Consider the following 72,089-nt stretch of genomic DNA (forward strand, 5'->3'; position numbering starts at 1 on the left):
GACATCGAAATCCAAAAGAAAGAGCATTATATTAAAGTGCGAAAGGAAAATCGTTGCTTTAATTGCAATGATGTAGGGCACACGAAGGCTGAGTGTCTAAAGCCTAAAGCCAGCACGAGTGGCAACGAGCCCAAAAAAGATGGTAAATCCTCAAGGCAGTTGCATACAGTGCAGAGACTTCCTCTCAGTTCCGCAGAGTTCAAAGAGGTGACAGTGTGTCATTGTGATGAGCATCACGCTTGTTCAGTGACACCAGCGATGTGGCAGCCTACTGTAGGTCCACATGACATGGTGCACATGTATGGCACCATAGGTGGCCATAGAGTCACAGGTTTTATTGATGATGGAGCTAGCCATAACTTCTTGAACTACTCGTTAGTCAAGAAATTGGGGTTGACTGAGACCCGGAGTAATCATCATGAGTATACTGTTGGCCTAGCCAACGGATATGACAAAACGGTATGGAATACCGTAGTATTGGGGGTCCCATTATCTATGTAAGACTACGAGGCTCCGCTTGACTTTCAGGTCATGTACTTAGCCAGAGCAGACGTATATCTAGGCAGGGAGTGGCTGTATGGCTTGGGCCCTAGTCTAGCTCAGAATTACTTACATAATACGCTATATTTTGAACATGGAGGTAGAGTCATTACCCTGCAGGTGATCGTATTGTCCCTGCCACACCACTTATTTCCTCCATGGAGCTGTGCACAGCGGTCCGCATAGACCAAATAGCAGAGGTATATTCTTGTTACCCTCTTTTAAATTCTGTTTCCGTAGATGAAACTAAAAATGATGTTTGCGTAGACAAACAAGGAAAACAAAATAGCCTTGGACGAGACCCACTCTTTGAAAACCTTGTTTGGCATGCATGTGATTCAAACAAGAAAAAATCCAAGGTGAAAGAAATATTAAAGAAAAAGTACGTAGATACTTTAACAAATTTACTAGAGGAATTTCATGATGTTTTTCCTGATGATTTACCAGATGGTTTACCACCATCTAGAGAAGTAGACCATGGCATCGAAGTTTTGCCAGGATCAAAACCTATAAGCAAACCTGCTTATAGATTAAGCCACTCCGAGGCACAGGAGGTGGAAAAATAATTGACTGAATATTTGAACAAAGGCTTCATTCGGCCTAGTTCAAGTCCGTGGGCATCGCCTATTCTTGTTGTAAAGAACAAAGACGGATCTATGCGGATGTGCATAGACTATAGGGCTCTTAATCAGATAACGATTAAGAACAAGTATCCGATGCCATGCATGGATGAGTTGTTTGATCAACTCTATGGATCGAGATACTTCACAAAAATAGACCTAAGATCTAGGTATCATCAGGTTAGAATTAAAGCAGAAGATGTTGCGAAGACAGCATTTAGGACCTGTTTTGGGCATTTTGAGTTTTTGGTTATACCATTTGGGCTAACCAATGCTCCAGCGACGTTTATGATGCTGATGGTGGACAGCATTTTACATCCATATCTGGGAAAATTCGTAGTAGTTTTCCTAGATGATATTCTTGTGTACAGTAAAACATAGAAAGAACACATAGAGCATTTGCGTCTAGTGTTCGAGTTGTTACAAAAGCACAAACTATTTGCAAAGAAGAGCAAATGTGAATTTTTTGAAATAGAAATTCACTACCTTGGCCATATTATATCCGCCGATGGTATGCGGATGGAGCCAAAAAAAGTAGAGGCTATGCTTAAATGGCCAGCGCCGAAGAATCTCGAGGAACTGCAGATTTTTCGTGGCATGTCGGGGTTCTATGATGGTATGTGAAGGACTACGCGAAGATCACAGTCCCGTTGTGACTGACCAGTTATTACGGTTCAAAACAAAAAACATTAGTTGGGGGGAAGCCCAACAGAAGAGCTTTGATAAGCTCAAGGAGACCGTAGCAGCTGCACCTGTTTTGACTATTGTCGATCCAAATGAGCCGTTTGTTTTGGAAACAGACGCTAGTAATGAGGCCATTAGGATCGTGCTTATGCAAAGGGGACACCCAATTGCATTTGAGAGTAAAAAGTTAGATCGTGCGCAGCGTAACTCCTCGGCTTACAAGCGAGAGTTACTAGTGATAGTTCATGCACTGAAAAAGTGGAGACACTATTTATATGGTGCTACTTTTGAGGTCCGAATGGACCATGAGAGTCTGAAATAGCTTTCAAGTCAAAATGAACTGAAGGGAAGAAAAGCTCGATGGGTGGAGATTCTACAGGAGTTTGACCTTCAGATACGTTACCAGAAAGGTAAGTATAACGTGGTGGCAGATGCACTTAGTCACATGCCACAGATTAATGAACTTAGTTTCACAGTCTTCAAGAATGATTTCTTGGAGTCACTACGTGGTTTATGTGAGCATGATCCATCTTTTACAGAGGTCTGGCGTGCTGTACACATACGCACTTCTTCACAGACATGACCACCTCCCTCGTTGGCACGTATTGCTAGTTCTCCCGATGAAGTTTATCACTCCCCTTTGAAGCTGTGGCAGTCAAAGGTGATGAAGGGATTCTTAAAGAAAGTCATGATAGTCCAAGTGCGGGTCATCCCGGGATTCAAAAGACCTATGCACTAGTAAAGGGATAGTTTTATTGGCCTAGTTTATTTAAGGACGTCCAGACTTATGTGCTGAAATGCAATAAGTGCTAGGTCAATAAACATGAACGTCTTAAGGTTGGAGGACTACTCCATCCACTGGAGATTCTTCAAGGAAAATGGGAAAGCATTTCCATTTACCGATTTACCCAAGATGAGTCGAGGGAATGACTCAGTGTGGGTGGTAGTGGACAGGTTAACTAAAATGGCAAAGTTTATCGCCACGAAGAAAACTGTTAAAACGCTAGAGTTGGCAAAACTCTTTATTGAACATCTCTACAAGAGCTATATGGCCTGCCCGGCTGGCCGCAGATATAGTGTCGGATAGAGATAGAAAGTTCAACAGTCATTTTTGGAGGGAAGTCTTCAAAAAGTTGGATACTACTCTGAGTATGAGTACGGCGGATCATCCGGAGTCTGATGGTCAAACTGAAAGAGTTAACCAAATTCTAGAGGATATGTTACATTCTTATGTTAGTAAGAAGCAATCTAATTGGGAAGAGTACTTGCCCTTATTAGAGTTTGCCTATAACAGCTCCAAACACTCAGCAACGAGACTGAAAAACCATTCATGTTAATGTATGGATTCCAACCGAGATCTTCGATGGCTGTAGGTCTAGAAAAGGAGAAGATTCAATCTGTCAAGGGTTTCCTTGAAGATATGAATGATATGCTCAGAGCTGCACGTGAGAGCATTTGTAGCGCTCAGGATCACGCTAAAACTTATGCGGATAAAGGACGTAGAAAGGTGAGCTTTGCAGAAGGTGACTTTGTATTCCTCAAGGTTCCTGCGCAGTCAAAAACCATGAAAACGGGAAAGTGTGATAAACTTTCTCCGAGATATTGTGGTCCTTTTAAAATCCTTAAGAAGATTGGGGACGTAGCATATAAACTTGAGTTACCAGAGTTCTCAAGTCCATCCTATCTTCCATGTCAGTAAACTGAAGAAATCAATTCATGGGTTAGAGAACGCAGTTTCTCCAGAGATTTTGGTGGACTTGATAGAGCCACCAAAGATACCACATGAACTTGAAAAGATTCTAGAGTATCATGATAGACAAACCCGACATAAAGCGTACCAAGAGGTACTTGTTAAATGGACAGATAGGGATGAGGAGGTAGCTACCTGAAACGTCATAGTGCAATTTCCAAGAGGTTTCCCGAGTTTGTTTTCGAGGACGAAAACTCTTCTTAAGAGGGGGTAATGTCACGTAGGCTGTAACGTCTGTGATGACCGACGGCGGGCCAAGGACGTGGCCATCCAGGGTTTAGTGGGAGAGGATGCCCATGTAGAGCCATGGACAGCCAGGCTAGTGTGGACAGCATGCCACACACTAAATAGCCTGGGGGATGAGGGGCAATCCTCATTCTTCCTCTATGGTGGCTGGGTGGTGAGCCAGAGGTCGTCCCCTCCTGTGGTAATGCCCGTAGTGGTATTACGATGATCTAACACTTAGGATTTCTAGGACCTTGCACACATGATCTTCATGATCTGCAGCATTCTTTGAGTATACCAAGATGTCATCAAAGAAGACAAGAATAAAATCATCCAAGTATTCTATGAGAATATCTTGCATGAGACGATTAAATGTCACCGGGGCATTAGTCAATCTAAATGGCATGACTATGAACTCATAATGCCCATAGCGAGTATTGAATGCTGTCATTAGGATGTCTTGTTCCTTGATTCTGATCTGGTAGTACCCGGATTTGAGATCTATCTTTGTGAACATTTGGGTTCCACTTAACCAATCTAGAAGTTCATCAATCCTGGGAGGATAAGGTACTTATTTTTAATTGTTAACTCATTCAATCATCTATAATCAATACAGAGTCTTAATGTTCCATCTTTCTTCTTTTGAAAGAGAACGGGCACACCCTAAGGTATATATATATATATACACATACATACATACATACACACACACACATATATATATATATATATACATACATACATACATACACATATATACATATATATATATATGTGTGTGTGTATACATATATATATGCATATATTTTAATTGTATGGTGGAGTTTTAAACTCAAAAATATTGTGATATTTTTATCTCTCCTCTCTCCTAGATCAAACCAATCAAAAGGGAGCCAAACCTTGTCCAAATTCAGCCAAACTGAACCTGGAAAATTCTAGAAACTAGTTGGACTTGGTTAGAGGCCTCCCTCACCTATAAATAGATCCTTAGCCCTTTGTAAAAATATATGAGAGCTATACCATGCCAGTATTATACTAAAATAATGATATTTTCTATTATCCTCTAGAAACCCTCTACAAATTGAAGAGATTGGAGCTTGTCTCTCTCTTCAATCTTCCTTGGAGACTCCAACAACATACCAAACCAATTGATTGGTTGGGGACCTCTAGTGTGATCAAAGAATCAAGTAATTTAGGAGGTAAAGTGTGGATTATGGTCTTCTTTTTCTTAAATCTCCAAAATGTTTCTCTTCTCAACCCCTCCTCTCAAGCTTTAGAAGCATTAATTTGAATGGCTTTTGAATACTATTGAAGTAAGTTTAATGTATTGTAATAAAGAAATACATAAATTTTCATTTATACTTAATTTAAAATGGTTTTTAAGCATTTCTCTCTCTCCCAAAGAATGGTCATTCCTATGACCTATTCTCAATTCAAATGAAGCCTCTCATGAAGCATTTCTCTAATCTAAAAGTAATTTCTATGCTTGTCTAATTGGAGGCCAAAATAATGGCTTTTTAATACTTTTATGCTATTTAATTTATGGTAAAATTAAGAATTAATCCATATTTGGATAATGATCCAATTAGTGGTGGTTATTCTAATCACATGAATAATACTAAACTTTATTCTTTCAAATTTATTGAGAATTATCAGTAATAGCAGCCGAGCTATGTTAAATTTTTTGAAAAATAAACACATAAATCATTTTCATTCATAATATGAAAAGAGGATTTCCTACCATATTCTAGATTAATTGAATGATTCTTATTATAATCATGAAAAATTTTAATTTTTATGTTTATGCATAAATAGTAATTAGCAAAAGAGGAATTTCTAGTAATTCATTTTAAATGTTAAAGGAGGAATTCCTATGACATTTGGAATTCCATCATTGAGATATGTAACATATTTTAGTCTCATAGATCCTTTGGGTCATTTGTAGAAATTTGTATTATCTTTTTTCTTTCTCTCTCTTGAGTATTGTTAAATTGGCCTTGTTATGGCTTGCACCACTCTTTGTGAGAGATTGCTCAAACATGAAGTCATGTTTAATTTAACTTTGATAGGATGGTACCATATAAATTTAATTTTTCGGCAAGGAGGGGTTCAGCATTTATAAATAGGCCTATGTCTTGACTCTCTCTCTCTCTCTCTCTCTCTCTCTCTCTCTCTCTCTCTCTTCAGCATCATGCTTGTTGAGATGGCATCATCTTGATTTTGCTTACCAACTCAAGGTTTTGGCTTACTAACTCAAAGATGCAATCTCAGTCCGGAATACACAATCTAGGTTCATTTCATAGTTAGAAAGAGAGGTCCCTCCTTTTTATGGAAAGATTGTTTCTAATGCCGATCTCTCTCTTTCTATAGGTACCCATGTGGTAAGAACATCATTTATTGAATAAAAATTCTAATAAACTGATGATTCCATCATGGGTGGTATGATATGAAATTAATGGGGGGGTGGAGAAAACACCTAATACTAAATAATATGAAGCTTCAAAACTATAATAATATTAGATAAACTAAGTTTGGATTTGCGTGCTTTCGGAACTGCAAGATTTGTGTGCTTTTGGATTTGAAAGATTTGTGTGCTTAGCCATATTTGCCCATAAAGTTCCCTCCCCTATCATTAAAGTAGAAAGCCTTTTGGAGTAGTGATGGGGATAGCCTTTAGATACTTTAATTCTATAACCACATGAAAGTTAGTAGAAAGCAATATGACTCTATACCAAGATCTCAAATTTAGCACTATTGGATGAAGGAAGTAGTGATAGATAGGCTTTGGATCCTTTAATTCTATATCCTCATGAAATATTTCCATTATTATGGTGGGGTCAATGTATCTTGTAGTATTTTTCTTGATTAATGCTAAATCTCCCCAAGTTAGTTCCTCACTAATATTAAGGTCAGATTGGCAAAGGGAGAGGGAGTAAAGGTCTGGAGAGGGTCACGAGGAGTTACTGAAAGATCAACCAATGGCATTGATTTTTCCCTTAACCTTTAGAGAGGGGCCCCAGGAGATATCTAAAGATCAGCTTCTAATGGTGTTGTGCTCTTTCCCTTAACCTCTCGGATAGATCACTGTTCTCAGTAGGAGTCATGGGTTGAGCATTTTCAAAAAGGCTTTGGTGGTGAGACGGCCTAAGGAGTTGCTAAAAGATTAGCCAATGGCACTACCCTTTCCCTTAACCTCTCTTTTGTTAAATACGCACCTTCTTATGGATTTCACCACTCTTTGTTAAGCCCACATTACAACATACCTTTTCTCTCTCTCTCTCTCTCTCTCTCTCTCTCTCTCTCTCTCTCTCTCTCTCTCTCTCTTTAGCATCATGCTATTGAGATGGCATCATGTTGATTTGGCTTACTAACTCAAGGTTTTGGCTTACTAACTCAAAGATGGAATCCCAGTCCGGAATACACAATCTAGGTTCATTTCATAGTTACAAAGGGCCTCCTTTCTATGGAAAGATTGTTTCTAATGCCGATCTCTCTCTCTTTCTAGGTACCCCCATGTGGTGAGAACATCATTTATTGAATAAACATTCTAATAAGTTGATGATTCCATCATGGGTGGTATGATATGAAATTAACGGGTGGGGATGGAGAAAACACCTTATACTAAATAATATGAAGCTTCAAAAATATAGCAATATTCCTAGAGAAAAAATAGCAAAATGACGGTCTCCTATTTGAATCAAGCATTCTTTTCCCTCCCTCCTAGTATAGAAGAAAATGTAATGTGTATTAAAGATATAAATAATGTACACAATAAAACTTTCATATAAAAGCTTAAAATATTAGAATTTTCGTAGAGAAGCCTAAATTAAAACTAGAAAATGAGTCTTCCTATTTAAATCAGTGTTCACCCTCCCTCCTACGAGCTAGGAGTTTCCTTAGGAAAAGGAAGATGTTATGAAGCCTTCCAAATCTCTTAGGAGCTAGGATTTTAGTCTCATAGATCATACCCAACATATAGTTTACTCACGGATCATATGTAACATATTTTAGTCTCATAGATCCTTTGGGTCATTTGTAGAAATTTGTATTATCTGTTTTCTTTCTCTTGAGTATTGTTAAATTGGCCTTGTTATGGCTTGCACCACTCTTTGTGAGAGATTTCTCAAACATGAAGTCATGTTTACCTTAACTTTGATAGGGTGGTACAATAAAAATTTTATTTTTAGGTAGGGAGGGGTTTGTCGACGACATATCTTTTTTATTTCTCTCCCTCTTCAGCATTTGTAAATAGGCCTATGTCTTGACTTGATTAGAGATTCTCTCCGAGGAAAAGTACACGACAAAACTTTCATGAAAAAACTTACACTATCAAGAATAAGTCATGCTTGAGATGGCATCTTTATTTAGCTTACTAACTCAAAGATGGAGTCTCACTCACCAAAAAACCAAAATACACGTCCGAGCTTCATTTCATAGTCAAAAAGGGAGTTCCATTCTCTCTATTGAAAGGCTGTTTCTAATGCGATCTATTTCTCTTTCTAGATGCCCATGCGGTAAACATCATTTATTGAACAAGCATTCTAATAAACTGATGATTCCATCATGGTTGGTATGATATAAAATTGATGGGGGGGTGGAGAAAAGACCTTATACTAAATAATATTAAGCTTATAAATTAATGGGAATCTATTTCTCTTTCTAGATGCCCATGCGGTAAACATCATTTATTGAACAAGCATTCTAATAAACTGATGATTCCATCATGGTTGCTATGATATAAAATTGATGGGGGTGGAGAAAAGACCTTATACTAAATAATATTAAGCTTATAAATTAATGGGGAATATCCATGAGTAAACCATATGTTGGGTATGATCTATGAGACTAAAATCCTAGCTCCTAGGAGATTTGGAAGGCTTCACAAAAGCTTCCTTTTTCTAAGGAAACTACTAGCTCATAGGAGGGAGGGCGAACACTTGATTTATATAGGAAGACTCTCATTTTCTAATTTTAATTTAGGCTTCTCTAGGAAAATTCTAATATTTTAAGGCTTTTATATGAAAGTTTTGTTGTGTACATAATTTATATCTTTAATACACATAACATTTTCTTCTATACGAGGAGGGAGGGAAAAGAATGCTTGATTCAAATGGGAGACCGTCATTTTGCTATTTTTTCTCTAGGAAGATTATTATATTTTTGAAGCTTCATATTATTTAGTATAAGGTGTTTTCTACACCCCCCCCCATTAATTTCATATCATACCACCCATGATGGAATCATTAGTTTATTAGAATGTTTATTCAATAAATGATGTTTGCACCACATGGGTACCTAGAAAGAGAGAGAGATCGGCATTAGAAACAATCTTTCCATAGAAAGGAGGGACCTCCCTTTCTAACTATGAAATGAACCTAGATTGTGTATTCCGAACTGAGATTCCATCTTTGAGTTAGTAAGCCAAAACTTTGAGTTAGTAAGCCAAATCAAGATGATGCCATCTCAACAAGCACACACACACAGAGAGACAGAGAGAGAGAGAGAGAGAGAGAAGGTACGTTGTAATGTGGACTTAACAAAGAGTGGTGCAAGTCATAACAAGACACCTATTTAGCAAAAGAGAGGTTAAGGGAAAGGGTAGCGCCATTGTCTAATCTTTTAGTAACTCCACGGGCCCTCTCGCTAAAGCCTTTCTAAAAAAGCTCAACCCATGACTCCTATTGAGAACAATGATCTATCCGAGAGGCTAAGGGAAAGAGCACAACACCATTAGATAACTCATGGGACCCCTCTCCAAAGGTTAAGGAAAAAAGCAATGCCATTGGTTGATCTTCAGTGACTCCTTCCTCCCTCCAACTTTTGAGGTGTGCAGGTGTAAGAACCTCCCCTTCTGATCTTGTAATTATTCCCCTCTTTGAAATAAAAGAAAGATTCTGTTTTACCCTATTTTGACCAAGAGAGAGAAAATGTCTAGAGAGAGATAATCTAAATTTGAGATATTTTTGGATATAAAAATCCTCCTAGTGTCTGAAATGGTTTCCCCTGAAACAAAAATTCAAAAAGAACTTTCCAATGTGCAATTGGAATTAATTGAAAAAAGGTAAAAAGGACCTTTAAGGGTCCAGATTTTTAGAAATTTTTGGATTATGGTCCAATTAAGTTTCCTATGGACCAATAAGATTAATCCAAATGTAGGGAGGAGATAAATTGAAGAATTAAAAGAAAAACCCCCAAAAATGAGTAAATACTTACATAAGATGAAGAGTTGACTAAGGACAATGTTTATTAGTAAAAAACTATGAATATTACTAAAAAATGAGATATTTTGGATATAATGATTCAATTTTGACACCTTGGTAATAAGGAGAAGGCGGCTCTTCAAGGAGGCACCTATTTCACATGTGTGGTAGAGTTTTAAACTCAAAAATGTTGTGATATTTTGATCTCTCCTCTCTCCTGCATCAAACCAAATCAAAAGAGAGCCAAACTAGGTCTAAATCTTGTCCAAATTTAGTCAAACTGAACCTAGAAAATTCTAGAAACTAGTTGGACTTGGTTAGAGGCCTCCCTCACCTATAAATAGATCCTTAGCCCTTTGTAAAAAAATATGAGAACTATACCATGCCATTATTATACTGAAATAATGATATTTTCTATTATCCTCTAAAAATCCTCTACAAATTGGAGAGATTGGAGTTTCTCTCTCTTTAGTATTCATTGCAGTCTTCATCAACATACCAAACCAATTGATTGGTTGGGGACCTCTACATTGATTTTAGGATCAAGCAATCTAAGAGGTAAAGTGTGGTTTATGGTCTTTTTTTTAATCTCCAAATGATTCTCTCTTCTCAACCCCTCTCAAGCTTGAGAAGCATTCAATTGAATGGTTTTTTAATACAATTGAAGTTCTTTAATGAATTGTAGTGATAAAACACATAAATTTTTATTTATGCTTAAATTTAATGTTTTTTTTTAAAGCATGTCTCTCTCTCCCCCAAAGAATGGTCATTCCTATTGTAACATACCCATATCCACTAATAAAGAAATGTCTATGTAATAGATAAATTTATGAGATTTTATGATATAAAAATCAATGATTTTATTATTTGAGTCATTTCTACCTAGAATCTTCAAATTTTGAGCCCAAATTTGGAATCTGCGTGCGATTTTACTCTAATATAGGATTTTACAGCACCCAAAACGGACACCGAATCAAGCTTATACGTAAATTTCAGTCATTTTAGTTAAAAAGCGACGACCTTTAAACCTTAATAAATGCACGACCGGGCATCCGATTGACGAATGGTCTGAACCCCAACGACCAGGAGAACCTCTCGGATTATTAAAAAAATCGCCCCTCGGGACAGTCCGACACGCAAATCGAGACGAGCGTCCCAAATTTGGGAACTCCGCCCCAAAAAATTGGACCGTACACACTTACTAGGGTGCCCATACGATGGCCGCACAAGAAGAACCAAAGAACGGCCGCCCATTGTGTGGTCCGCCCCAAATCGAGACGAGCGTCCCAAATTTGGGAACTCCGCCCCAAAAAATTAGACCGTACACACTTACTAGGGTGCCCATACGATGGCCGCACAAGAAGAACCAAAGAACGGCCGCCCATTGTGTGGTCCACACGTACCCCTACGTGGACACCCATGCTACCCGAGACCAGATAAGGTACATGCGTACCACTCCTTTTCCTGATAACCGACACCGTACCTTTCCCCTAGACCCATGCAGGCCACTGATCCATAACCTTTGTTGGTACACCGTCCTTGCTTTGCGCAGCACCCGTACCCGTACCCCACTGCTATATAAATCCCCGAGGTGCTCCACAGGTAACATGCATTTCTACGCAGCGTATGCCCTGTTGTGCCGCCATCCGTACCGTCGTCTGTCCCTGTGCAGTGTACTTGCTGTAGTACAGCCACCCCTCTCACACCCCCTCATTTGCCTCTTTTCAGATAAGGTAATTTTCCTCCATCCCCCTCTACTAGGAGGCAGTGTCCTTAACTCTTCTCCCCCCGTGTGAAGAGACTTACAGCAGCCCTCAGCCCTTCTCCCCTTTAGCAAAACGTTTTTGTCTTAAGAACATCTCACAATCCCCCCCCCAATTTGCGTAGACTTTAATAAGAAGTTTTTGCCTTAAGAAAGGGTTCGTGCGCTATAGTCTTTTGCTCATACGGTGAGCAAACGATCTCAGAATTTAGATCCGACTGAAGCGTTTCGACCATGACAGCGAGCCCTACAAGAGGACGTCCAAGATGGCCCCATCCCAAAAATGTCAGAATATTACCTCAAGAGGAGCGCACAACAACGAGATTAGGGAAGATGCTCCCGATGCGGCTCCAACCCTCCCTTTTCAAGCTCCTTAAGGAAATGGTGGCCAGGTTAGCTTGGTTATATTTTAAAGAAGAGTTTTTTTTATATTAGTGCTAATAAATGTGTATCTTTTCCTTTTAAAATAATGACATAAAATTGTATGAAGTTACGAATTGTGTGATGCTGTATTCAATAAATTGCATTGAAATTTTTATCTTTAAAGAGTGCAAGTTTTTCCTGGCTTCAACGCTAACTCCATTCCATGCTTGTGTAACTGGGTGGCGTTGTTAGGAAAGCCCGGGAATGGCCCAAGGTATCTCTCATACCATTGGGAGAATAAGGTTCGCCGAGGTGAGAGATTATGATGCTGCCTAGTTCTAAGGACCCAAGCTAGCGCGGTGAATAAGCCCACCCTAGTGTGCAGACATCCCTTTAAGGGGGGCGAGAGGATCGAGCGATGGAGCCTGAGAGGGCGACAGGCTGACTTGAGTCCTCGCCACCTAGCAGGGCCGACAATGAGGTGTATGGTCCCGTAGGGTTTTGCCCAGCATGTAAAGGCTGGAAGGTCGAATTCTAGATCATCGGCAGTATAAAGGAAAAGAATAAGAGAGCCGGTTTGGCTTGTATGGAATTGATTCATGTATAAACTTTTTATATATATATCTTGTCTTTGGCATGATTATATTGTGTAAAAAGGCTATTTTAACAAACCTTGTAAAAAAGGCCTTAATTAAGAAACATGTTTATTTATGTCAAACAGTGTGGTAGGATTAATTAGAAAACAAATTGACACGTGAGTAGGGTGGAAAGTGGGAGGATGGAATGCCCCGATGGCACCATCCTACAGACGGGTGGACCCGATTAGTCGGGTAGCTTTCCAACAGATTAAGTGAAAGCCTTATGCTAGATAAATAGATTCTTGGGCAACTCTATTCTAGAAGACTAGGTCAGCGGCGGCGGCGGCTGTGCCTTGCATGGATGAGAAAAAAAGCGTTGCCTCTAGAAATCAAGTCTAGTAGTTGCCCAATTTATGATCAATTATCCTATGGGTGATTTGATTTTTAGAAGATCACGCTTCCCCTGCTACAAGATAGGACTAGGTCTTACCTGTGAATCATATCCTTGAATCTCTACATGGTCAAGGTGTCGATAAATAGGAAATTTTCTCCAAGTTAAGACTTAGTGGACTAGCTTAAGTGTTTCTCCTATTTTAGAAGGGGAGAACCTTACAATTGGTATCACAACCGATCTTAGCTCTTAGGAATTGCCATTTAAGGTTGTTTTGCAATGAATGTTTTACCTAACATAATGCTAATTAATAAAAACATCCTACTAAAACAAACAAGTTGAATTGATGTTTGAATGATTGTAGGAAGAGGAAGATGCCTACTCAAAGTTTCTAGTTTTCCAATGCATCTTCGAGACTGCTAGTCACTCCTCAAATTTCGAGTTCCGTGACACCATGGTGCAGATACTAGAGAAGATGTCCCTCCCTCATTTCTCTCGTATTGAAAGAGGATGGGGTAGAGATTTTTGGAATCGTGGGCCGAGATATTTCTTCATCCGAGCAGATCGAATTGGGAACCTTACCACCGACCTAAAGCGGATTCGTTGGATTGAAAAGTTGAAGATGATCCGTTTATTTTGGTTCATTGCGGGGCCGACACCTCTGTGACTATAGATGGGATTCGCATACCTCAGGATCGCTGGGTGTATGACCAAGTGATGCAGTTCTTACCTGCTGATAGAGTAGCTGTGTTGGGACCTATCCCAATCCAGAGTCTACCACCCTTACCATCAGTTTTTAGAGTCTTAGAAACTACAGTGGAACCCCCATATTTCACCTATGTGGACCGCTCTACCCTTATGTCATAGTCAAACTTAGGAATTTCGCTTAATGGCAAATAAGACTAATTATATTAGTCTCAGATCTTTGTAATAAAACTCATCCTTGTAAATATTTGAAAATAAAATGATTTCAATGTTTTACTCTCCAAAAGTAAGCGTTGTGCAAATATGAATCTTGTAATCTTAAAATTATTTTTACAATGATGTCCAGGACGATCACCCTCCACTTCCCAATGTGCTTTACACTGATACCCAAGAGAAGAAGCTCCTGCTCAAGCAAATGCAACCTCCCTCATTTAAAGGAGAAGGTTCAAAGGTTGAGAAGGATGCTGAAGTCTAGATTGAGGCGATGGATAATTATTTCTCTGCCGGGCCGATACTGGAGTAGCAAATCAGTCTATGCTTGCACGGTTTCGCCTCATCGGAGATGCTAAACTCTGGTGGAAATAGTGGTGTCGTGTCAAGGAAGTCACCGAGCATTCTCAAATGTGGGAAGACATCAAGCAGGCAGTAAAGGAAAGATCTCTTCCCCCATCCCATGAATCCATAAAGATGAATGGGTTTTTTAGTCTTAGGCAGTGCAGCTTAACTCTTGAGGACTACTATTCCAAATTTATCACTCTTCGAAAGTATGCCCCAAGTATGACTACTTCCCAGCAAGTGGCTCGTTTTTGCCAAGGGTTAAATGAACCCTTAGATTCCCGCCTTGAAGCAATGAGGCCAAGCACATTACAAGATGCTCTCATACGAGCAAAGCCCCTTGTGAAAGAAATGAGGATTGACAAACCTAAGCATCAAAAGAGATCTTACCCTGAGGCAAATCCTAAAGATCAACCCTACGAGAAACCCCAACAGAATTTCCCCTACTACAACAAAGGGCGACAAGGCAACTCTTTTGTCCCCCCGCTCGTATGCTGCTTCTTCCAGAGAAGGCCCTCTGTGTTTTGAGTGCAATGAGCCGAGACACTTTAGAGCCAACTGTCCCAAGATGGCAACATCATTTTCCCAAGGTAGCAGAGGAAATCAAGGCCGTGGAACCCCTATCCACCAAGGGGCAAGAGGCGATGGGCGTGGCAGAGGCCGCAGAGAAGCAGTTGCTATAGGACCGCTTGTATTATAAGTGAAGAACCGACCTTGGAAATGGCTGAAGAAGAGCGCGCCACCGTCCATGCGATAGTAGAACACCAAGGTCCCAATAAACAATTTGGTGTAATCCAAACCCCAGCCACTCATCACGGTAAGCCATTTCAGCTTTTGATTGATTGTGGCAGTACCCATCCATTTCTTTCTCCTAGGTGTTTGCAAAAATTAAACTTGAGTCAAAAAACAGTTAGAAGAATGACTGTAGAGTTAGCCAGTGGGAAAGAAGTAGTATCTCGCCACTCTATAGGAAACCTTGATTTTGAGTTGGGTAATGAGCAAACTCATGGCCACTTTAGAGTCTTGCCCCATTGGGAATTTATGATGGAATCCTTGGGATGGATTGGTTAATTGCAAACAAAGCTAGCATTCATTTTATCAGGGGAGTATCACTTTTGAAAATGAGCATGGCCAAGTAATATATGTTCAAGGGATAACAGGAAAACCTAAATCTAGGGTAGTCAAGGCAAAACATCTTCTCTAGGGAACACGTAAGAGTCAGCAAGTTTTCTTAGTCAAGCTCAACAAAGCCACTGAACAAAGTATGGAGACAGAACCCTCTTGGCTCCAAGAATTCTCTGACATCTTCCATGACAAGCTAACAGGGCTACCGCCTCCTTGAGAAGTCGATCATGAAATCGAGGTGATCCCTGAAGCTCAACCCGTCTCAAACACGCCCTATAAAATGTCCCTTCTTGAAGCCATTGAACTTAAAGAGCAACTTTCCCAACTCATTGAGCAAGGATTCATATGCCCCAGTAGCTCTCCTTGGGGGACACCTGTTCTTTTCCAAAAAAAGAAGGACAGAACTCTCTGCCTCTGCATAGATTATCGAGGGCTAAATCAAGTCACTGTCAAGAATAAGTATCCTATCCCCTCTCGCATCGACAAACTTCTTGGCAGGATTCATGGGGCCAAAGTCTTCTCAAAAATAGATTTGAGGTGTCTGGTTACTATCAGATCAAAGTCAAGGAAGCAGATATACCCAAGACAGCCTTCAATACCCATTATGGCCACTATGAGTTTACTGTAATGTCATTCGAGTTAACCAATGCTCCTGAAACCTTCAACCGCCTAATGCAAGATATATTCCGTCCTTACTTGGATGAATTTGTGCTTGTTTTCTTTGATGACATCTTAATCTACTCCAAATCAATGGAAGAGCGTGAGGAGCATGTGCGTAGAGTTCTGCAATTGTTGCGCAAACACAAACTCTATACCAAAAAGAGCAAATGTGCCTTCTTTACTCATCAAATTGAGTATCTTGGATTCATCGTCTCCAAAGATGGCATTTCACTAGACCCTGCCAAGGTCAAGGATATTCTGGAGTGGCCACCCCCTAAATCAATTCGTGAAGTTCGTGGGTTTTTGGGAATCATGGGATGCTATAGGATTTTTATCAAAGATTATGCCTTGGTAGCTGCACCTTTGACGGATCTTCTTAAGGAGGATTGCAAAATAGTGTGGCTGTGCCAATCCATCAAAACAGTTTTGATCAGTTCAAGGTCATTATTACTTTTGTCCCAGTCCTGAAACTTCATGATTTTGCCAAGGAATTTGAAGTGGTTACTGATGCTAGTAGTCTAGCACTTGGTGGTGTCTTAGGCCAAGAAGGAAGACCAATTGCTTATACTTCCCGCAAGCTGAAGCAATATGAAGCAAATTATGCCACCCATGATTTCGAGCTCTTAGCAGTTGTTCATTGCCTCAAATTATGGAGACATTATCTCTTGGGGGGCAAATTCCAGCTTGTAACTTACCATAAAAGTCTAAAGTGGATCTTCACCCAGCCTAACCTCAACATGCGACAAAGGAGATGGATTGAAATTCTACAAGAATATGACTTCGACATCAAATTCTGCCCTGGGAAAGATAATGTAGTTGTAGATGCACTTAGCCGTAAATCTTTCTTGAGTTCAATTTCAATGCCAAATAATCCCATACTGGTCAAAGTGGAAGAAGTCTCATCTCATGATCCAGATTATGAGAGGATGATGAAGTTAGTAGAAGAAGGGAAAAATTCAGAGAAAAAAGAGAAGAATCTAATCAAGGGATACTCCACTCATGAAGGAAGCCTCTACTTCACAATCACAGGCTATGTATCCCTAAGGATCCTACTTTAAAGAAACTAATCCTCCATGAAGCTCATGATAGTCCTACTGTCTGCAGGACACTCACACTAATTGGGCTACTAGAACTCAGCTACTACAGGGGACCTGAAGCTATTGAGACAGCGCGCTGCCAGGAATCAAATCCCTTTCTCCTTATTTATCACTACATGACTATGGTGTGAGCTATGAAGGTATTCTTCATTGCAGATGATACCTCTTACCAATTGGACTACCACCCTATTGGCAATATGAGAGCTTTTGGAAATAGGTTTTGATGTTTACAACATCCATACTGCTCTCAAGTCTAGATGATCGAGTTATTGATCTTGGAAGTTTTGTTCAGTGAATGAGAAAGATGAACATGGATTTGCTAAAAGAGCTCTCCACTCTGTTGTATAGGTGCAACCCACGGCCCTTCCACAGATGTTTGGTACATCTCGAGTGCCCAAGGTGTATCAAACAAGGATTAAATTACAGGTAGAGATTGCCCCAAAGGGGTTTACGGATGGACATCTTGTCATAGGTAGTAACACCTCTTGTTTTCCATGTTGAGATCCTGCTAAACATGGGCATGATGCAAAAGCATCTCATGTGTTTTGCACATATAGAAGTTGAGGGATGTCTTTGGACATGCCTTCGCATATGTTTGCAAACTGCAATGCTTGTGGCAACATACAAGCCACAACCATGGATGAGACTACTTAAGAAGGGTTGTTTGAAGAACACCTTATTTGGGGCATGACATTAAGTGTCCCATGTTCTAGATAAGATAATTTTGGCTCAAATTTTTAATGAATATGTAGCTGGAAGGGGTCTTTCTAGAATCTCTTTTAATGATTTGCACCTTGAAGGTTAATGACAACATAGGGGGTTAGAGACAAGGGTGTTGAAGCACATTTTGAAATTGAAGGGGTAAAGATGTCATCTTGATTGTAGTCTCCTGTCTACTAGTAGTCAAGTTTGTTGGAGCCATGAAGAAAAGGGATTAGAGTTACTTGTTTCCAAAGTTGGGTTGCGGTATATTAGCAAGATCTCTCTAGATATTGTATGATATTTTATGTAGCATAGCAGTCAATTATAGGGTTAAGTTTCCAACACCAAGGATTGAAGACATCTTTGATAAGGTGAAAGGCTCTTCATATGCTAGTCACATTGACTTGTAGAGTTGACACCATCGAGTCTATGCGTGGGATCGGATGACGTAGAGAAAATAGCTTTCGAGATTTCTTTTGGGTTATATGAGTACTTGGTGGTGCCATTTGTGCTTACAAATGCACCCACCACTTGTGATAGCATAAGAGTCACAAACTATAGCGTTAAGTTTTCAACACCAAGGATTGATGACATCCTTGATAAGCTGGAGGGCTCTTCTTAATACTTGCATTATCGACTTGAAGAGTGGATACCATCAACTCTATGTGCCACCGCATGACGTACACAAAACAACCTTCTAGATTTCAAATGCACTTGGTGCCATTTGTGCTTACAAATACACTGACCACTTGTAATAGGATGATGAAACCAATCTTGTGAATCCATCACAATTTTACAAGAATACTCTTTGACGATATTTTTGTGTTCTCCAAGATTGGATAAAAGCATCGAGCTCGCTTGTCCATTGGATTAGAAGAGCTTCATAAACATAAGCTCTATATCAATGGCAAAAAGAGTGAGCTCTTTTCAAGCTTGTTGTTAGAAAATGTCCCAAGCTTTTAGGACCTTTCTTGGGTTATGTGTATATAACTAGAGATCCATTTGCACACATTGCTTCACAAGTTTGCATGACCTTACAAAAAGAATGTTTTCTTGAAGTGGACAATAGTGGAATATAATGGTGGAATATAATGTCTTTTAGAGACTCAATTGAATGTGATGAGTGCGGAGTTACATGCAGATTACTTTGAATCAACAAGGGAATGCCGTTGGCTATGAGTGAAAAAGAGTGGTTGGTTGTGATGCATGTTTTAACCATTCAAAAACACTACCTTTTGGGGGTTGATTTTATAGTTTGGATATATCATCAAAACCTTAGGTACTTTCTCATGCAGACAAAGTTGTACGAGAGCATATAAGGTGGGAAAACTTCCTTTTTATGTTTCATGTTCAAATTTTGCACATCAAAGGAAAGTAGTGTAGTGGTTGATGCATTGTTGAGAAGACCACATGTGGATGCAGCTATCATATCAAGACAAATGGAACACACTTGCATAAGCATGGAAAATGCTTTACAAATTTCCATTTTTGACATGGTGTTTTGGAGTGTCCTATGTGTAGGATAAGATGATTATGGCTCAAATGTTTGGTAGATATGCAGTTGGAAACAAGTCTTTCTAGAAGTTCTTTCATAATTGTACACCTTCAAGGGTAAATGATAGTATAGGGGGTTAGAGACAAGGGTGATGAAGTACATTTTGAAATTGAAGGGGTAAAGATTTTGTCTTGGTTGTAGTCTCCTGATTGTTAGTCAAGTTTGTTGAAGCCATGAAGAAAAGGGATTTGAGTTACTTGGTGAGATTGCAAAAGATGGGTTGTTAGAAAGGCATATTTACATGATCTCTCTAGATATTGTATGCACCTACGTGCTTGTGATAGCATAGGAGTCACAACCTATAGCGTTAAGTTTCCCAAATCCAATTATTGATGACATCCTTGATAAGAGGGAAGGCTCTTTATGCTAGTCACATTGATAAGTGGGAAGGCTCCGCATGTTGGTCACATCATTGACTTGAAGAGTGGATAAGTTTCCTTGATAAGTTAGAAGGTGGTTGCAACTTCAATTGCCTACTATATCAAGCCATATAGACTCTTGTGGACAAGTTAAAAGAGCAAGTATATTTCATTCTTGTTAGCAAGACCGTAAAAGCTTTCTAGAAGTTCTTTCATAATTGTACACCTTCAAGGGTAAATGATAGTATAGGGGGTTAGAGACAAGGGTGATGAAGTACATTTTAAAATTCAAGGGGTAAAGATTTTGTCTTGGTTGTAGTCTCCTGACTGTTAGTCAAGTTTGTTGAAGCCATGAAGAAAAGGGATTTGAGTTACTTGGTGAGATTGCAAAATATGGGTTGTTAGAAAGGCATATTTACATGATCTCTCTAGATATTGTATACACCTACGTGCTTGTGATAGCATAGGAGTCACAACCTATAGCGTTAAGTTTCCCAAATCCAATTATTGATGACATCCTTGATAAGAGGGAAGGCTCTTTATGCTAGTCACATTGATAAGTGGGAAGGCTCCGCATGCTAGTCACATCATTGACTTGAAGAGTGGATAAGTTTCCTTGATAAGTTAGAAGGCGGTTGCAACTTCAATTGCCTACTATATCAAGCCATATGGACTCTTGTGGACAAGTTAAAAGAGCAAGTATATTTCATTCTTGTTAGCAAGACCGTAAAAGCCGAGTGTGTGGCTACAAGTTTTCCAAATGAGATTTCTCTCTATCAATCACACTGGGCAATAAAAAAGACCATGGCTAGAAGTCCAAATGAGCTTTCTCTCTATCAATCACACTGGGAAATTAAAACAACCATGGCTAGAATTTGTCCAAATGAGCTTTCTCATGAGCTTTCTTTCTTTAAAAGTAGCTTAGCTAATAATAATACCCTGGTTGCAATCAAGTTGATTTCCACAAGAACCCACTCTGAGAATGGGTTAAGGGCTATAAGAACTTCTTTCACCCTTCCATTTCTCATAATTTGTTCCTACAAGAACCTAATTGTAAAACCAATTTGAGAGTTACACAAGAACCTCTTATGTCAACTAATCACATCACCACCAAGAGCACCACCCTACCCATGAGAATTGTAGGTGATACTTGTCTACTACAATTTGGAAAACTCAACCATTGCTCAAGTCTTGGCAACTAGCTCCAAGATAGATGCAATGACCTCCTTTGCTAAGAACTGACCAAGTTGCACAAATACTATAATGGTGAAGATACCTTTTTTAATAGCGGACCTTGAAAAGAGATCCAAATTAACACTCAAGTTTTTGGCTACTCTATTCTCTCAAATGTTGAGGAAATTAGAGGCATTGGAGTATATATGTTGAAGAAAGCATTATTGTTGGTGTAAATGTTGAGGGAAATCAAAGGTTTTGAAGTAAAATGGCAAAGATAGATATGATGTTAAAAAAAAGACCCAAACAATATTATGGAGAAAGACAAACCTTTACTCCTACTTTTCTCCCCTTTACCCTTTACAAGAAGGTTCCTATGGTGCTTTACTTTTGGGTGGAGGTCCTTGGTTGAACTACCTGTTTAGGAGGTTCTTTTGGATTACAACTATTTCTTAGTTGTAGTTTATGTGGTCTTTCCATTTTTTATTTTTCCTTTGAGAAGAGAGGTTCTCACACCACAAGCAAGTTCTTATGGTACTCTATCTTTTTGGAGGAAAGATCTTGTGTAGTTTCTGGACCCTTTATATGAAACCACTGTTATGGCTCACCCTAACCCTCCTTGAAACACATCCGAAAAGAGATTACCTGGTGAATAGCATTTGTCATAATAAGGATCTTTCCAATGGCCAAGCTCGTAACCCTTGAGGTCTCCAAGCTCTACAACTCCTTGAGAAGCAATTCGATCGCGTCTATCGCGAGCGTTATCACACTGCCGGTGTTGCACTATGGGTCCTCGCCCCTCCTCTCACCTCACTTCACTCACACACACTCACTAGCATGCATTAGGGAGAGAGATTAGCAAGAGGATTAGCAAGAGCAAGACTCAATTGCACAATGGGAGAGTATCTTGTATTATGAGAGAATTTCACTTATATACATGGCCATAAGTGTTCACACTCACTTAAACTTTGGCCAGCCGGGCACTTTAGGCTCGTAAGAGGCCTAATACTATTACAATGACTACTCTCATAATATATCCATGAAGTACATCACTTAGGACTTTATCCTAACTTGCTACCACATGCTCTTGAAGAGCGAGAATCGCCATAAATACTCTGTCACACCATTTACGGGCGCCCATCCAAGTTGTAGCTTTGGGCACTATTGCTTCATATCATGAATGTATGACCCTTTGGTGTATCTAGCGTGACTCCTTGATGTAAGATAACTGTGAGATCCCTGTTCCCACCGCGCAACGGATTCGGGGTACTAGCAGCGGAAGTAGCACTTCTTGCGCGAGGCAGGGTCCCACACTCGGGGCCTCGTCCACGGATATCCGGACAAAAGACTAATCCATCGATTTTTCCAAAACCAGACCCGGAAAAACTTCCCTTATCCGGAAAGCACGGGCGATTCCACCCGGATAATTTTTACTCTAACGTAGTCAAAACCCTTACTGATCAAACAGATCCGACTGCATCTATAAAGATACTTGGTCAGATCAAGGAAGAAACTTGCACTTGGATCATTGGGATCAACGCTTTTTTCCCCACCAAGGAGGCACAGCCGTTGATTCCTATCCATAGAACAATTACTATCCGGGATTTACTTTATCTATCGTAATAACAAAAATTGAGTCTCGATTTACGGATCCATCAGTCCAGCCTAACCCCATCCGATCCCATGGGTTAGCCAACCGCCCAACCACTGTAGTGATGGGATCCAATTTGGAATTTGGTTAGGTTTTGTCCCGGGTACCAAGGAAAAGAGTTCCAAGGCCCCCTAGCCGGAATTTCATGCAAACATAAAACTAGTCACACCACTTACACACCCAATATGAAAATTGCCTTTTTCTTAGCATCAGCTAACTTTAAAACAATCCTTTAATGAAACCATAGTACCACTGATCACAATCTCCCAATTTATCCAGTTGATTCATAATTTCCCATCATTCCTTCATCAGAGTATCTATGGCATCATTGGCAACTAGAACGCTCACCACCTGTCCACACAGGGGCCGTTTCAATAGTTCCTAGCCCATAATACTCAACAATATAATCACTTATCAAGATGGACTCTCGTTGAAGATCAGCAAGATCAACCAACAGATCCATAAAAAAGAGCCATGGACTCATCCGTTGAGGACCAGCAAGGTCAGTCAACCAGATCCATGCCCGGTTCCAGAAAACAACTCTTACTCCTTGTTCCAATATCTTCCTCGACGCACGCGTGGGTATCCTGGGCGACCCAGAGCCCGAGCACCGTATGGTCAGCACCCTCTAGGATCCTTCGCAGGTGACCTAGCGCTTCACTCATAGGCCGCTTCCTTGGTCCCTCATCCACCGTACCGGAAGCTCACCATTTTAATCGAACCGAGGCTGGTCAAGACCTCGGCCGACCTTGCTACGCGAGACGTCCTCCATTGACTCTCCGTCAGCAGTTGCAACTTTATCAGTTAGGTCTCCACGACCTTAATCACAAGACGGTCAAAATGCTTTCCCAGCATTCTTGACATAAAACAGCCATTTACAAACAGCATTTACAAACAGTTTACAAATACAATTTCTATATTAACTCTCATTTTTCCACATTATCCCTCATGCAATCCACATTACTTATTCCACATTTCATTTATATGTGTACTCATCCAATCATATCATTTTCCATCTCTTCACTTCAGATTCCTTCACATCACATATCATATATTCACATCCATATCCACATCCATACATCCACATCCACATCCACATCCACATCCATACATCCACATCTACATGCTTATCTCCATTTTCACATCCTCATTTATACATCCACATCCCATATCCACATTCATACATACACATCCATATCCACATCCATATCCGCATTCATACATACACATCCATATCCACATCCACATGCATACATTCATTATCACGTCCTCATTCATACATCCACATCCACATACATACATACATACATCCACATCCACATCCACATTCTCATTCACATCTATACATCCATATCTACATGCACATTCACATCCATACATCCACATCTATATCCTCATTCACATCCATACATCCACATTCATGCATCCACATCTACATGCCTACATCCATACATACACATCCACATTTACATCCATGCATCCACATCCACATCCTCATTCACATCCATACATCCACATTCATACATCCACATCCACATCCACATTCACATCCATACATCCACATCTACATGCTTATCTCCATTTTCACATCCTCATTTATACATCCACATCCCATATCCACATTCATACATACACATCCATATCCACATCCACATGCATACATACATCCACATCCACATTCCCATTCACATATATACATCCATATCTACATGCACATTCACATCCATACATCCACATCTATATCCTCATTCACATCCATACATCCACATTCATGCATCCACATCTACATGCTTATCTCCATTTTCACATCCTCATTTATACATCCACATCCCATATCCACATTCATACATACACATCCATATCCACATCCATATCCGCATTCATACATACACATCCATATCCACATCCACATGCATACATTCATTATCACGTCCTCATTCATACATCCACATCCACATACATACATACATACATCCACATCCACATCCACATTCTCATTCACATCTATACATCCATATCTACATGCACATTCACATCCATACATCCACATCTATATCCTCATTCACATCCATACATCCACATTCATGCATCCACATCTACATGCCTACATCCATACATACACATCCACATTTACATCCATGCATCCACATCCACATCCTCATTCACATCCATACATCCACATTCATACATCCACATCCACATCCACATTCACATCCATACATCCACATTCATACATCCACATCCACATCCATACATCCACATTCATACATCCACATCCACATCCATACATCCACATTCATACATCCATATCCACATCCACATTCACATCCATACATCCACATTCATACATCCACATCCACATCCACATGCATCTTATCATATCTTATCACTTCCCATATCTTTTATGCATACCTCTATGCATGAAATTTAATTATGCTAAAAGTAACACTTTTATAATAAAATATTCAACTTTTATGCATACCTCTATGCATGAAATCCAATATGATAAAAGTAACACTTTTGATATAAAAAAAATTATCCTTTATGCATACTTCTATGCATGAAAAATTAAAAATGATAAAAGTAACGCTTTTGATATAAAAATTTTCCTTTATGCATACTTCTATGCATGAAAATTAAAAATGATAAAAGTAACACTTTTAATATAAAAAAATTATCCTTTATGCATACTTCTATGCATGAAAATTAAAAATGATAAAAGTAACACTTTTGATATAAAAAATTTTCCTTTATGCATACTTCTATGTATGAAAATTAAAAATGATAAAAGTAACACTTTTAATATTAAAAAATTATCCTTTATGCATACTTCTATGCATGAAAATTAAAAATGATAAAAGTAACACTTTTGATATAAAAATTATCCTTTATGCATGATATTAAAATTCAATTTCTCCATGATTATAATGAAATTCTTTCAATTAATCTAGGATGATAATTCCTAGAATATGGTAGGAAGTCCTCTTTTTATGCTTTGAATGAAATTATTTTATGCATAATTTTTATAAAAATTTTGCCATAGCTCCGCTGCTATGACTGATAAATCTCAATTTTTTCTAAGGGATAAAGCTTATCATTAAGGAAATAATTAAAATGATCTCTAATTGGATCATTAATGTATAATGGATTGAATCATCAATATGCATAAACTAAAAGCATAGGAAAAAGCCATTAATTTGGCCTCAAGCATAGCTTAATCTTAGATTAAGGAAAAGCTTTATGAAAAGCTTCATGTGGATTGAGAATGGGTCATGAGTATGACCATTTCTTGAGTGAGAGAGAGAAATTACATAAAAACCATTAGAATTTAAACATAAATAAAAATTAACTTCAATAGCATTTATTAAATTATGTAACTCTTCACTACTATTCACCAATTAACTTTAATAGCATTTAAAAAAATCATACCAATTAAGCTTCTCAAGCTTGAGAGGGGTTGAGAAGAGAGAAACATTGAGAAATTATAGAAAAGATCAATATTCACTAATTACCTTACAAATTGCTTGATTCTTTGTTCACGGTAGAGGCCCCCAACCAATCAATTGGTTAAGTATGTTGATGGAGCCACTAATGGGGATTGAAGAAAGAGGGAAGATCCAAAAACTAGTGAATTATTAAATGAATTCACAGTTCTTGGCTTAGGTGGAGTAGAGTAACGATGCATAAACACTATATATTTTTCAACAAGGGGGAGGCTTCTATTTATAGGAAAAATTGAGCTCCTAACCAAACAAACTGATTCTAGAATTTTCTAAATCAGTTTGGTCAATAATTGACCATTTTTAGGTCAGTTAAGCTAACTTTTTGGAACTAGACTTGAATTAGGAGAGAGGAGAGATGAAATATCTCAATTTTTATGAGTTTAAAACTCATTCAAGCATGTGAAATATGCACCTCCTTTAACACTAGTTCTGTAATTGGACACTAAAGTGTCCTGAGGACACTAAAGTGTCCTGAAAGTTAGCATTTTTCTTGAATTTTTATGGGCAATCTATTAAGAGTTTTGAAATGCTTAACATCCACAGATGTTCCTCAAGACCCAAAAAAATTTTGAGATTTTTTAAATTGCACTTTTCTTAGCTTTTGCAAGGCAATATTTTAATTTTCTTAGACACATGCTGATAAAACGCATGATTTTTGCTGTTTTCAAAATAGTAGTAATTTGTACATAACTTTTAGAAGGGACATAGTTTGATCATGAAACTTGGCTTGATGGAAAGCCCATGATGTAAACTAAATCTTGGAATCATCAAACGATAATTATTGGATAAATTTTTGACTCGCTAATATTGAAATGATGTTTTTTATACAGGTGGAGCATGAATTTTTCTCCTTCCATATGCAAGCTAATAATGTAAAACTTGAGGTGCACCCATGTTATATAGGGTAAATACTACTTTGTTTTGAATTTTCCAAAACTTTAGAGACACTTTTTGGGCCTCTTCTCATACATGGCCTTTTACGCAACCTGTTTTTAATACGTAAAATGTCTAATTATGAGCCTAATTTTGATTTTCATCAAAGGGGAAAGCTGTGTAAGTGCATTATTTGTTGTAACTATAGGTGTAGACTACTTGTGCAAGCATAGTTATGATTAGTTTTTGAAAAAAGATGATTAAATTTTGTATTTTTATTTTTTACAGTTTTTTTAGAACTAGGCGATAAGAACCTACTTAAGTGGAGGCTAAGTTAGTGTCATACACAAAATTATGGCTTATTTATCTCATCTCAAGCATGAAAACCAATAATCAACATTCTCATTGATAGGGCTACAATTTTTTTAGTGGCGTGATTGAGTTTTGATAATACGCGTTACTTTTGCTGATTTTATACAACTTTTTTGGAAAAAATTCTAGGAAAGGAAAATGATTTTTTTGGTGAACTTCTACCTCCTTGGACTGATGTATGCTATCAAAATATCTTGGGAAAAATGCTATTGATATCATTGGATTTTTTTTTTGAGAGAATGATGCTTGCATATTTGGAAAAATCCTGAAAAATCCTGAAAAATGTTCATTTTCAAGACATATGCTACTTTGTTGCTTATGTACTTCCAAATAAAAAAGCATTTTATATGTTTAGCATTTTTTACATAAGCATAGGGTTATGTTCTACATGCCCAATGACGCATTTTGGTTTTTTTAAAGCTTACATTAGGAGTTTGATTTTTTTTCGCAACCCCCAAAAAAGGACACTTAAGTGTCCTGTTTTGGTACCAAACTAGTGTTAAAGAACTCCCCTTCCTTACATATGTCATATTTTTAATATTGCTCATAGTTTTTTACTAATAAACCTTGTACATTTTCAACTCTTCATCTTATGTGAAATATGCACCTCCTTTAAAGAACTCCCCTTCCTTACATATGTCATACTTTTAATATTGCTCATAGTTTTTTACTAATAAACCTTGTACATTTTCAACTCTTCATCTTATGTGAAATATGCACCTCCTTTAAAGAACTCCCCTTCCTTACATATGTCATACTTTTAATATTGCTCATAGTTTTTTTACTAATAAACCTTGTACATTTTCAACTCTTCATCTTATGTGAAATATGCACCTCCTTTAAAGAACTCCCCTTCCTTACATATGTCATACTTTTAATATTGCTCATAATTTTTTACTAATAAACCTTGTACATTTTCAACTCTTCATCTTATGTGAGCATTTACTCATTTTTGGGTATCTTCTTTTACAAATTGGATTTATCTCCTCCCTACACATGTATTGATGCTATTGGCCCATAGGAACCTTAATTGGACCATAATCCAAATTTTTTTGAAAATCTAGACCCTTAGGCTAAGGTCCTTTATACACATTTCCAATTAATTCCAATTGCACATTGGAAAATTCTTTTTGAATTTCTGTTTCAGGGGAACTCATCTGAATTAGAAGAGATATTTTTCTATCTAAAAATATTCAAAATCTGAATATTCTCTCTCTAGAATATTTTTCTCTCTCTAGGCTAAAACAGATAGAAACAAGGTCTTTATATTTCTGAAGAGGGATTGATTACACGGAAAGATACTAGACATCAAAAAGGGGGTGGGGGAGGAATCTTACATTCTACCCCACTTAAAAAATGCGAGATGTCCTCATCTCGCAAACTGGGATAATTTCGCAAGATGCACGAATATGAGACTTAGAGAAAAATTTTAATCAAGATTAACCACCAAGAAACGTCTTAAAGAGAGCAAGATTCAAAATAAGAACAAGATTTAAACTTTATTCATTCTCGGAACTTATACAGTAAAGATAGAAGAACTCTTTACACTTCCATAAGCCCGTCCATCATATGATCACAAAAGCAGTCTTCACAAGCTGCACAAGTATAAGGTAACTCATCTATGGGAATAATTCTGTTGGTTATTGCTGCACCTATCTCAGTGGTATGAGGTGATCTAACAAAAGGACCTCTGAGAGGTAAGCCAAAAACGGGATAAAGGCATATCTTCTCATGAGGAAGAAAACATGCCAGTAAGAAGACCCGCTCAGAAAACCCAAGATGCCTTGATCTCATGACACAGTAATATCGGGGACCCAAACCCAAAGCTTCAATAACCATGGCCAAGCGGACATTGTTACGAAAGTGCTGCTGACCCCAGGGTGTTACCCTAGTTATGTTTTGATAGGTCCGCCATTTGGTTTGCGCTACAGAAGTTCCCAAGTGAGGGAAAAGTGAGCGCTCATACTGCTCTATAAAATCCTTCTTCACAGATTCACTTGTGTCTTGAAGGTGAGGAATCATTATGGATAAAACTAGTTCTTGTTGCCAAGCCATGAAGGAGATTAAGAAAGAAAGGAGATCGATGGAAGTAAGATTACTGTGAGCGACAAGTAAAAGTTACGACTTATATAAAGGAAGGAGCTAGCGTAACTTAGAAGCCAGCGGTAACTTGCCACTGAAGTTTTACCGTCTTTCCATGATTTGGGTTTGACACAATTTTTTTATAGAAGGCATTAAGAATTTTGAGATGAAGAGATAAAAGAAGCTTGTAGGCTAAGTCACCTACTTTCATTGAATTCAGATATAAGGCTCACAATATCTGGGGGATAACTTTATATACTCCCCAAGAGATAAAGAACTTCTTTTGGGCCGTACTCGAATGAAGACCAAAACCTTGATATCCAAAACATCGATTCTCACTTCTGAACTCATTGTTCTGAATCCTTAAAACAGGTGGGACTCTTGAGAAGTATTCTAGGAAAAGGGTCTTCCTTTGTTAAACAGAACTTTCTTTTATTTTAGAGAGGGAATAATTATAAGATCAGAAAGGGAGATTCTTACTCCTGTATACCTCGAAGGCTGGGGAGGAATCTTACAATAATGGCAGTAGCTCTTGTTAATCCTATAATTGGATTAATATTCCCCCCTTCCCGATGACGATCGCGTCCGCATGATCGTGTTGAAGACCTTTGTGTGGGGAGAATGAACAAGCTTTGTCGATAGCTTTAATGCGTTCAATGTTCTTTGTTCCTATGGAGAAAATAAGAAAATCTAGTTAATGAATGAAGAGGTTAGTTGTTTATTGGGAATTCCTAACGGGATGGGGGGTGGGGTTATTTGCGAATGATTGCATTTTTATATTTGTATGAGCCCTTTTTTTTGCTCAATTTGTTTTTGGCAATCATCGGCAAGGTTACATGTGATTTTTGTAAGTGGGGACACTAAGAGATGTTAATAATTGGGAGAGAAGAGAGAGAAGGATCCGGAGGAATGTAGACTTAATCATCAAATTGAGATGGTGATTGTCAATTCCTCATTTGATTCATTGAAGCGACATTCATCCTTTGAAGTAATTGGCTTGTGATGATATCCCTTTGTGTGGCAAGATTCTTGTCAAATGTTGTTGAGCGTAGGACCTGATCTTGTCTTCTTATGCCCATGTGCTTTTTATGTTTTTATGTATATTAAAGTACTCTTAGAAGTAAATTTCCATGAAGTACAAGAATTGAGTCATATAGACTCCTATTGAACTACTCTGTGTGTTGAAGTAGCCACTTGTTTTGCTGGTGAGGATTGAAATAATTACGTCCGCTTGTGAGGCTTATAAGAGAACTTCACTAGGGATTGAAAATCGTTGAGTTGTGAAGATTGTGGCATCGTTTGGAGAGGTTTGTAATTTGAAGGAAAATTCCAGGCGAACTAGGCTTTTGCCCACCAGGGCCCCCCCATGCAAAGATGTACTTGGAAGTTATTGATGGTGAGGCTTTGGTGCAAAATGTTCTCCAGTGCATGAGTATGGATATGTACTCATGGAGTAGCTGCTATATTAATTTAGCCAAAATAATAGTAAGCAATAAGCTTAGGCTATTGTGTGATATGGCTTAATCCGTGTGATGAGGCTTAAATCAAGAAAGTATAGGTTCTTAAGCCGTGAGATGGAATTACTTGAACTGTAATTCTGTGAGATAGAATTCCATAAATTTATAGATTTTGACCCCTTTTTTTTATTTTATGGGTCATCCATCTATATCATGATTTGCAACAAGCAATAGCTTCTTATACACTCATTTCTTACTTCTAGAGGGGTCACAAGAGCATTGTTATTCTGTTATTGATGTGCTCCTAAGTCTCTGTATTGCTTCTTGATTTTATTGCTGAAATGATGTCGAGGGAAGACTGCTGATTGTTTGCTTGAACAGACAAGCTCTTGTGTTGAACAGACTGCTGATTATTTGCTTGAACAGACAAGCTCTTATATTGGTGCTGAATGCACGAGAGTGGTTGAGGGATTTGCTTGCTGTTTCTTGGGCCTCCATTCTTGTTGAACTATAGGTGAAGTTGTGGGGTTGAAGTCGGTGGTGAGTTTTTCTTCACATTGTTCAATTTTGGCAACCATATGATGGAATTACAATCATAGTATCCTTGTTGTTGAAGTACATGCATAGACACCCATCTTTGACGAACACTGTAATTTGTTGCCGATGTGCTTGGTGTTAAGGCTTTCTTCTTTGTGCAAGCTTAGGGGACTTTGTGATATGCTTGGGGACCCAAGATTTGGTATTTCTTTGGTAGTACCCTTGTGCTTGCACATCAGGCAGCAGTGTTTTTGGTACCCACACTTGTTGGTACCATGTTTTTGGTACCCACACTTGTTGCATTAGTGGAGTTCTTTGAGGAACTCGCATAGGCTTTTGTGGACGGTGTTGTGGAGTACTCTTCTTCTTCCTTGGCTTTTGAGTGCTCAGCTGGGATATCTTTGGCCTCGATGTAGTTTGCCTGCTTCTTTTTTTTATAGCAATCTTCTTCTAGGTGACCAATTTTTCCACAATAGTTGCAAACAAGCTTTGTTTTATCTTTATTGCGACATTCATTCTCAGTATGACCAAGTTTTCAACAATGATAGCATCTTGGAAGTTAAGATGTTGATTGATTTTTCCTTTGAAATCTTCCACCCTTTGTATTCAGTGCTTGCTCATTTGAATGTGATTTGAATGATTCTTTATCTTTGAATTTGGATTCTTGTTCAAGTAGAGATGATTCTATATCTTGAAGTTTAGTGTTGGGCACATTTTTAAGTGTAGCAACAATTGATTCATAAGGTTCTTTATAATATCAACACTTTTTAGAAATACAGCAATAGATTCATCTTCCTCATTGACTTTCTTTAATGCCCTAGGTTGTTGTTTGATACCTTTAAATTTACTGATGTGTTATGCCATGGTCTTGGTCTGCTTCATGTCAAGCTTGTAAAATTGCATGAGAAGGTTGATCTTTGAGTCGGTGCCGAAAATCTTGTTGAGTTCCTACCATGCCAACTTGGCATCCGTGATGCCCAGCAATGTGACTAATCACATCATCATGAAGATTTTGAGCGATGAGGCCCAATGCTTTGTTGTTTTGAAGTGGCTCAACCTCCACTGCATAAGCAAGTACATGGTCTTGCTTTGCCATGTGAAAAAACCATCACATTAAATCTTGAGACGACTTCTACATGCTCCATGATTGGAAGGGGGTCTTACCTTGAGCCTTGATTTTAGTGCTCATGCAGTGTCTTATCCTTTTACAAGTGATTTGCAAACTATATGCTAGAGATAAACCTAATGCGGTGAAAATTCACTTAAGTTTGAGCAATGCAAGTGCTTGAGATGAATTTTGATGCAACAAAGAATTTCCCACAGTGGAATATCACTCTAATGTTTCAATTTTGGCCTTGATTGAGCTCAATTTCTGCTAAATGGTTGCTAATGATAGTGATTAAGTGTTAATCACTATGATTAACAGAGCTAAAAGATGGAGCCTTAAATTGAGCATGAGGAAGTAAGCATTGAAGGGGCTTTTTTCTTGAGCTCTTTGCCCTTGATGAGAAGATAAGGAACACAAGGAAAATCCAACCAAAAAAGAAACAAAACAGGCAGATTTACGCTTCTTCTTCTTACTAATTTTTTGCTTGATTTGGCTTAACACATGGTCTCCATTCGGGCCCAGCTTTGGACTGTGGGTAGCTTAGGCTATGTCTAATCTTTCCCTAAGAGTGCTTGACTCAATTTGGAGTAGGCGCAATGAATTCATCAAAAGACCAGTCGCGACGACTACTGCTGAGACTGCAGCGTCTATTTCAGACTGCATAGTTCAAATGCGTCGAATTACTCTGAGCTGTAGATGCACCTAATGCTGGGTAACTTGTTCCTAAAATTTCAAGGGAAATGGTGGCTTGGTTGAGGAGAACAAACGCTTGTAATTTTGGACCACAAGAAGGGAGAAGTGGCTAAGATTGATATTAGTGGATAATTAGATGAGTAATAATGAGATTAAGCAAAAGAGAGATTAGAGGAGGCTAGAGCTAAGCTAAAGGGGAGCTTAAACCAAGCTCTGATACCATGATGAAATTCATGGATCAAGCTCTCTAATGACAATCAACTATTTAATTAGCTCTTAATCTTAATCTAAACCTACAATAATGACAACACTAATCTAAGGTGGATAAAAATGAACAATACTCATGGTGATGAGTGTGTGTTAATTAAATTTAGACTCAAGTTCAGTTAGGTTATAAGATGGAAACTTGTACTCATAAAAAGACTTAAGATGTTGTGCTTGTATTCCAATGCTTCAAATGTCCTCCTTTTATATGAGGAAAGTACAACAAAGCTATGATAGCTCATGTGGGATAACTTGGCTAGGTGACTTGGTACTCTAGCATCACTCGTTTCAACCAATCCTCGTGGTTATGCCCGCTATAAATCTTGAACTAGATAGAGCTAGACAAGGTTATCACGGGAGGCCAACATCGGCCGTGATTTTGAGGTTTGACCTAGATAATGGGACTAAAGGAATTGGTTCTAGAGTGTAGTAGCATGTAAAGGAACAGGTCCAAAACATACTGATTGGGATCTAAAGGAACTTGTCCAAAATATACTAATTGTGTGTGAAATGTTGATGATGACTATGTCATAAGGATAGTGATGGTTACAATGATAAAAAGTGTTGTTTTTAAATAGAATGTTTTGCTCTTTTTATTTTATTTTATTTTTTATTTTTATTTTTTTAAGTGGCTTACATGTATTTGATGGATATGGATAGGGGGCTCTCGGTGACGTCCCTTGTACAGGGGCACAACCCAACATACACTTCTTCTTGACAAAGTTCTTTATCATACACGTACTCAAAAAAAAAACTATAGTCCATGAACTCCCTTTAATGCAAAGGTAACTTGAGCACTCTACCAAACACGTGCCTTTATGTAAGGTAGTATATTTGCAGGGACTTCAACACTGGCCTTGGGTTTTTATTCATATGAAACTGAGCAATGTACTACTGGTGATGGTTTCCACGCTCCCAAAAACATAATGTTGGGAAGACAGTAGGGCGTCTTTTACTAGTTATTGGCATTGAGACCGTACTTAGGCCTTACTTACTCAACCTCCTCTCAAGACAACTTCCTTCTCCACCTTTATCATTTGGTCTTTTGGAAGGTAGATGTGATTGGTGTTCCAATCATCCACTTTTTATAAAGCCAACTTTCCCAACAACTTTTTGGCCCAGCCCTGAATTTAAAGATTCAAATTTTGTGAAGTTTTCAGTTATAAAACTAAATATCTATGCATTTTTTTCAATAAAAACCGGTTGGGCTTGAAGGTCATCCTTCTTTTCACTAGTGTTTTTTTTTAAGTTTATTTCTGACGCTCATCCCAAGTACGAATCTTGCCAACAAGTTCATTAACTCAAGCATTCAATGAACTCATTCAAAATGTTGCTTACATATATACAATACCACTCACAAAGAATTGTTTCAAAAAATTATTTGCATTTTGTCTTCATTGAAAATACTTGTACATAGATTGTAAGCCTACGGTAAATAATCTTGTATGGTAGTAGCTTGGCTTTCTTGAGGGTAATATGTCCTTAGATCTTGTAATTCATTTTTCAGCATCACCACTGTTTGTGGAGCTCATTTTATATAATGGCGGTGATACTATGAACTAATTTGTTTAATCCACTTTTTAAAAAAAGACTATTCCTCAAACCACTTTGCCATGAATTTTATTTTTTTTAAGTCATGATGTTTAAAAATACCAAGAACCTTCCCAATGAATTAGCCATAAAAATAGAGAGAAACCTCTTCTCTCTCTCTCTCTCTCTCTCTCTCTCTCTCTCTCTCTCTCTCTCTCTCTCCTTCTTGGCAACATAGAGAAGCTCTCTTTGGAACGACTCTATGCGGTTTTAGTGCCACATGGAACCTTGGATGCTGATCTCACTCTTTAGGAGCTTCAAATCAACACAATGCAAGCGGAGATTGGAACCACTCTACATGGTTGGAGTCCCACATACCGTAATGTAATCTGCCTTTCAAGTCTTGTAACTTTGTGACTACCAAGAAACTTGAAAAGATGGTTGAAATGAAGCATCGGTAACCAGAGCAACTAGCATGAGCTTCCCTTCTTGGAGCTTGTACTCGCAGTGGATTGTGATCTGCAGTGGATTGTGATCTGACATATTGTTCACTGGAAGTGATACAAGTGTCTTTTGGTCCCAAGGTTTTCTTGTGCTAGCATACTACATAAGATTCGGACCCGAGCCCTCCACTTTGCGAGGTCACACAATTCAGGAGGTACGGGCTCTACCACTAGGCTACAGCCCAAGATGCAATAGCCCACCACTCTTGCTCTTGCTCTCACATGCAACTGCAATTCAATGTTTACTGTGGATGCGACATCCAAGATACCTACACATACTAAAGTTTTGGCGTTTTCCTTTTGAAAAATAGATCATTGTGCACTACTAAGCCAACTCATTTTTCCACGGTTTGTTCACCAAGACTGCCAAAGATCTTTAAAGGCAACCATTAAACCTCGGTAGGTGATCAAGCGATCTCAACCACCTCCATAACAAACACCATCTTGTTATTATTGTGTGACTTGCCATCTTTCATCAGATTTCCAACGCTCTCCTGGAGAATGCAGCCCTTCCACCTCATAACCTTAGATTATACTGCTTGTGTCACGACTGCAGCTACTTTTGACGACTCATCTGCTTGAGTAGTTTTTTTAAATCGTATTGCAAGAGGGGTTACTGAAATTACATGTCATACATTGGGTAGATTCGAACCCAGAAACTCCAGTTTAGGAGCATTGGGCGCTACTGCTAGACTATAGCCAGGTTGCTGTGTGCTTTCATGGTTACAAGGCACATTTCCAACTCCCTTGTCTTGCTCTTAAGCTCTTTAAGTTCTTGTGAACCACCTCAATTTGCTCTTGGAAATATGATACCCCTTATTTTGTCACATGGTAGAGGGTTTGTTAGAAGAAGCCAACTCTCTTACAAGAGAAGTGTAAAGCAAAGGGAGTCTTTCAAAAAACAAGCAGCAGAAGCCCTTCTAAAGCTAAGTGGCAGCTGAATGTAGCCACCGGGCTAGTCTTTAAAGATACGTGATAACTACCACCCAATATTTTGCACGGACTTCAAATAACACATCCATGCATCAAATATACACCCCATCAACATTTGTGATGCAAAACCAACACTTAAACAAACTTCCAATTGATAGAACTCAAGTAACTCAAGAGAAGGGGCTCAAAAGAACAGCCTCTCGTTTTGTGTGTCATGGGGAACTTCATAGCTTATCCACCATCTCAGGGAAGAGGAAACCAAACGAATTCACGCTAGCACTTGAGAAGACCCACCTCCCGCTTTCACACTGCAAAAGTTGTCTATGTAGAGTTTAGCACTCCTCGTTGTTACCCAAGGCCATGCTCCACTATGTAAGACAATAGTTCACTCTCACTCTCTCACTAGCAAGACTTGGCAAGATCAAGAGGGCAAGAGGAAAAGACTCTCACACACACTCACTCTCACAGAAGCACTACCAAGAGGACAAGAGGATATGGTAAAGAGCTAGAGGAGAAGGAGCAAGAGCACACTTTCAATCAGTAGACAAGGGAATGTCCCGTTCTCATTAGTAAAAGTCACTTATATACATGCCACTTAATGGCCACGGGCATTTACATTGACTTTAGTTGGGTGCCAAACACTAAAAAAGTGAACTAATGGGAATTAACTAGAGATCTCCCATGAAGTGCATAGGAAGATTTCCTTTGTACAACCCATGCCATCCCCATTGAGTATAACATAAAGTGCAAATGCAAGATTAGTGTATGCTACACACATCTAAAATCAAGCTTTGGGTAGACATTGCATGGTTTAGGCGACCAATTGATAGTTCTTGATGTCCGTGGTGGCCATCCCTTTTTAACTGCAAACATCCAAGCCCTTTTCTTAGCTCTTCCATAAGCTAGATATGTCTTCTAATCTCGTTGTTTGTTGATGATGACTTCTCCATTATTCATTGTGTACAAGGCCTTGACAAGATGCTTTTGGTGGTTCCCATTAACCTTAGGTTAAAAGAAACATGTAGGCCAAGTTCATAATGGGAAGAAGCCCACGTTGACGTGGGCTGCTTCCCAATGGTGTGGCCTTGGACTACACTTGGCTTTGCTACCATGGATATAGACATGCACATAGACTTGCACCAATACATTGTTTGAGGTAGAAGATACATGCACATAGGTATACATGGAAAATTCCTAGCAAGAATATTGTTTAAGCAACTCTTTTAAGGTAGTTCCTTGATGATGAGGGTTTTTATGTGGAGGGTTTCTATGTGCAAGAATTGTACATAGAGTTAATGTCTATATCCAATAATAGGCTAACCATATCAAGGCCAAGGCCATAACCATTTGAAAAGAATAGTGCCATATGTATCCACAATGTTGAAGGACTAATTAGACTGATTAACTACATGGTTGTTGGGTGTACTCAGTATCTTTTTGGGGAGTATATTTTTACTCAATTCAAAAAGAGCCTGCCAGTTTTTTGCATGTATTTTTATCACTATGCAGGTCATGGTACTCTGGGTTGGATGATTGGTTTGATGGGAAAGCCCAAAACAAAGGCTATACTCACTATCTATTTGGGGAGTATATTTTTATTCAATTCAAAAAAAGCGTGCCAATTTTTTGCATGTATTTTTATCACTATGCAGGTCATGGTACTCTAGGGTGTATGATTAGTTTGATGGGAAAGTCCAAAACAAAGGCTAGACAAGCCATGTGTAGGCCATGTGTAGGCCAAGGGGAAATCGAAACCTAAGCCATATGAAGGCCATCGCCAAAACCACTATGAAGCACCATGCGTCGATGCAGGCTATTTCCCAATGGTTTTGGCTGCCCTAGCCTTCATATGGCTTGGCTACCCTTCATATAGACTTCACATCTAGTGGCCCTTGGCTACCCTTCATATTGACTTCACATCTTGTGGCCCTTGGCTACCCTTCTCACTATGCCTCCTACCCGTATTGGAGGCATGACACCAAACATTTTGGGGGTGCCAATACAAATGGGTTGTGAGAGATATGGCTTAGTGCAATATATATAAGAGTCACTCTTCTCCAATTTAGGTAAGATGAGCTAATTCAAGAAGTGTTTTGCTATTATTTATTTGCACCAATTTAGGAGTTGCAAGATGATACAAGATGTAAAAAGTTAAGCTAATTCAGGAAGTGTTTGGCTATTAAGTTGAGGAAAGGTGATTATCAAACATAAGCTTTCTGTAAAATGTTTAACACTAGTTTGTAAGAAAAAAACATTTTTTGTTTTTGGATTCAATAGTGAATTTGTTTCTCTCAAATAAATTCCTTCTATGAGATTCTACTCTTTTTTGGACCAAAGAAGTTCCTTCTTCGAGATTGTATCAACTCAATATGGTAGTTGAAAAAAATGTCAAACTTCAAAAAGTTTAAGAAGCATACATATCATTAAGGCTCTCACGGGTCTTTCACAACGTGGCCAATAAAAACAAGATCTACACATGAGTCAAAACAAGTGTTAACGTAAACCACCATGCTTCTTGCCCTAGCGGTGCCAAAGAAAAACCCAAATACACAACACTCACTAATAAGAAGCTAGCCATGTGAAGATTACTCACGTTTTGTGTGTCATGGGGAACTTTGTAGCTTATCTGCCATCTCATGGAAGAGGAAACCAAACGAATGCACGCTAGAACTTGAGAAGACCCACCTCCCACTTTCACACCACAAAAGTTATCTATGTAGAGTTTAGCACTTTTCGTTGTTACGCAAGACCATGCTCCACTATGCAAGACAATAGTTCACTCTCTCTCTCACTAGCAAGGCTTGGCAAGATCAAGAGGGCAAGAGGAAAAGACTCTCACACACACTCACTCTCACACAAGCACTAGCAAGAGGACAAGAGGATATGGTAGAGGTAGAGGAGAAGCAGCAAGAGCACACTTTCAAATAGTAGATAAGGGAATGTCCCTTTCTCATTAGTTAAAGTCACTTATATACATGCCACGTAATGGTCACGGGCATTTACATTGACTAGAGGTCTCCCATGAAGTGCATAGGATGATTGCCTTTGTACAACCCATGCCATCCCCATTGAGTATAACAAAAAGTGCAAATGCAAGATTAGCACATGCTACACACATCTAAAATCATGCTTTGGGTAGACATTGCATGATGTAGGCGACCAATTGATAGTTCTTGATGTCCGTGGGCCATCCCTTTTTAACTGCAAACATCCAAGCACTTTTCTTAGCTCTTCCACAAGCTAGATACTAAGATATGTCTTCTAATCTTGTTTGTTGATTATGACTTCTCCATTATTCATTGTGTACAAGGTCTTGACAAGATGTTTTTGGTGGTTGCCGTTAACCTTAGGATAAAAGAAACATGTAGACATGGCATGAAACCTATGAGATGGAACATGAGCTTACTTGCATAAGCCTAAGGATACCTAATATTATACTGGGGTTCCAAACACTAAAAAAGTGAACTAATGAGATATAATTAGAGATCTCCCATGAAGTGCATAGGATGATTGCCTTTGCACAACCCATGCCATCCCCATTGAGTATAACATAAAGTGCAAATGCAAGATTAGCACATGCTACACACATCTATAATCATGCTTTCGGTAGACATTGCATGGTGTAGGTGACCAATTGATAGTTCTTGATGTCCGTGGCCATTCCTTTTTGACCGCAAACATCCAAGCCCTTTTCTTAGCTCTTCCACAAGCTAGATATGCCTTCTAATCTCGTTGTTGATTATGACTTCTCCATTATTCATTGTGTACAAGGTCTTGACAAGATGTTTTTGGTGGTTCTCATTAACCTTAGGTTAAAAGAAACATGTAGACATGGCATGAAACCTATGAGATGGAACATGAGCTTACTTGCATAAGCCTAAGGATACCTAATCTTATACTATGTGATCACTATTATCGACATGCCTTTTTGACGTCTTTTTTAACAAAAAATGAACATGTAAAAGAACCCCAAAAGTGTCAAAATTCACGTTAAAAACCATCAAGGTAGACACACCACTTACACACCCAATATGAAATTGCCTTTTTAATAGATTCGGTTGTCTTTAAAAAAAATCTTTCAATGAAACTATAGTATTACTGATCATAATCCTCCAAAATATCTAGTCCATTGTTTTACAAAAATTATCATCAGGACTCTCCGTAGACCCAACTGGTCAACCAACGAGATCCAATATCAAAATCCAATTCACAAAAATAATTTCCTTCCAGTTCATTTGAATCTTCCTCAACATACGCATGGGTGTCCTAGCAACCGCGAGCTCGTGCATCACCTGGTCAGAAACCTCTAGGATCCTACTTAGGCGTCCTATCATTTTACTCAGGGACCACTTCGTCGGTCCTCGCCCATCATATCAGAAGCGCACCATTTTAACCATACCGAGGCTGTCAAGACCTCAGTAGGTTTACTTTGCCACGAGCGACGTCCTTTAATGACTCCACGCTAGCTGTTACAACGAATCTCTCCTTAGTTTTAAATCACAAGCCAAATGCTTCCTCCGGCATTCTGGCGTAAAACAGTCCTTTAAAAACAGAGATTCTATGCAAGTGGAATTCGCGGTTTGAGTTTGATTCCACAAAACCCTTTTTTCCACAATCCAGATTTTCTTAATGAGAATCATTGATCTCACATCACGGTAATCTACCCATCATTTGGCTGAATTTCCAACTTGATTCTTGATGATTTATATTAAAGGAAAACTTCTCTAATTAAACGGTAGTCTATTCTTTGTGTCAAGATTTGGAATTGGTCTCACGAGGTTTTTTCTTGATTCAGATTCGAGAGATGGGCAAGTAATTTACTGGTTGCCATTCTCACAATCGTGGTCTAATCAAAATTTATTTGGTTTACTTCTAACTTTGATTCTTAAGGATTTTCTTTAGATAATTTAACGGAACTTCTATAATCGTAAGGAAAATTCTAACTTTATGAGTTTCTTTCCTTCCTAACCACAATAGAATTTAGAAATAGTTCTATATGAGAATATCGGGATTTTATAAAAATACTCTTCTTCCACTAATCCAATCTTTGAGTATATATCAATTTATTGATTTATCGATATATAAATATCTTAAAATATTCTTTCCACCAATTTAATCATCAACATTAGTATATCCTAATTTCCTATGTGGAATTACGGTGAAAACTCCTCTTTTATCATCAAAATTAATTTAGACCTTTTTCTACTTAAATACCATGAAAATTTCTCTAAATATCCATATTTTGGAATATGTAAAAAATTCCTCTTTTAAAATTTAAATGATTGAATCCCAAATGTCATGGGAATTTCTCTTTTAACATTTAAATTCTTATGCATAAAAATAAATTTATCAAAAATTTCTATTTTCTCTTAATTAAATAATTATGCATAAATACTAAAAAGCATTCTTTCATGAATATGATAAAAATCATTCTTTTTGCTTAAAATTTCTAAACCTAGAATATGGTAGAAATTCTTCTTTAGTATTATGCATAAAAATAAGATATGTTTTTTTTAAAAAAAATTGCCATAGCTTTGCTACTATTACTGATAATTCTCAATTTGCCATAGCTTCGCTACTATTACTTAAGAGGCAAGCAAAGCAAAGAAGATAGAGACCACCGCGTTGGTGAGGCCAGCAAAGCACGGGATCTGATAGAGACCATTGAGCTCGTTAGGTGAGCAAAGAAAAGAAAACAACTTACCAGGGTAAAGAATACAATGCCACACCAAATTGTCCATCTTGTAGGGTGGGGGGCGAGCTGCATCTTGCCATTTCCATGGAGACGATCACAGAAAGACCAGCTAGCTGGGGAGGCGAGTAAAGAAAAGAAGACATCTTACAAAGCAAAGAAAAGAAGACAAAGAAAACGAACACAATAATTTGCAACATAGTAGGTGGCAGGTTATGTACTTTATTCAAAACATTCGCCCCACAGTGGGAGGCCTAAGAATTTGAAAGTCTACGGGGTATTGAAATTTTCACCCACCGTGGTTTCCCCCCTCCGGTGATACACGTCAGCAAAATCTTACCCCCAAGCAAGTGGAATGTGGCCTAAAATGCTTCAAAACACCAATAGGCCAAAGGGCACGCTATCGGATTTGATGGTGTGCGATGTGAAATGCAATGACCCTTGACATGCTTATGAGTCACATAGCAAGGAAACTGCAAAGAAAAAGAAGCAATGAAAAATTGTAAATAGTGTTGGATTTGTTAAAAGATCTTTGCACATGCAAAAATTGAACATTTTCAATTTCTTCCATTCCAGGGTGAATCAAGATACCGATATAACCAACTACCATTGTTTTAAGACCACCATGCATTAGTCCCACTAGTGTGGATTCCATTTTTTCAATCCCTTTAGGTTTTCAACAAACCAAAAAAAGGTTATGGAGGGTGCCCTCGAATGAGTATGCAAAATTCTAGCACAACATTGAAGGTCCCTTAAACCATACCAGATGTTCTCAATTGAATGTGTCCTATGGTTGAGGAGAAGCTCACGTAGTGTAATTTAGAATGATTACTTGGTTGCATGTATGTGCAGAACAAATTTTTGACATACCTATTAGGGCACATGGCCAACTTGCTACCTAGCTTACTAGGCCCTATTTTATTACAACAAAACATGTGAGTTTATTTAATCTTAAAAAACATAATCTCAAACAAATGTGACATGAAAGCACCACCCACTAGGCATCATGAGACCATCTAGATATGACGTTAACCCACCCCTGAATGAAAATATCTCAATATCCCACCAAAATTATTTTTTTCTATAAGGCTAGTGTTAAATGCCTTCCAACCCCATCTTATAATGATGGGCATTAGTTCACGTTAAGACACATATTTGGAAGCATGGTATATCCTACCATAATTCAGTGTTCTCCTACCAGAACGATGTCACTCTAGTAGTGAGTTCCGCAGTCAGCAGGGTGTCTTTCCTTTTCTTGCATTCTGTTGAAGCCCACATACTTTTCAATTCTTGATCATCGTGCATTACTTTTACTCTGCATCCAACTGCTAGAGCAATGTTGGACCTTCTGAGATTGACAACATCTTTGACGTTGTGCATTTAAGCTGTTTCGTCTTTGTTTCAGGGGATACCAACATAGCTAATGTCGCTCTCTTTGCAGCTAATTGATCTAAGCTGTGTACCCCTTTCACTTTCTGTAGGCCATCTCTTAGGTTAGAAAGTAGTGTCTCTTGTGCGTGCATCTCCTAAGGTGTTGGCGGGGTTTTCACTCTATGGATTTTAGGGTGCAAGGTAAAGCTTCTAATGACAGGAGGCTTGTACTCATGTGAATGGCCTGATGTTGCTGCCTTGAATTCTCCCACTAATCTATTGGCCACAGCTCGTGTTCTCTGCTCCGATGGCAATGTTCAAATGCATCCATCTACAACCGCTTCCTGTTGTGCTGCTCTGCAAGGAGTCTTATGTCTTCTCATTGTTTCTCCCTCCGCATACGTTGCAAAAGTGTCTTGCATTGCCGCTTTGAGCTTGTCATCCGTGCCATTTCTTTCCTCGTCTTGCAATATGCTCCTTGTGCCTTGACCAAGCTTTTCAACGTTCCTATCTTGCCACCTTTTTCTGGTTCTCTTGCAAGCCATGAAGAGTTGCATATTGCCATGGAGACGATTTATACAGAGATCATCTAGCTTAAGAGGCAAGCAAAGCAAAGAAGATAGAGACCACCGCGTTGGTGAGACCAGTAAAGCAAGGGATCTAATAGAGGCCATTGAGCTCGTTAGGTGAGCAAAGAAAAGAAGACAACTTACCAGGGTAAAGAATACAATGCCACACCAAATTGTGCATCTTGTAGGGTGGGGGGGCGAGCTGCATCTTGCCATTTCCATGGAGACGATCACAGAAAGACCAGCTAGCTGGGGAGGTGAGTAAAGAAAAGAAGACATCTTACAAAGCAAAGAAAAGAAGACAAAGAAAACGAACACAATACTTTGCAACATAGTAGGTGGTATGTTATGTACTTTATTCAAAACATTCGCTCCACAGCGGGAGGCCTGAAAATTTGAAAGTCTACGGGGTATTGAAATTTTCACCCATCGTGGTTTTCCCCCTCCGGCGATACACGTCAGCAAAATCTTACCCCCAAGCAAGTGGAATGTGGCCTAAAATGCTTCAAAACACCAATAGGCCAAAGGGCACTGTTACATTCCTGTAACGGCGCTACGGGCATTACCACAGGAGGGGATGGCCTCTGGCTCACCACCCAGCCATAGAGGAAGAATGAGGATTGCCCCTCATCCCCTAGGCTATGTAGTGTGTGGCCTGCCATCCACACTAGCCTGGCCGCCCATGACTCCGCATGGGCATCCTCTCCCACTGAACCCCGAATATGGCCATCCGGTCTGCCGTCAGTCTCATAGGCATTACAGCCTACATGACATTACCCCCCCCTTAAGAAGAGTTTTCGTCCTCGAAAACAAACTGAGGAAACCTTTTGGAAATTGCACTACGGCGTTCCCAGGTTGCTACCTCCTGGTACACTTTATGTCGGGTTTGTCTATCACGATACTGTAGAATCTTTTCAGGTTCATGTGGTATCTTTGGTGGCTCTATCATGTCCACCAAAATCCTAGAGAAACTGCGTTCTCTAACCGATGAACTGATTTCTTCAATTTACTGACATGGAAGACAGGATGGACTTGAGAACTCTCCAGTAACTCAAGTTTATATGCTACGTCCCCAATCTTCTTAAGGATTTTAAAAGGACCACAATATCTCGGAGAAAGTTTATCACACTTTCCCGTTTTCATGGTTTCTGACTGCGCAGGAACCTTGAGGAATCCAAAGTCACCTTCTGCAAAGGTCACCTTTCTTCGTCCTTTATCCGCATAAGTTTTAGCGCGATCCTGAGCGCTACGAATGCTCTCACGTGCGGCTCTGAGCATATCATTCATATCTTCAAGGAAATCCTTGACAGATTGAATCTTCTCCTTTTCTAGGCCTACAGCCATCGGAGATCTCGGCTGGAATCCATACATTAACATGAATGGTGTAAATCCAGTCGTTCACTGAGTGCTTGGAGCTGTTATAGGCAAACTCCAAAAAGGGCAAGTACTCTTCCCAATTAGATTGCTTCTTACTAACATAAGAAAGCAACATATCCTCTAGAATTTGGTTAACTCTTTCGGTTTGACCATCAGACTCTGGATGATCTACCGTACTCATACTCAGAGTAGTATCCAACTTTTTGAAGATTTCCCTTCAAAAATGACTGTTGAACTTTCTTTCTCTATCCGACACTATATCTATACGGGCAGGCCATATAGCTTGTAGAGATGTTCAATGAAGAGTTTTGCCAACTCTGGCATTTTTACAGTTTTCTTCGTGGCAATAAACTTTGCCATTTTAGTTAACATGTCCACTACCACCCACACCGAGTCATTCCCTCGACCCGTCTTGGGTAAATCGGTAATGAAATCCATGGAAATGCTTTCCCATTTCCCTTGAGGAATCTCCAGCTGTCGGAGTAGTCCTCCAACTTTAAGACGTTCATGTTTATTGACCTGGCACTTACTGCATTTCAGCACATAAGTCTGGACGTTCTTAAACAAACTAGGCCAATAAAATCGTCTTTTTACTAGTGCACAGGTCTTCTGAATCCCAGGATGACCCGCACTTGGACTATCATGACTTTCTTTAAGAGTTTGGGCCCGAAAGTCACCAATAGTTGGTACACATACTCTACCCTTCTAAAGTAAGTACCCGTCGTCAATGGAGTAATTAGCATATTTCTCCCACGTGTCCGGTCGAGCTCGACCGCCGCTACGGGCAATCCGACGTGCCATTAACTGGGGAAGTCATTGGTAAGCAAATGTCTAGTAGTACTCACGCAAGCCGTGATTTGGTATTTCAACCAAAACTCCAAGGCAAATTTCATGCCTTGATTTTGCATCATGTCATTAGCACAGAAGCTAATGTACTGGAGAGCACTCTAGTAGCGCAAGTTCTCAGACTATGCTACTAGATATTTGTAGACTAGCCTACCATGTTGCATCACCAACTTGTTAAAACTTCTCCTTGTAAAGCTCTACGGCCATAGGAGAAATAAACTAGAGCCAATCTAATCATGCATCACAAGGATTAGTTTGAAAGCTGAGAGATACTTTCTCTCTTAAAGTAACATCTTTGCACAAGCATATGCTCTTTAATCTTGTTGAGTTTCTAACTACCATCAATCTACGGATGGTTAAACTCCACTCTAACTCAGAGTAAATGTAAGTTTTGAAAATTTCCCTTCAACTATAACAATCAAATTTCTATCTCTTATGCCATACTATATATGTGGGCAGACCATATAGTATGTGGAGAGATGTTTGATAAAGATTCTTGCACCACTACGAGTGTCTGGAGTTACATCCAATCACTTACAACTCTTTGTTGCTATTACCAGACACATCCCTTCAAGTATTGTCTGGACTTACACAACTATTTCAGTTTATGTGATATTTGAGGATATCCCTCAAGAAAGGTTTGCTATTACCAGACACATCCCTTCAAGTAGTGTCTGGACTCACACAACTATTTCAGTTTATGTGATATTTGAGGATATCCCTCCTTTCCCTCAAGAAAGGTTTTTGTCCTCAAAAACTCTACTCTCAAGCGGACTACGCGCTAGTTTCATAGGTCCAAGAACAAATCTAGACCGTGTTTAATATCATATGTTATATTCTTGAGTCCTTCGAAGAAACTTTTAAACATCTTGCAATGAAGATGTGGTATAGTGTCTACGCACATATGGTGGTACTATTGATAAACTGCTTTGCAACAGATCAGTGGTTTCACACTTGTAACAAAGTGCTTCATTGTTGCATATTATTACCCTTCATAAGCGGTTACACACTTATGAATCATGTGGGTGGGTTGTACCATCTATCAAGAAAATTCCAAACTACTAATAACCACATTATCAATCCACAGATAATGACTGAGCTTGCTGCGAAGCCATAGGTTGCTAGATAATTGATGGTACTTACACAAGCCCAATGTCTCATTACATCATACATTCAATATAAATGCAAACATCACAGTACTTCGTGATGATGAACTTAGGAATATCATCCTATCCCTGTTTGGTGTTGGTATGAAGTATAACTATGAGAACATTATTTGCTGCCTCCTCATTATAGCGGTAAAGCTACCTACCCATCACAGGTGGCAATCTCTACCAAGCTATAAATAAACGAGTACTCTTGTAAGAACTTCATAACCATATCTCACACCAAACTCATAATCACTACGGATTAAATGCCAGGGCTTGCAAAATTGAATGTTATCTGATAGGTAGAGGGGATCATCAAACTACGGATGACCTCAACAACTCACTAGGACTAGTGATGTGTAACTTTTAAGTTACTCAACTCTCCTTGCTTAGTCCATACCATCAAACAAATCGGTCCCTCGATTTGAGAAACGTCAACATATTTATGAGTACCACGATACTCATAGATTGTGGTTCGGTAATTTAAAATGTTGATCTAGAGTATCTTTCACTCGAGGATCTTAATTTTATTAGTAGCTATGTATTAGTAGTGAGTAACTACGTACCCACTATCATCACACTAGTAGTTCCATACTAGTCTGTGAGTAGCTCCGTACCCAATGGCGTACCTCCCCCGAGTGGGAGTACCATATACAACCATCTATAACAAGATGCTTAAGTCACTTGCTGCTAAGAAGTGACTACACAAATTGACCCCTCCATTGCACATTGCAGTACAATTTCTGGTATTACAACACGAATATTTGGACGTCCTTATCATAGAGGTCAACTTAAAAACTAGTACATAGGTCTTGTGGAGTCTCGGCTGACCTAATTACACCACTGGTGACTTCCTACAAAAAATGTGGCGCCGAAGTCACCACCTATGTACTTTAACTCCGTAAAGTACATGGTCTTCATCTATCATCTATGGAAAGTTGTAAAACATTCCTACGATGGATTTTTATCACCCTAAAATTATTGTGCACTATTTTAGTGTGAAGAGCTTTTTTCCTGGGTACCATGGTTCACCCCAAGCTCATCTGTTGCTAAATTCTCCGATTTAACAAAGATATGTCTGCCTCCGAACACTCCAGTTCAGCCCCAGACTCTGAGTTTACTTCTTAACACTCCGGTTAAGTCAAAACTCACCAGATACAGTAGGATTTACCACTAAGCTCTCCGACTTAGCCTTCTATCCTAACTCAGCCCGAGTTTATGTACACTTCATATGTCGGATCCAATACTAACAACAACCAGGCTCATCTGGGATTAAATCCTAGAAATGCTCCACTCATTTCCCAGGGTCATACGACTTATAGGGTTTACACGCACATGAACTTTGTAAGCAAAATAGCCTGTCATGCAATATTACAATTGCTTATGTAGGAAAGTAATATATTTTCCAAATTCATATGGTAGCAACTAAAATGTGCTCACAATCGCACACTTATGTTGAACATAGGCAAGACTACGCTTGCAAAATGCTATAGGGCATCCCCCATGCACAAAACTGTCCAACCAAACTAGTCTTACTGCTCACCTCTAGATTTAGATCACTCCGGAACTAAATCACTCTGTTAGCACTAGTACACCATCATGGTCTTGCTACCTAGAGCTTCTCCGAACTCTGTAACTGGTAATTTTCAAAGTTCAAATTTTATCTTGCACACTTTATCACTACAGACAAGTGTACATACAGACCTGCCAAAGAGTCAAGTTACATGCACAAGCCTTGGCGTCCCATTCCACCAAGACTACAATCGATTCCGTGAGAATTTGATGCTTGGCTGGCTGCCTAGGCGTGGCTGGCCTGGCCGGGCCTCAGCAGGGCCATCAACTCCGCCTGCCTGCCATCCACCCTTTCAACGAGAAGTTTCCCTACGAGCTCGTGGGCACCGCCCTCTTCGGCGTACCTCGGGTGTCATTGTGGACGCCCTACCCCAGCTCCACGTGGAGAGGCCACTGTACGAGATCCACTGGGTAGGCGAGGTGCTGGCGCCCGACTCCGAGAAGATCATTGAAGGCACGCTTAAGCTGGAGGGTCTGTAGTTCTACCTGAACCGGAGCCTTCAGCGCTTGTGTCGAAACATGTGGGCGCTTTGAGCCGGACGGCGCTGGACAACGCGCCCACCTTAAAACACAGTGTTTTCTGGCCATTGCCGTGGGGCTGGTGTCGCCCCCCCCACACAGTTCAACGAAACGCTTTTCGTTCCAAAAAAGCGTCAGCGAATTCTTTCGTAGATAAGCTTCATTACCAAACGAAAAATATATTCGCATATACGCTTCAACGCAGGAAAAAAAACAAGAAGCTTACCTCCAATTTGCATGCTGTGTGTGACGGGGAGAGAGAGAGAGAGAGAGAGTTCTTCCCTTCCATTCTTCTTGGCCACCTCCCTCCACACACTCCATTGGAGATAAGGGTGAGAAGATGAATGGTTGAAAACCATCGAGTGGTGGGCTTCGGTCCCCCGGTCACACGTGGGCTCTGACAATCCCATCGAACCACGCTCTGATACCAGTGTTACATTCTCATAACGCCGCTAAGGGTGTTACCACAGGAGGGGACGGCCTCTGGCTCACCACCTAGCCATAGAGGAAGAATGAGGATTGCCCCTCATCCCCCAGGCTATGTAGTGTGTGGCCTGCCGTCCACACTAGCCTGGCCGTCCACACTAGCCTGGCCGCCCATGACTCCGCATGGGCGTCCTCTCCCACTGAACCCCGAATATGGCCATCCGATCTGCCGTCGGTCACACAGGCATTACAGCCTACATGACAGGCACGCTATCAGATTTGATGGTGTGCGATGTGAAATGCAATGACCCTTGACATGCTTATGAGTCATATAGCAAGGAAACTGCAAAGAAAAAGAAGCAATGAAAAATTGTAAATAGTGTTGGATTTATTAAAAGATCTTTGCACATGCAAAAATTGAACATTTTCAATTTCTTCCATTCCAGGGTGAATCAAGATACCGATATAACCAACTACCAATGTTTTAAGACCACCATGCATTAGTCCCACTGGTGTGGATTCCATTTTTTCAATCCCTTTAGGTTTTCAACAAACCAAAAAAAGGTTATGGAGCGTGCCCTCGAATGGGTATGCAAAATTCTAGCACAACATTGAAGGTCCCTTAAACCATACCAGATGTTCTCAATTGAATGTGTCCTATGGTTAAGGAGAAGCTCACGTAGTGTACTTTAGAATGATAACTTGGTTGCATGTATGTGCAGAACAAATTTTTGACATTTTTGCATAAAGTGTTATAACATATGCTATTTAAAACACATGCCTCAGGCGCCACATCAAACTTGTAACACTTTAATGATCAGATTATAAATTTTGCTTTTGTGTTTTGTTTGTCTCATATTGAAGATTGGAATGTGCACTATTGTTTGGATACCAAGTTTGTCGAATTCCATTGAGCAATGCATAAGTTATGGGTCGGGAAAGTTACCTATATACAAAAAATGCCCTGAACCTCACCAAAAATGGCTACACCCAAGCATGCATTGACCCTATTGTTGTGTAAAAATCAGAAGGCCTTGCATGCGCTAAATCTCCCCTTTGTTTACGTGGATTTGGATGCGGATGCGCACAGGTTTGTCATGGTTGGAAACAATGTTTTCTACATATTTCTTGCTCTTCAATTTTAAAAAAAGGGGCCCCTTTTTTAAAACATTCTATTAAATGCCTTTTGTATAAACATGTTTTAATTTTTTTAATGCTGTGCAGTTTTTGCTACTGATATGATATGGAATCATGGGGTTTATGCTGCGCATGGTATGGAATTTTTGGGGTTTATGCTGTGCGCTTTGTGTTGTGCGATTTATGTTGTGCGGTTTATGCTGTGCGGTTTATGCTGTGCGGTTTACGCTGCACATCATATGCATTCATGGTAGACAAGCCATGTCTATGTGCATGGTAGCCAAGCCATGTGTAGGCCAAGCCCACACCATTGGGAAGAAGCAGCCCGTGTCGACACGGACTGCTTCCCAATTGTGAGGCCTTAACCTACACATAGCTTTGGGGAGGGTAATTTGAAGATAGTGATGTAGTATTGATTTCTATATAGTTCATTGTATAACATGTGCAAGCAGCATCAAGTGCAAGATGCATTTTATACAAGTGCTTTCAAGTTCTCATAGTCTTGAGCATCTCCGATGGCAAGGGAGATCTACCGTCTATGTGAATTATGTAGAGTGGGAAACATGGGGATCTATATCTAAGGGTGATTTGAAATACTGAGAGATGATATTCATAGTGCCACACAAGCAAAATTGGTAGAGGCTAATGTTTGACTTCCTGGTACAGTAGAACATTTGAGTAGCAAAGAGATCCACATGGTAGCCCATCCTTTTCTATGTCCATGGTAGCCTAGCCATATGTAGGCCAAGTTCAAAACCAATGGGAAGAAGCCCACATTGGCGTGGGCTGCTTCCCAATGGTGTGGCCTTGGACTACACTTGGCTTGGCTACCATGGATATAGACATGCACATAGACTTGCACCAATACATTGTTTGAGGTAGAAGATACATGCACATAGACATACATGGAAAATTCCTAAGGAAGAATAAGCAACTCTTTTAGGTAGTTCCTCGATGATAAGGGTTTTTATGTGGAGGGTTTCTATGTGTAAGAATTGTACATAGAGTTAATGTCTATATCCAATGATAGGCTAGACATATGAAGGCCAAGGCCATAACCATTTGAAAAGAATAGTGCCATATGTATCCACAGTGTTGAAGGACTAATTAGACTGATTAACTGCATGGTTGTTGGGTGTACTCAATATCTATTTGGGGAGTATATTTTTACTCAATTCAAAAAGAGCCTGCCAATTTTTTGCATGTATTTTTATCACTATGCAGGTCGTGGTACTCTAGGGTGGATGATTGGTTTGATGGAAAAGCCCAAAACAAAGGCTATACTCACTATCTATTTGGGGAGTATATTTTTATTCAATTCAGAAAAAGCCTTCCTGTTCTTTGCATGTATTTTTATCGCTATGCAGGTCATGGTACTCTATGGTGTATGATTGGTTTGATGGGAAAGTCCAAAACAAAGGCTAGACAATAGGCAAGACTTGGCAAGATCAAGAGGGCAAGAGGAAAAGACTCTCACACACACTCACTCTCACACAAGCACTACCAAGAGGACAAGAGGATATGGTAAAGAGCTAGAGGAAAAGGAGCAAGAGCACACTTTCAATCAGTAGACAAGGGAATGTCCCTTTCTCATTAGTAAAAGTCACTTATATACATGCCACTTAATGGCCACGGGCATTTACATTGACTTTAGTTGGGTGCCAAACACTAAAAAAGTGAACTAATGGGAATTAACTAGAGATCTCCCATGAAGTGCATAGGAAGATTTCCTTTGTACAACCCATGCCATCCCCATTGAGTATAACATAAAGTGCAAATGCAAGATTAGTGTATGCTACACACATCTAAAATCAAGCTTTGGGTAGACATTGCATGGTTTAGGCGACCAATTGATAGTTCTTGATGTCCGTGGTGGCCATCCCTTTTTAACTGCAAACATCCAAGCCCTTTTCTTAGCTCTTCCATAAGCTAGATATGTCTTCTAATCTCGTTGTTTGTTGATGATGACTTCTCCATTATTCATTGTGTACAAGGCCTTGACAAGATGCTTTTGGTGGTTCCCATTAACCTTAGGTTAAAAGAAACATGTAGGCCAAGTTCATAATGGGAAGAAGCCCACGTTGACGTGGGCTGCTTCCCAATGGTGTGGCCTTGGACTACACTTGGCTTTGCTACCGTGGATATAGACATGCACATAGACTTGCACCAATACATTGTTTGAGGTAGAAGATACATGCACATAGGTATACATGGAAAATTCCTAAGCAAGAATATTGTTTAAGCAACTCTTTTAAGGTAGTTCCTTGATGATGAGGGTTTTTATGTGGAGGGTTTCTATGTGCAAGAATTGTACATAGAGTTAATGTCTATATCCAATAATAGGCTAACCATATCAAGGCCAAGGCCATAACCATTTGAAAAGAATAGTGCCATATGTATCCACAATGTTGAAGGACTAATTAGACTGATTAACTACATGGTTGTTGGGTGTACTCAGTATCTATTTGGGGAGTATATTTTTACTCAATTCAAAAAGAGCCTGCCAGTTTTTTGCATGTATTTTTATCAATATGCAGGTCGTGGTACTCTGGGTTGGATGATTGGTTTGATGGGAATGCCCAAAACAAAGGCTATACTCACTATCTATTTGGGGAGTATATTTTTATTCAATTCAAAAAAAGCGTGCCAGTTTTTTGCATGTATTTTTATCTCTATGCAGGTCATGGTACTCTAGGGTGTATGATTAGTTTGATGGGAAAGTCCAAAACAAAGGCTAGACAAGCCATGTGTAGGCCATGTGTAGGCCAAGGGGAAATCGAAACCTAAGCCATATGAAGGCCATCGCCAAAACCACTATGACGCACCATGCGTCGATGCAGGCTATTTCCCAATGGTTCTGGCTGTCCTAGCCTTCATATATGTTAGTTTGATGGGAAAGTCCAAAACAAAGGCTAGACAAGCCATGTGTAGGCCATGTGTAGGCCAAGGGGAAATCAAAACCTAAGCCATATGAAGGCCATCGCCAAAACCACTATGAAGCACCATGCGTCGATGCAGGCTATTTCCCAATGGTTCTGGCTGTCCTAGCCTTCATATGGCTTGGCTACCCTTCATATAGACTTCACATCTAGTGGCCCTTGGCTACCCTTCATATTGACTTCACATCTTGTGGCCCTTGGCTACCCTTCTCACTATGCCTCCTACCCGTATTGGAGGCATGACACCAAACATTTTGGGGGTGCCAATACAAATGGGTTGTGAGAGATGTCGCTTAGTGCAATATATATAAGAGTCACTCTTCTCCAATTTAGGTAAGATGAGCGAATTCAAGAAGTGTTTTGCTATTATTTATTTGCACCAATTTAGGAGTTGCAAGATGATACAAGATAAGTTAAGCTAATTCAGGAAGTGTTTGGCTATTACGTTGAGGAAAGGTGATTATCAAACATAAGCTTTTTATAAAATGTTTAACACTAGTTTGTAAGAAAAAAACATTTATTGTTTTTGGATTCAATAGTGAATTTGTTTCTCTCAAATAAATTCCTTCTAGGAGATTCTACTCTTTTTTGGACCAAAGAAGTTCCTTCTTCAAGATTCTATCAACTCAATATGGTAGTCGAAAAAAATGTCAAACTTCAAAAAGTTTAAGAAGCATACATATCATTAAGGCTCTCACGGGTCTGTCACAACGTGGCCAATAAAAACAAGATCTACACATGAGTCAAAACAAGTGTTAACGTAAACCACCATGCTTCTTGCTCTAGCGGTGCCAAAGGAAAACCCAAATACACAACACTCACTGATAAGAAGCTAGCCATGTGAAGATTACTCACGTTTTGTGTGTCATGGGGAACTTCGTAGCTTATCTGACATCTCATGGAAGAGGAAACCAAACGAATGCATGCTAGAACTTGAGAAGACCCACCTCCCGCTTTCACACCACAAAAGTTATCTATGTAGAGTTTAGCACTCCTCGTTGTTACGCAAGACCATGCTCCACTATGCAAGACCATGCTCCACTATGCAAGACAATAGTTCACTCTCTCTCTCACTAGCAAGACTTGGCAAGATCAAGAGGGCAAGAGGAAAAGACTCTCACACACACTCACTCTCACACAAGCACTAGCAAGAGGACAAGAGGATATGGTAGAGAGAGCTAGAGGAGAAGCAGCAAGAGCACACTTTCAAATAGTAGATAAGGGAATGTCCCTTTCTCATTAGTTAAAGTCACTTATATACATGCCACGTAATGGCCACGGGCATTTACATTGACTTTAGTTGGGTTCCAAACACTAAAAAAGTGAACTAATGAGAATTAACTAGAGATATCCCATGAAGTGCATAGGATAATTGCCTTTGTACAACCCATGCCATCCCCATTGAGTATAACAAAAAGTGCAAATGCAAGATTAGCACATGCTACACACATCTGAAATCATGCTTTGGGTAGACATTGCATGGTGTAGGCGACCAATTGATAGTTCTTGATGTCCGTGGGCCATCCCTTTTTAACTGCAAACATCCAAGCCCTTTTCTTAGCTCTTCCACAAGCTAGATATGTCTTCTAATCTCGTTTGTTGATTATGACTTCTCCATTCATCATTGTGTACAAGGTCTTGACAAGATGTTTCTGGTGGTTCCCGTTAACCTTAGGTTAAAAGAAATATGTAGGCATGGCATGAAACCTATGAGATGGAACATGAGCTTACTTGCATAAGCCTAAGGATACCTAATATTATACGGGGGTGCCAAACACTAAAAAAGTGAACTAATGAGATATAACTAGAGATCTCCCATGAAGTGCATAGGATGATTGCCTTTGTACAACCCATGCCATCCCCATTGAGTATAACATAAAGAGAAAATGCAAGATTAGCACATGCTACACACATCTATAATCATGCTTTGGGTAGACATTGCATGGTGTAGGTGACCAATTGATAGTTCTTGATGTCCGTGGCCATTCCTTTTTAACTGCAAACATCCAAGCCCTTTTCTTAGCTCTTCCACAAGCTAGATATGCCTTCTAATCTCGTTGTTGATTATGACTTCTCCATTATTCATTGTGTACAAGGTCTTGACAAGATGTTTTTGGTGGTTCCCGTTAACCTTAGGTTAAAAGAAACATGTAGACATGGCATGAAACCTATGAGATGGAACATGAGCTTACTTGCATAAGCCTAAGGATACCTAATCTTATACTATGTGATCACTATTACCGACATGCCTTTTTGACGTCTTTTTTAACAAAAAATGAACATGTAAAAGAACCCCAAAAGTGTCAAAATTCACGTTAAAAACCATCAAGGTAGACACACCACTTACACACCCAATATGAAATTGCCTTTTTAATAGATTCGGTTGTCTTTTAAAAAAATCTTTCAATGAAACTATAGTATTACTGATCATAATCCTCCAAAATATCCAGTCCATTGTTTTACAAAAATTATCATCAGGACTCTCCATAGACCAACTGGTCAACCAACGAGATCCAATATCAAAATCCAGTTCACAAAAATAATTTCCTTCCAGTTCATTTGAATCTTCCTCGACATACGCATGGGTGTCCTAGCAATCGCGAGCTCGTGCATCACCTGGTCAGAACCCTCTAGGATCCTACTTAGGCGTCCTATCACCCAAACGTCAAGGATTTCTTCAGGTTGTTGGAGTACCATCTGACCTTGAGTTGGAGATCAAGCACTTGAGTCGGGCTCGGTACATACTTCTTAAGCAAAGTGACATGGAATACATTATGTACATTGAGATGGGGAGGCAGAAGAAGTTTATCATCTAAATCTCCTACTTTCTTTATAACAGCATATGGTCCACAGTATCTGGGAGAGAGGTTCTTGTACTTCTCTAAAGATAAGGAACTTCTTTTGGGTCGTACTTGAATGAAGACCGTATCTGATTCTTGCTCTCTGCCTTGACTCTCTGACACATTAAACATTGCCGCACATGATTAAGTACATCCTTTTTGAGTCCTAGCCAGAAGAAGCTTTTCTTCACAGACATGTAGGTTTTTATGAACCCTGGATGTCCAGCTATCAGGCTATCATGGGCTTCTCTCAAAATCTTTCCCTTTATTCCCTCATCGTTGGGAATGCATAGCCGATTATTATAATACATGCATCCTTCATCCAATTTGTACCCAATAACTATTGCAAGCAAGGAGGATTTTCTACTAAGCGCATCTGCTACCACATTTTTTTTACTTGGCTGATACTTAATTTCAAAATCAAATTCCTACAGGGTCTGCATCCATCTTCTTTGATGCATGCTGAGATCCCTTTGGGTGAAGATCCACTTCAAACTTTGATGATCTATCCTCATCAAGGTGAATCTCTATCCCAAAAGATAATGCCTTCATAACTTTAGGAGCATAAACTACTGAGAGTAACTCTAAGTCATGGACAACATAATTTCTTTCATGTGTTCTGAGCTTTCTGGATTCATAGGCCACTGCATGACCTTCTTGCATAAGAGAACACCTAAGGCAAAACCACTGGCATCAGTAACAACTACTTCAAAAGGTTTGGTAAAATCTAGCAATTTAAGGACAGGTTTGGTTACTAAGGCTGTCTTCAGCTTATCAAAGGCACTCTAACATATATCAATCCATTGAAATAGGGTACTCTTCTTTAGAAGGTTAGTTAAAGGGGATGGTATATCTGAGCATACCTGGGTATAAAGATTCTATATCATTCGGTTAATCCTAAGAATCCTCTGACTTCTTTCACTGTCTTGGGCTCTGACTAATCTACGACTACTTAGATTTTTGTGGGGTCAGGAGAAATCCCATCTTTAGACACTATGAATCCCAAGAGATTTTTGTGGAGTCAGGAGAAATCCCATCTTTAGACACTATGAATCCCAAGTATTCCACCTGGTCAACAGAGAAAGAACACTTGCTCTTTTTTGCAAAGAGTTGGTGCTTCCTTAGTGTCACGTAGGCTGTAAAAAACCAGTCAAAAAGGCATGAAAACGGGAAAGTGTGATAAACTTTCTCCAAGATATTGTGGTCCTTTTAAAATCCTTAAGAAGATTGGGGACGTAGCATATAAACTTGAGTTGCCAGAGTTCTCAAGTCCATCCTATCTTCCATGTCAGTAAACTGAAGAAATCAATTCATGGGTTAGAGAACGCAGTTTCTCCAGAGATTTTGGTGGACTTGATAGAGCCACCAAAGATACCACATGAACTTGAAAAGATTCTAGAGTATCATGATAGACAAACCCGACATAAAGTGTACCAAGAGGTACTTGTTAAATGGACAGATAGGGATGAGGAGGTAGCTACCTGGGAACGTCATAGTGCAATTTCCAAGAGGTTTCCCGAGTTTGTTTTCGAGGACGAAAACTCTTCTTAAGAGGAGGTAATGTCATGTAGGCTGTAACGTCTGTGACCGACGGCGGCGGGCCAAGGACGTGGCCATCCAGGGTTTAGTGGGAGAGGATGCCCATGTAGAGCCATGGGCAGCCAGGCTAGTGTGGACAGCATGCCACACACTAAATAGCCTGGGGGATGAGGGGCAATCCTCATTCTTCCTCTATGGCTGGGTGGTGAGCCAGAGGTCGTCTCCTCCTGTGGTAATGCCCGTAGTGGTATTACGATGATCTAACACTTAGGATTTCTAGGATCTTGCGCACATGATCTTCATGATCTGCAGCATTCTTTGAGTATACCAAGATGTCATCAAAGAAGACAAGAACAAAATCATCCAAGTATTCTATGAGAATATCTTGCATGAGACGATTAAATGTCGCCGGGGCATTAGTCAATCTAAATGGCATGACTATGAACTCATAATGCCCATAGCGAGTATTGAATGCTGTCATTAGGATGTCTTGTTCCTTGATTCTGATCTGGTAGTACCCGGATTTGAGATCTATCTTTGTGAACATTTGGGTTCCACTTAACCAATCTAGAAGTTCATCAATCCTGGGAGGATAAGGTACTTATTTTTAATTGTTAACTCATTCAATCATCTATAATCAATACAGAGTCTTAATGTTCCATCTTTCTTCTTTTGAAAGAGAACGGGCACACCCTAAGGTATATATATATATATACACATACATACATACATACACACACACACATATATATATATATACATGCATACATACATACACATATATACATATATATATATATGTGTGTGTGTATACATATATATATGTATATATTTTAATTGTATGGTGGAGTTTTAAACTCAAAAATATTGTGATATTTTTATCTCTCCTCTCTCCTAGATCAAACCAATCAAAAGGGAGCCAAACCTTGTCCAAATTCAGCCAAACTGAACCTGGAAAATTCTAGAAACTAGTTGGACTTGGTTAGAGGCCTCCCTCACCTATAAATAGATCCTTAGCCCTTTGTAAAAATATATGAGAGCTATACCATGCCAGTATTATACTAAAATAATGATATTTTCTATTATCCTCTAGAAACCCTCTACAAATTGAAGAGATTGGAGCTTGTCTCTCTCTTCAATCTTCCTTGGAGACTCCAACAACATACCAAACCAATTGATTGGTTGGGGACCTCTAGTGTGATCAAAGAATCAAGTAATTTAGGAGGTAAAGTGTGGATTATGGTCTTCTTTTTCTTAAATCTCCAAAATGTTTCTCTTCTCAACCCCTCCTCTCAAGCTTGAGAAGCATTAATTTGAATGGCTTTTGAATACTATTGAAGTAAGTTTAATGTATTGTAATAAAGAAATACATAAATTTCCATTTATACTTAATTTAAAATGGTTTTTAAGCATTTCTCTCTCTCCCAAAGAATGGTCATTCCTATGACCTATTCTCAATTCAAATGAAGCCTCTCATGAAGCATTTCTCTAATCTAAAAGTAATTTCTATGCTTGTCTAATTGGAGGCCAAAATAATGGCTTTTTAATACTTTTATGCTATTTAATTTATGATAAAATTAAGAATTAATCCATATTTGGATAATGATCCAATTAGTGGTGGTTATTCTAATCACATGAATAATACTAAACTTTATTCTTTCAAATTTATTGAGAATTATCAGTAATAGCAGCCGAGCTATGGTAAATTTTTTGAAAAATAAACACATAAATCATTTTCATTCATAATATGAAAAGAGGATTTCCTACCATATTCTAGGATTAATCATTCTAGATTAATTGAATGATTCTCATTATAATCATGAAAAAATTTAATTTTTATGTTTATGCATAAATAGTAATTAGCAAAAGAGGAATTTCTAGTAATTCATTTTAAATGTTAAAGGAGGAATTCCTATGACATTTGGAATTCCATCATTGAGATATGTAACATATTTTAGTCTCATAGATCCTTTGGGTCATTTGTAGAAATTTGTATTATCTTTTTTCTTTCTCTCTCTTGAGTATTGTTAAATTGGCCTTGTTATGGCTTGCACCACTCTTTGTGAGAGATTGCTCAAACATGAAGTCATGTTTAATTTAACTTTGATAGGGTGGTACCATATAAATTTAATTTTTGGGCAAGGAGGGGTTCAGCATTTATAAATAGGCCTATGTCTTGACTCTCTCTCTCTCTCTCTCTCTTCAGCATCATGCTTGTTGAGATGGCATCATCTTGATTTTGCTTACCAACTCAAGGTTTTGGCTTACTAACTCAAAGATGCAATCTCAGTCCGGAATACACAATCTAGGTTCATTTCATAGTTAGAAAGAGAGGTCCCTCCTTTTTATGGAAAGATTGTTTCTAATGCCGATCTCTCTCTTTCTATAGGTACCCATGTGGTAAGAACATCATTTATTGAATAAAAATTCTAATAAACTGATGATTCCATCATGGGTGGTATGATATGAAATTAATGGGGGGGGTGGAGAAAACACCTAATACTAAATAATATGAAGCTTCAAAACTATAATAATATTAGATAAACTAAGTTTGGATTTGCGTGCTTTCGGAACTGCAAGATTTGTGTGCTTTTGGATTTGAAAGATTTGTGTGCTTAGCAATATTTGCCCATAAAGTTCCCTCCCCTATCATCAAAGTAGAAAGCCTTTTGGAGTAGTGATGGGGATAGCCTTTAGATACTTTAATTCTATAACCACATGAAAGTTAGTAGAAAGCAATATGACTCTATACCAAGATCTCAAATTTAGCACTATTGGATGAAGGAAGTAGTGATAGATAGGCTTTGGATCCTTTAATTCTATATCCTCATGAAATATTTCCATTATTATGGTGGGGTCAATGTATCTTGTAGTGTTTTTCTTGATTAATGCTAAATCTCCCCAAGTTAGTTCCTCACTAATATTAAGGTCAGATTGGCAAAGGGAGAGGGAGTAAAGGTCTGGAGAGGGTCGCGAGGAGTTACTGAAAGATCAACCAATGGCATTGATTTTTCCCTTAACCTTTAGAGAGGGGCCCCATGAGATATCTAAAGATCAGCTTCTAATGGTGTTGTGCTCTTTCCCTTAACCTCTCGCATAGATCACTGTTCTCAGTAGGAGTCATGGGTTGAGCATTTTCAAAAAGGCTTTGGTGGTGAGACGGCCTAAGGAGTTGCTAAAAGATTAGCCAATGGCACTACCCTTTCCCTTAACCTCTCTTTTGTTAAATACGCACCTTCTTATGGATTTCACCACTCTTTGTTAAGCCCACATTACAACATACCTTTTCTCTCTCTCTCTCTCTCTCTCTCTCTCTCTTTAGCATCATGCTGTTGAGATGGCATCATGTTGATTTGGCTTACTAACTCAAGGTTTTGGCTTACTAACTCAAAGATGGAATCCCAGTCCGGAATACACAATCTAGGTTCATTTCATAGTTACAAAGGGCCTCCTTTCTATGGAAAGATTGTTTCTAATGCCGATCTCTCTCTCTTTCTAGGTACCCCCATGTGGTGAGAACATCATTTATTGAATAAACATTCTAATAAGCTGATGATTCCATCATGGGTGGTATGATATGAAATTAACGGGTGGGGATGGAGAAAACACCTTATACTAAATAATATGAAGCTTCAAAAATATAGCAATATTCCTAGAGAAAAAATAGCAAAATGACGGTCTCCTATTTGAATCAAGCATTCTTTTCCCTCCCTCCTAGTATAGAAGAAAATGTAATGTGTATTAAAGATATAAATAATGTACACAATAAAACTTTCATATAAAAGCTTAAAATATTAGAATTTTCGTAGAGAAGCCTAAATTAAAACTAGAAAATGAGTCTTCCTATTTAAATCAGTGTTCGCCCTCCCTCCTACGAGCTAGGAGTTTCCTTAGGAAAAGGAAGATGTTATGAAGCCTTCCAAATCTCTTAGGAGCTAGGATTTTAGTCTCATAGATCATACCCAACATATAGTTTACTCACGGATCATATGTAACATATTTTAGTCTCATAGATCCTTTGGGTCATTTGTAGAAATTTGTATTATCTGTTTTCTTTCTCTTGAGTATTGTTAAATTGGCCTTGTTATGGCTTGCACCACTCTTTGTGAGAGATTTCTCAAACATGAAGTTTACCTTAACTTTGATAGGGTGGTACAATAAAAATTTTATTTTTAGGTAGGGAGGGGTTTGTCGACGACATATCTTTTTTATTTCTCTCCCTCTTCAGCATTTGTAAATAGGCCTATGTCTTGACTTGATTAGAGATTCTCTCCGAGGAAAAGTACACGACAAAACTTTCATGAAAAAACTTACACTATCAAGAATAAGTTTAGTCATGCTTGAGATGGCATCTTTATTTAGCTTACTAACTCAAAGATGGAGTCTCACTCACCAAAAAACCAAAATACACGTCCGAGCTTCATTTCATAGTCAAAAAGGGAGTTCCATTCTCTCTATTGAAAGGCTGTTTCTAATGCGATCTATTTCTCTTTCTAGATGCCCATGCGGTAAACATCATTTATTGAACAAGCATTCTAATAAACTGATGATTCCATCATGGTTGGTATGATATAAAATTGATGGGGGGGTGGAGAAAAGACCTTATACTAAATAATATTAAGCTTATAAATTAATGGGAATCTATTTCTCTTTCTAGATGCCCATGCGGTAAACATCATTTATTGAACAAGCATTCTAATAAACTGATGATTCCATCATGGTTGGTATGATATAAAATTGATGGGGGGTGGAGAAAAGACCTTATACTAAATAATATTAAGCTTATAAATTAATGGGGAATATCCATGAGTAAACCATATGTTGGGTATGATCTATGAGACTAAAATCCTAGCTCCTAGGAGATTTGGAAGGCTTCACAAAAGCTTCCTTTTTCTAAGGAAACTACTAGCTCATAGGAGGGAGGGCGAACACTTGATTTATATAGGAAGACTCTCATTTTCTAATTTTAATTTAGGCTTCTCTAGGAAAATTCTAATATTTTAAGGCTTTTATATGAAAGCTTTGTTGTGTACATAATTTATATCTTTAATACACATAACATTTTCTTCTATACGAGGAGGGAGGGAAAAGAATGCTTGATTCAAATGGGAGACCGTCATTTTGCTATTTTTTCTCTAGGAAGATTATTATATTTTTGAAGCTTCATATTATTTAGTATAAGGTGTTTTCTACACCCCCCCCCCATTAATTTCATATCATACCACCCATGATGGAATCATTAGTTTATTAGAATGTTTATTCAATAAATGATGATTGCACCACATGGGTACCTAGAAAGAGAGAGAGATCGGCATTAGAAACAATCTTTCCATAGAAAGGAGGGACCTCCCTTTCTAACTATGAAATGAACCTAGATTGTGTATTCCGAACTGAGATTCCATCTTTGAGTTAGTAAGCCAAAACTTTGAGTTAGTAAGCCAAATCAAGATGATGCCATCTCAACAAGCACGCACACACAGAGAGACAGAGAGAGAGAGAGAGAGAGAGAGAGAGAGAGAGAGAGAGAAGGTACGTTGTAATGTGGACTTAACAAAGAGTGGTGCAAGTCATAACAAGACACCTATTTAGCAAAAGAGAGGTTAAGGGAAAGGGTAGCGCCATTGGCTAATCTTTTAGTAACTCCACGGGCCCTCTCGCTAAAGCCTTTCTAAAAAAGCTCAACCCATGACTCCTATTGAGAACAATGATCTATCCGAGATGCTAAGGGAAAGAGCACAACACCATTAGATAACTCATGGGGCCCCTCTCCAAAGGTTAAGGAAAAAAGCAATGCCATTGGTTGATCTTCAATGACTCCTTCCTCCCTCCAACTTTTGAGGTGTGCAGGTGTAAGAACCTCCCCTTCTGATCTTGTAATTATTCCCCTCTTTGAAATAAAAGAAAGATTCTGTTTTACCCTATTTTGACCAAGAGAGAGAAAATGTCTAGAGAGAGATAATCTAAATTTGAGATATTTTTGGATATAAAAATCCTCCTAGTGTCTGAAATGGTTTCCCCTGAAACAAAAATTCAAAAAGAACTTTCCAATGTGCAATTGGAGTTAATTGAAAAAAGGTAAAAAGGACCTTTAAGGGTCCAGATTTTTAGAAATTTTTGGATTATGGTCCAATTAAGTTTCCTATGGACCAATAAGATTAATCCAAATGTAGGGAGGAGATAAATTGAAGAATTAAAAGAAAAACCCCCAAAAATGAGTAAATACTTACATAAGATGAAGAGTTGACTAAGGACAATGTTTATTAGTAAAAAACTATGAATATTACTAAAAAATGAGATATTTTGGATATAATGATTCAATTTTGACACCTTGGTAATAAGGAGAAGGCGGCTCTTCAAGGAGGCACCTATTTCACATGTGTGGTAGAGTTTTAAACTCAAAAATGTTGTGATATTTTGATCTCTCCTCTCTCCTGCATCAAACCAAATCAAAAGAGAGCCAAACTAGGTCTAAATCTTGTCCAAATTTAGTCAAACTGAACCTAGAAAATTCTAGAAACTAGTTGGACTTGGTTAGAGGCCTCCCTCACCTATAAATAGATCCTTAGCCCTTTGTAAAAAAATATGAGAACTATACCATGCCAGTATTATACTGAAATAATGATATTTTCTATTATCCTCTAAAAATCCTCTACAAATTGGAGAGATTGGAGTTTCTCTCTCTTCAGTATTCATTGCAGTCTTCATCAACATAACAAACCAATTGATTGGTTGGGGACCTCTACATTGATTTTAGGATCAAGCAATCTAAGAGGTAAAGTGTGGTTTATGGTCTTTTTTTTAATCTCCAAATGATTCTCTCTTCTCAACCCCTCTCAAGCTTGAGAAGCATTCAATTGAATGGTTTTTTAATACAATTGAAGTTCTTTAATGAATTGTAGTGATAAAACACATAAATTTTTATTTATGCTTAAATTTAATGTTTTTTTTTAAAGCATGTCTCTCTCTCCCCCAAAGAATGGTCATTCCTATTGTAACATACCCATCTCCACTAATAAAGAAATGTCTATGTAATAGATAAATTTATGAGTTTTTATGATATAAAAATCAATGATTTTATTATTTGAGTCATTTCTACCTAGAATCTTCAAATTTTGAGTCCAAATTTGGAATCTGCGTGCGATTTTACTCTAATATAGGATTTTACAGCACCCAAAAACGGACACCGAATCAAGCTTATACGTAAATTTCAGTCATTTTAGTTAAAAAGCGACGACCTTTAAACCTTAATAAATGCACGACCGGGCATCCGATTGACGAATGGTCTGAACCCCAACGACCAGGAGAACCTCCCGGATTATTAAAAAAATCGCCCCTCGGGACAGTCCGACACGCAAATCGAGACGAGCGTCCCAAATTTGGGGACTCCGCCCCAAAAAATTGGACCGTACACACTTACTAGGGTGCCCATACGATGGCCGCACAAGAACCAAAGAACGGTCGCCCATTGCGTGGTCCACACGTACCCCTACGTGGACACCCATGCTACCCGAGACCAGATAAGGTACATACGTACCACTCCTTTTCCTGATAACCGACACCGTACCTTTCCCCTAGACCCATGCAGGCCACTGATCCATAACCTTTGTTGGTACACCGTCCTTGCTTTGCGCAGCACCCGTACCCGTACCCCACTGCTATATAAATCCGCGAGGTGCTCCACAGGTAACACGCATTTCTACGCAGCGTATGCCCTGTTGTGCCGCCATCCGTACCGTCGTCTGTCCCTGTGCAGTGTACTTGTTGTAGTACAGCCACCCCTCTCACACCCCCTAATTTGCCTCTTTTCAGATAAGGTAATTTTCCTCCACCCCCTCTACTAGGAGGCAGTGTCCTTAACTCTTCTCCCCCCGTGTGAAGAGACTTACAGCAGCCCTCAGCCCTTCTCCCCTTTAGCAAAACGTTTTTGTCTTAAGAACATCTCACAATCCCCCCCCCAATTTGCATAGACTTTAATAAGAAGTTTTTGCCTTAAGAAAGGGTTCGTGCGCTATAGTCTTTTGCTCATACGGTGAGCAAACGATCTCAGAATTGAGATCCGACTGAAGCGTTTCGACCATGACAGCGAGCCCTACAAGAGGACGTCCAAGATGGCCCCATCCCAAAAATGTCAGAATATTACCTCAAGAGGAGCGCACAACAACGAGATTAGGGAAGATGCTCCCGATGCGGACCCTCCCTTTTCAAGCTCCTTAAGGAAATGGTGGCCAGGTTAGCTTGGTTATATTTTAAAGAAGAGTTTTTTTTATATTAGTGCTAATAAATGTGTATCTTTTCCTTTTAAAATAATGACATAAAATTGTATGAAGTTACGAATTGTGTGATGCTGTATTCAATAAATTGCATTGAAATTTTTATCTTTAAAGAGTGCAAGTTTTTCCTGGCTTCAACGCTAACTCCATTCCATGCTTGTGTAACTGGGTGGCGTTGTTAGGAAAGCCCGGGAATGGCCCAAGGTATCTCTCATACCATTGGGAGAATAAGGTTCGCCGAGGTGAGAGATTATGATGCTGCCTAGTTCTAAGGACCCAAGCTAGCGCGGTGAATAAGCCCACCCTAGTGTGCAGACATCCCTTTAAGGGGGGCGAGAGGATCGAGCGATGGAGCCTGAGAGGGCGACAGGCTGACTTGAGTCCTCGCCACCTAGCAGGGCCGACAATGAGGTGTATGGTCCCGTAGGGTTTTGCCCAGCATGTAAAGGCTGGAAGGTCGAATTCTAGATCATCGACAGTATAAAGGAAAAGAATAAGAGAGCCGGTTTGGCTTGTATGGAATTGATTCATGTATAAACTTTTTATATATATATCTTGTCTTTGGCATGATTATATTGTGTAAAAAGGCTATTTTAACAAACCTTGTAAAAAAGACCTTAATTAAGAAACATGTTTATTTATGTCAAACAGTGTGGTAGGATTAATTAGAAAACAAATTGACACGTGAGTAGGGTGGAAAGTGGGAGGATGGAATGCCCCGATGGCACCATCCTACAGACGGGTGGACCCGATTAGTCGGGTAGCTTTCCAACAGATTAAGTGAAAGTCTTATGCTAGATAAATAGATTCTTGGGCAACTCTATTCTAGAAGACTAGGTCGGCGGCGGCGGCTGTGCCTTGCATGGATGAGAAAAAAAGCGTTGCCTCTAGAAATCAAGTCTAGTAGTTGCCCAATTTATGGGTGATTTGATTTTTAGAAGATCACGCTTCCCCTGCTGCAAGATAGGACTAGGTCTTACCTGTGAATCATATCCTTGAATCTCTACATGGTCAAGGTGTCGATAAATAGGAAATTTTCTCCAAGTTAAGACTTAGTGGACTATCTTAAGTGTTTCTCCTATTTTAGAAGGGGAGAACCTTACAATTGGTATCACAACCGATCTTAGCTCTTAGGAATTGCCATTTAAGGTTGTTTTGCAATGAATGTTTTACCTAACATAATGCTAATTAATAAAAACATCCTACTAAAACAAACAAGTTGAATTGATGTTTGAATGATTGTAGGAAGAGGAAGATGCCTACTCAAAGTTTCTAGTTTTCCAATGCATCTTCGAGACTGCTAGTCACTCCTCAAATTTCGAGTTCCGTGACAGCATGGTGCAGATACTAGAGAAGATGTCCCTCCCTCATTTCTCTCGTATTGAAAGAGGATGGGGTAGAGATTTTTGGAATCGTGGGCCGAGATATTTCTTCATCCGAGCAGATCGAATTGGGAACCTTACCACCGAAGCGGATTCGTTGGATTGAAAAGTTGAAGATGATCCGTTTATTTTGGTTCATTTCGGGGCCGACACCTCTGTGACTATAGATGGGATTCGCATACCTCAGGATCGCTGGGTGTATGACCAAGTGATGCAGTTCTTACCTGCTGATAGAGTAGCTGTGTTGGGACCTATCCCAATCCAGAGTCTACCACCCTTACCATCAGTTTTTAGAGTCTTAGAAACTACAGTGGAACCCCCATATTTCACCTATGTGGACCGCTCTACCCTTATGTCATAGTCAAACTTAGGAATTTCGCTTGATGGCAAATAAGACTAATTATATTAGTCTCAGATCTTTGTAATAAAACTCATCCTTGTAAATATTTGAAAATAAAATGATTTCAATGTTTTACTCTCCAAAAATAAGCGTTGTGCAAATATGAATCTTGTAATCTTAAAATTATTTTTACAATGATGGCCAGGACGATCACCCTCCACTTCCCAATGTGCTTTACACTGATACCCAAGAGAAGAAGCTCCTGCTCAAGCAAATGCAACCTCCCTCATTTAAAGGAGAAGGTTCAAAGGTTGAGAAGGATGCTGAAGTCTGGATTGAGGCGATGGATAATTATTTCTCTGCCGGGCCGATACTGGAGTAGCAAATCAGTCTATGCTTGCACGGTTTCGCCTCATCGGAGATGCTAAACTCTGGTGGAAATAGTGGTGTCGTGTCAAGGAAGTCACCGAGCATTCTCAAATGTGGGAAGACATCAAGCAGGCAGTAAAGGAAAGATCTCTTCCCCCATCCCATGAATCCATAAAGATGAATGGGTTTTTTAGTCTTAGGCAGTGCAGCTTAACTCTTGAGGACTACTATTCCAAATTTATCACTCTTCGAAAGTATGCCCCAAGTATGACTACTTCCCAGCAAGTGGCTCGTTTTTGCCAAGGGTTAAATGAACCCTTAGATTCCCGCCTTGAAGCAATGAGGCCAAGCACATTACAAGATGCTCTCATACGAGCAAAGCCCCTTGTGAAAGAAATGAGGATTGACAAACCTAAGCATCAAAAGAGATCTTACCCTGAGGCAAATCCTAAAGATCAACCCTACGAGAAACCCCAACAGAATTTCCCCTACTACAACAAAGGGCGACAAGGCAACTCTTTTGTCCCCCCGCTCGTATGCTGCTTCTTCCAGAGAAGGCCCTCTGTGTTTTGAGTGCAATGAGCCGAGACACTTTAGAGCCAACTGTCCCAAGATGGCAACATCATTTTTCCAAGGTAGCAGAGGAAATCAAGGCCGTGGAACCCCTATCCACCAAGGGGCAAGAGGCGATGGGCGTGGCAGAGGCCGCAGAGAAGCAGTTGCTATAGGACCGCTTGTATTATAAGTGAAGAACCGACCTTGGAAATGGCTGAAGAAGAGCGCGCCACCGTCCATGCGATAGTAGAACACCAAGGTCCCAATAAACAATTTGGTGTAATCCAAACCCCAGCCACTCATCACGGTAAGCCATTTCAGCTTTTGATTGATTGTGGCAGTACCCATTCATTTCTTTCTCCTAGGTGTTTGCAAAAATTAAACTTGAGTCAAAAAACAGTTAGAAGAATGACTGTAGAGTTAGCCAGTGGGAAAGAAGTAGTATCTCGCCACTCTATAGGAAACCTTGATTTTGAGTTGGGTAATGAGCAAACTCATGGCCACTTTAGAGTCTTGCCCCATTGGGAATTTATGATGGAATCCTTGGGATGGATTGGTTAATTGCAAACAAAGCTAGCATTCATTTTATCAGGGGAGTATCACTTTTGAAAATGAGCATGGCCAAGTAATATATGTTCAAGGGATAACAGGAAAACCTAAATCTAGGGTAGTCAAGGCAAAACATCTTCTCAAGGGAACACGTAAGAGTCAGCAAGTTTTCTTAGTCAAGCTCAACAAAGCCATTGAACAAAGTATGGAGACAGAACCCTCTTGGCTCCAAGAATTCTCTGACATCTTCCATGACGAGATAACAGGGCTACCGCCTCCTTGAGAAGTCGATCATGAAATCGAGGTGATCCCTGAAGCTCAACCCGTCTCAAACACGCCCTATAAAATGTCCCTTCTTGAAGCCATTAAACTTAAAGAGCAACTTTCCCAACTCATTGAGCAAGGATTCATATGCCCCAGTAGCTCTCCTTGGGAGACACCTATTCTTTTCCAAAAAAGGAAGGACAGAACTCTCTGCCTCTGCATAGATTATCGAGGGCTAAATCAAGTCACTGTCAAGAATAAGTATCCTATCCCCTCTCGCATCGACAAACTTCTTGGCAGGATTCATGGGGCCAAAGTCTTCTCAAAAATAGATTTGAGGTGTCTGGTTACTATCAGATCAAAGTCAAGGAAGCAGATATACCCAAGACAGCCTTCAATACCCATTATGGCCACTATGAGTTTACTGTAATGTCATTCGAGTTAACCAATGCTCCTGAAACCTTCAACCGCCTAATGCAAGATATATTCCGTCCTTACTTGGATGAATTTGTGCTTGTTTTCTTTGATGACATCTTAATCTACTCCAAATCAATGGAAGAGCGTGAGGAGCATGTGCGTAGAGTTCTGCAATTGTTGCGCAAACACAAACTCTATACCAAAAAGAGTAAATGTACCTTCTTTACTCATCAAATCGAGTATCTTGGATTCATCGTCTCCAAAGATGGCATTTCACTAGACCCTGCCAAGGTCAAGGATATTCTGGAGTGGCCACCCCCTAAATCAATTCGTGAAGTTCGTGGGTTTTTGGGAATCATGGGATGGTATAGGATTTTTATCAAAGATTATGCCTTGGTAGCTGCACCTTTGACGGATCTTCTTAAGAAGGATTGCAAAATAGTGTGGCTGTGCCAATCCATCAAAACAGTTTTGATCAGTTCAAGGTCATTATTACTTTTGCCCCAGTCCTGAAACTTCATGATTTCGCCAAGGAATTTGAAGTGGTTACTGATGCTAGTAGTCTAGCACTTGGTGGTGTCTTAGGCCAAGAAGGAAGACCAGTTGCTTATACTTCCCGCAAGCTGAAGCAATATGAAGCAAATTATGCCACCCATGATTTGGAGCTCTTAGCAGTTGTTCATTGCCTCAAATTATGGAGACATTATCTCTTGGGGGGCAAATTCCAGCTTGTAACTTACCATAAAAGTCTAAAGTGGATCTTCACCCAGCCTAACCTCAACATGCGACAAAGGAGATGGATTGAAATTCTACAAGAATATGACTTCGACATCAAATTCTGCCCTGGGAAAGATAATGTAGTTGTAGATGCACTTAGCCGTAAATCTTTCTTGAGTTCAATTTCAATGCCAAATAATCCCATACTGGTCAAGGTGGAAGAAGTCTCATCTCATGATCCAGATTATGAGAGGATGATGAAGTTAGTAGAAGAAGGGGAAAATTCAGAGAAAAAAGAGAAGAATCTAATCAAGGGATACTCCACTCATGAAGGAAGCCTCTACTTCACAATCACAGGCTATGTATCCCTAAGGATCCTACTTTAAAGAAACTAATCCTCCATGAAGCTCATGATAGTCCTACTGTCTGCAGGACACTCAAACTAATTGGGCTACTAGAACTCAGCTACTACAGGGGACCTGAAGCTATTGAGACAGCGCGCTGCCAGGAATCAAATCCCTTTCTCCTTATTTATCACTACATGACTATGGTGTGAGCTATGAAGGTATTCTTCATTGCAGATGATACCTCTTACCAATTGGACTACCACCCTATTGGCAATATGAGAGCTTTTGGAAATAGGTTTTGATGTTTACAACATCCATACTGCTCTCAAGTCTAGATGATCGAGTTATTGATCT

Source organism: Cibotium barometz, chromosome 15, assembly GCF_041138505.1.
Source record: "Cibotium barometz isolate CiBa-2024 chromosome 15, ASM4113850v1, whole genome shotgun sequence".
Classification (NCBI taxonomy): domain Eukaryota; kingdom Viridiplantae; phylum Streptophyta; class Polypodiopsida; order Cyatheales; family Cibotiaceae; genus Cibotium; species Cibotium barometz.